This window comes from Gracilinanus agilis, chromosome 2 (assembly GCF_016433145.1).
Source record: "Gracilinanus agilis isolate LMUSP501 chromosome 2, AgileGrace, whole genome shotgun sequence".
Taxonomy (NCBI): domain Eukaryota; kingdom Metazoa; phylum Chordata; class Mammalia; order Didelphimorphia; family Didelphidae; genus Gracilinanus; species Gracilinanus agilis.
In genome coordinates, this window is record NC_058131.1 from 696,030,233 (window position 1) to 696,100,065 (window position 69,833).

Genomic DNA, 69,833 nt, shown 5'->3' on the forward strand with positions numbered 1-69,833 from the left:
TTCAAGGGGAAGCACCATCATTCCTGTCATTAGCTGTGACTTTCAGAGCAGCTGCTGCCACCCACCCTTTGTGAGTGGTGTTAGGCTTCTTTGTTCAGGATGTGGATTGGTGCTTCCACCAATCAGGCCATGGTGTGGTCTCCCTCCCACCCTTCTTCCTTCGTTCCTTCCCTCCCTTCTTTCTTCTTTCTTTCCTTTATTCTTTCCTCCTTCCTTCTTTTCTTCCTTCCTCCTTCGTTCCTTCCTTCCTTTGTTCCTCCCTTCCTTCCCTCCATTCTTCCTTTCTTTCCTTCCTTCCTTCATTTCCTCATTCCTTCCTTCCCTTCTTTCTTTCCTTTGTTCCTTCATTCCTTTGTTCCTTCTTTCCTTCCTGTTTCATCTCCTCTTAAAATCCCGACATGTAGGTGTACTTATAAAAAGTCTTCATTCCGAATATTAGAAACGAATCCAAGCAGTCCTTGTGGGCCTTCTCTCTGGCCCAGGATCATTCTTAGCCCCTGCTGGATCAGACTCTCACTGATGGAAGGCCATCTAGAAGGCGGAAAGCTCCACTTCCCCACCTATCCCCAGAGGGGAGCTAACTTGCTCAGGGCTCTTCACTCCTGACAAACATGGGTCTACTGATGAGCTTGGAGGGCATTCTTTGTGTCCCAAGGAATAACGAAACGAGGGAAGGAATGATAGAACCCTTAAGAAGCAGCTCTCATGATTTGGGGACACAAAACCAAAGCTAGTTCTTGCCTTTGAGCGACCTGTTTCAATAGGGGAAGAGAACACAAGTGGGAGAGTGGTGGCCGGTCATTTAGATGGCTACAGGGAAGGGGACTGGAGCTTTGGGGGAATCGATCGAGAACCCTTTTCTAGGAGAGCATTGATTTGATTGTGATTCTAGAACTGAGAAGCACAGCATCGAGACAGCTCAGAGGGCACACACTCACCAGCAGTGGAGAAGGTGAGCGAACGACCAGGGAGTAAAATGAAGTGTGGCTGGAATTGGTGACACGAGTGTTCTGGGAGTCACTCGCAGAGCAAGATGGTGGGCACCTCCAGGGCAGATATTCTGGGCATGAAAGGCTCAAGTCCTCCAGGGGTGAGTGTCAAGTTTGCACTTCACAGTTCTCTACAGGTCTGCCTCTCCACTCCGCTTCTTTGGCTATCCAGCACGAAGATGAAATTCTATCTCTGTGCTTGGGCAAGTTGAATCCCCTTGTTCGTGTCCTCACCTCACTTATTTTGATAACTGTGTGACCCTGGGTTAGTTACTTAGCCTCTCTGGGCCCTTGAGGCTTAATGATTAGTTCATGGGCAGGATGAGAAGGGCACTTTGGCTCCATCTGGGATAGGTAATCGCAGAGTTGCACATTTGCTTGATCCCTCAAAATAAATGATAAGTTTGAAGGCTGCCCCCCACCCCCACCCCAGATGGGCCGGTGCCTGGCCTGGAAAGCCTCAGGCTTCCTCACACTCTGATCTTACGATGCGTACAGAATAGGCATCCAAGCCATGGGTGACTAACTTGGGTTGTGACGGTAAGCAGATTGGAAAATCGGACGGAGTCCAAAGGGCTTTTTGGCAAGCCAGCAGAGTGGGCGAGCTGGCCGGAAGAGCTCAGAAGTGACGGGCTGGCCCGTGGCCTCTTGGCTGCGAGTGAGGGTGAGCCAATCTGGGAGAAGGAGCAAAAGATGAGCATTTCCAGACTCAGCCACGCACAGGGAGAAGCCCTGTGGAGCCGAGAACTCCAAGGCCACGGTCCCTCCGGGCAAGCCTTTATTAGTGCCGTGGCCGATTCACATTGCGTGTCCAAAGTGGTTGGAAAGTATTGACCGTGGTCCAGAGACGAGTGAAAAGAATGAGTCAGACTGATGGATGAAGAACACAGAGAGAGTATCACGAGCCTGGCTTAGAGTGGAGAAAAGCCCAAGGCATCCATTCGTTGGTTCTAGGTGAGCCACTTTTTCTGCTTTCACTGACTTGGAGGATTTTGGGTGGACACCAAGAACTCTCTTGGCTCCTGGGGCCATGTCGCCAAGGATAGAATATCCTAGAAAGTTCCCATTTTCTGGAATGTTGATTGGAAAAGGCGAACGATATACTTTTGGAGGGCTCGGCTGCAGGCAGGGGATGCCCTGGATGAGGGTTCTAAGGTCTCTTAGACTCTTGATTTACAGGAAGGAGAGATCTAGACCAGAGGGTTAAATGGAGGAAAAGTGGTTAATGGAGCCACCAGAAACACTCAGCAAGTCAGTTACTTCCCAACTCTGCAGAAGCTGATTCCAGCCTTTCATTCCATTCAGAAGGCTCTTTGGGAGCCCCTGCCACCCTTTGGGGAAGGCCAGGCTTCTTAGCCAGGTGATCAGGGCCCTCCACAAGGGGACGGGGCAGCACCTTTCCAGCATGGCTCCTGTGGGCCAACGAATGAGACTTCCAGTTGGCTTCCCCATCATGCCTGCAGTCAGGGAGGCTTGGGTCCTAATCCAAGTCCCAAACATGGACAAGTTACGTGGTTCCGGGTTAAACTGCCTAACCTTTCTGAGTCTCAGTTTCCCCAGATACAAAATAAGCTCAGAATGGCATCTCCCTCACAGGACCATTGTGAGGATTAGTTGGGATAAGCTTATCTTTCTCTGAGGAATGCATCCTGGACACCTAGAACATCATTCATCAAAGGTCAGGCACCTGAATTTGCCCTCAGTTCTCAGGTAGAACTGCTTCCTCCAGGAGGTTCTATGGTAGACACTGACCTCCCCTCTTAGGCTTTTTGGTCATAGCCAGGGCCATCCAATCCCAGGATCTCTGAGGTGGAAGGGGCCTTCGACACTAGCCAGTACAACCCAGATTGGAACAGCCACCTCCTTCTTTATGTGGCAGGACCTTTGGAACATGTCCAGACTCACCTAACATGGAGGCACTCCATATTCCTTGCCCTGGGGGTGGGGAGAGCCTCTTTGGATGGGTTTCATGCCAGAAAAGGCTGTGTTTAAAGCTGATATCTAAGATGCCCCCTCTTGACTCAAAACCTTGCCGGCACCTCTTCCTCCTCTATCCAGGGGATGAAGATCTCAGTTCACCTACAGCTCAGGAACCATGAATTGATCCAGCAAGAGGGGAAGCATGTCTTTCCCCTGCTCTTCCCCTCCTTTACCTTGACTCTGAGAAATGGGTTCATGGGTTGATTTCTATTCTTTTGTTTGTCTTCCTTAGTTTCAGGTGCCAGAGGGGGTGATCTAAGCCACGGTGATTTTGGAGCCAGGAAGGTAGGAAGGGCAACATAGCCAGCCAGCCTGGCAGGAGGCTCAGAGAAGTCTAGGAGTTAAGCCGGTTCCACCTGAGCCTTATACTTGGAGGAATACCTCTGGTGAGGGTGAGAGTCATGAACAGAGAGCCTAGACCAGTGATGGCAAACCTTTTAGAGATGGAGTGCTGGCCTCCACCCTGCCTGCCTCACCCCCACCCCCCTACCCTTACCCCAGGCAGGGGAGGAAGGAAGTGCTCCCATTGGCCTGCTGGGCAGAGGAGTGGGTGAAATGAGGACTGTCTTCAGGTGAGGTGGAGAGGGTGAGGGGAACGGCTCCGTCCCGAGTCCCTCTGGCTTTCTAGTCATGAATTCTGGTGGGTGGCTGCAGGTGTGCCTACAAAGAGGGCTCTGTGTGCCCTTTTTGGCACCTGTGCTATAGGTTCACCATGACTGGCCCAGTCACTCTCAAGCCCTTCAGAGTTCCAGAGGACCCCGGGAGAGGGATGAGACGTTGCCTACCTGGCCTTCAGGCAGTGGGGGCAGGACGGTCACTGCTACATGGACAGCAACAGGGCCAGTGGTCAGGCAGGCCCCGACCACTGTGAAGTCCTCTAGGCAGGGGGCTCCCATCCCACTGTTCTCTTTACACAGAGCTTGATTTTGCTCTGCTCCAGCTCCCCATCAGGGCTCTGTTCTTGTCCTCTGGAGTCCATATTACCTCCCTTCAAATACTTGAAAACAGAATTCAGGTCCCCTCTAAGCATCGTCTTCCTTCAGATGGCCCTCACGGGGCATGAGCGGAAGGTCCTTCGCCAGCTCGTCCCTGCCTGCCCTTCTGGAGGCCTGGCGGCCAGAGCTAACGGTGGCTGTGCTCCCGGGCTCTTTCCTGGGTCCTCTTTCTTAGTGCAGCCCAAGATCACATCAGAAGCCTTGTCCACCGAGGCAGCCGCCAAAGGCCCGACCCTGCTGTGGGTCTTTTCAGATGCGGCACACAGAGTCCATTGTTCCATGGAATTACAGACCCTCCAACAGTAAAGCTGGTCCTTCTTGGCCTCGATGTGGCCTCCCCTCCTCCCAGCTGCCAGAGAAATGAGGCCCCAGTGGAGCCCCCCTGCCTGAATGCTCTTACCAGGCCGGCCTCCCCATTAGGATCGTTCCAGAGACAGACCAGAGAAGCCCCGCTAGGAGGCTTAGCTCGGCCGAGCACTTCTCAGAATCGGGAGCTCGGGACGCCCCAGGCAGGAGGGCGGGTTGGCACTTTCCCCTTAAGGGCAGCAGTAAAGGCACATCAGAGCAGCCCAGAACCCTCGAGAGCTCGTCCCGGATGCTGCCCGGCACGGCTGGGCTCTCGGGCCTTGGCCGAGCTTTTCGGAGGGGGATGCTGCCCTCTCCTGGCCGACCTGGCGATGCTCAGCCACTCGACGGGCTGCATCCCTTTGGAGAGGGCCAGCGAGAGCCTCCCGGAACAGCGCCAACTCTGGCCTCGGCCCCCTTCTCTCTGCCGCGGTGGCCTGAAGCGGGCAGCCATCCCAGAGCAGGAGGGGCCTCCCCATTCCACTCCCCACTCTGGCCAACCTGGCTGGAAGAGGGGCCCCGCCTGCCGGAGCGAGCGTTTGGCGCTCCGGGGCTCTCCTGGCCCAAGTGTGGAGGCGAGGAGTGGCAGGAGAAGGCTCGGGGTTCGGGCTCCTCCTCCCCCCCTCGTGGCTCGGCCTCCCTCGGTAGCCAGGATTTCCTGGGCAATTCAGTCTGCAAAGCCCTACCTGGAGAGCCCCTCTGAGCCGAGGACACACCAGGGCAAGTGACCCACCCAGGGTCAAACAGCAGCTCTTGAGTGTCTAAAGCACAACTTGAACTCAGGGCTTCTTGACTCCAAGTTCTGTCCTCTCTCCGCGGGGCCACCTGGTTGGCTTTTAGGTGGAGTCCTGGAGTTGGCGACCCCTTTGGGACATACAAAAAGGCAAAATACAGTCACACATCGGGCAGAGAAGGTCTTGTATAAAGTGAAGCGAGGAGGAGAGTGGGCTGTGGGGCGTGTGTGTGTGCCGGGAAGGGGCTGGGAGGCTTGTTTGGGGAAAGTCGAGGCATCGGCCCATTCCTCTGTCCGCAGACCTCAGGGGCTCACTTCTTTTGTCTGACATTCCAGGCCCTCCCCAATGGGGCACGACCCCCTCTCTTCAGCCAGAAAGAGGGAACTAAGCCAGGGAGCAAACCACCGGTTCTCCATGAGCCTCAGTTTCCTCCTCTGTAAAATAGGTATGCTCCTGCCTGCACTGTCCAAGTAGAGGCTCTCATCCAAGCCCTTGGCTGGGCTGGGCTTGGACGGTGGCCTCTGGCCGCCTCCCTCTTGCAGAGATGCTCAGGCCTGTGTGGGAAGGGGAGGATGCCTGACGTGGGGGGGCTGCAAACCCCTCATCTTCACAGCAGCTCCCTGGGCTAAGGATTGCTGCTCTTAGAGCCCCCATTTTAGAGATGAGCAAACCTAGACCCAGGCCCAAGAACAGATGCGTATCTGAGGCAGGATTTGAACCCCGGTCTTACTGAATCAAAGTCCAGATGTCTAGAGCACTGAGCTTGTCGGAACTTTTTCTGGATACCTTGGTTAGACCCTATTGTCCCTACTAAGGAGGCAGCCCCGGATAGGTGGGGGCTGCCCAAGATGTAACCCTGAGCAGGTCACTGAAGGTGTCAGAGTTCTAGGCAGGCTCTAGATTATGGAAAAGAGGGCGGCCTGCCCGGAAGGAACATCCTCTGTTCCAGGAAAATTGCCGCTGTAGGCCGGAACCTGAGGGACGATGGGAAGGAGATGCCTTATTGTGATGCCGGCAGGGCCATCCGGTGCATCTTAATGAAGGAAGACGAGGCGCCAAAGGAAGCAGAAAAAAAGAGAGGGAGGGGGGAAAGGTCTGGTGACTCGGGAGCTCAGCCCGCTCACAGGGGAGCGTGGCCGGCTTGGACGCTTCTTCCACTGGGGGCGGCAGAATGAGACCTGCGGGGAGGGAGGAGGCATCTCCATCTTGAGAAGGCAGCCGGGCAGAGGTGGAAAAGCCACTGAGGGAGGAGGCGAGGAGCCCCTGCCCCTGCCTGCCCATGTCTGACAGCAGGCGGAGGGCCCTTTAGATTCTGCCTCTTGCGGCCTCAGCCTTATCAAGTGCTTCCAGGCTCCCAGGAACAAGAGGGAAAGGCTCGGCATTCCTCATGCCCAATGCAGAACCTGGCATTTGGCAGGTGCCCAAGAAATGCCTCCTTGACCCGTGTTTCCCCTGTCATACCACATAGGCACCACCAGCCTGCTCCACCTCGAGCCCAACGTAACGGAAAGACATTTCTTCTAGAGGAGGGAAGCAGAGAGTGCCGGGCTTCCCTCTGGACTCAGTTCGGACAGCTATGCTGAGTCACTACCGTTTGGAGGCGCTGGCTCTCATCCAGCCAGCCAAAGAGCCAACGAGCCATTCAGCCAGACGCAAGGCCGACTCGCCATCCTTCCTACCAACGTCTGCCGGGCGACCGAGAGAAATCGCACACTGAACCCGCCCCAAACAGAGCTCGGCATCGCTTCTCCTTCCCGTTTGTCTTCAAGGCGAGTCTGGACTTTGGGAGTTCCCATTCCCAGGCCCTACAATGGTCCCATTTTCCTGATTGGGGAGTTCCTGGTGGGATGGACATCATTCACCGTCCCAGCTGTTCCTCTTTCTCGGCGGCCTCGCCCTTCCCCTCTCCCTTTCCCCCCATTAGGACCCGGGACCTTCGGAGGGTGACCATAAAGACCTTCTCTCCATCCAGAGAAGCACCAGATGGACCCAAATGCAGATTCTTCACTTTATTTGCTCCTGGAATTTTCTTCTCTCTCAATAGGATGAACGTGGAAATGTGCGTCCCGCAATCACCTGATACAACCGTATATCGGGATGGCTGCTGCCTTAGGGAGGGGCAAGGGCTGGGGGGAGGGAGACAACCCGATTGCAACAAGTCAGAAAATGACCCGGAATCTGGAAAAGAGGGAAAAAGAGCACGTGAGCTCCTCGAGGGCAGGGCCTGTCCTGCCACCTTCACCTTGTAGCTGCCTTCTTGATCCTTTGGAAATGCCCTCTTGTTCTCTCTCTCTCTCTCTGCTGTCTCTGCAGTTTGTCTCTGTCGCTGTCTGTCTTTGTCTTTGTCTCTCTCTGTCTCTGTCTCTCTCTGCTGTCTGTCTCTGCCTTTGTCTGTCTTTGTCTCTGTCTGTCTCTGTTTCTCTCTCTCTCTGCCTCTCTCTGCTATCTCTGCTGTCTGTCTCTGTCTGTCTGTCTGTCTTTGTCTTTGTCTTTGTCTGTCTCTGCCTCTCTCTGCTGTCTCTGCTGTTTGTCTCTATCTGTGTCTGTCTGTCTCTGTCTCTTTCTGTTGTCTGTCTCTGTCTTTGTCTGTCTTTGTCTCTGTCTCTCTCTCTGTGTCTCTCTCCCTGTCTCTCTGTCTCTGCCTCTCTCTGCTGTCTCTGCTGTTTGTCTCTCTCTGTTGCTGTCTGTCTCTGTGTCTCTGTCTCTGTGTCTCTGTCTCTGTCTCTGCTTCTCTCTGCTGTCTCTGCTGTCTCTGCTGTCTGTCTGTCTTTGTCTCTGTCTCTCTGTCTCCCTGCTTCTCTCTGCTGTCTCTGCTGTCTGTCTGTCTCTGTCTCTCTCTCTGCCTCTCTCTGCTGTCTCTGCTGTCTGTGTCTCTGCACCCCTCTCTCTGCTCGCACGGCTCTTCATGGCTCTGGTCTCCTGACTGGTCTCCCTGCCTCCCGGCCCTCCCCACAGCCTCTCAGTTCAAGTATGGAGCTCTCCACTGAGCTTTTGAAGCCCTTCCCCCCTGGTCCCAGTTTATCTTTTCTGCCTCCTCCTCCTCCCGTCCTCTGTGCCCCAGCTGCCCCCCGGCCCACACCCTTCTCTGCCTGGGGCTGCCCTCTCTCTAGAACACGCTCCCTCCTTCCCTCGGCCTCACCGACTGCCTCTCCTCCTTCTAGCCTCGGCTCCAGGCCCTCCTACGTGAAGCCTTTGCGGCTCTCTTGGACGGCTGGTGCCTTCCCTCCCGCCCAAGGCCTGGGCACCGACACGGGGGAGAGTCTTCATGCAGGAGAGGGACGAGGCTCGCTCGGATTGGCCGCCAGAGCAGCCCCAGAGAGACGACTCCGGTTTGACGTCAGGATGGACGCCGTGCCGTGGACGGCTGACCCGGAGAGGCCTGGAGTCCGGCCAGTTGGCATGGACTGGGAGGGCAGAACCCTAACGTGCTCCTTCCGGAGAGGGGGCAGAGGAGAGGGGAAGGCGGTGCCCAGCCCTGGGGGGTGCCCAGCCCGGGGCAGAGCTCCTGTGGCCCCATCTGAGAGTCTGATTTCCCAGGAGAGCTGGCCTGGGAGGAGGAGGAGGAGGAAAATCCAAGAGAGGAAGGGCCACGGCCGACTAGAGTCCTTCCAGCTCTCCATAACTGCTGCCGTGGCCTGGGGAGGCTCCACGCATGCACAGCAGGAGCCTCTGCCCAGGAAGGTTGGTGCCGGCTCACCCTGAGGTCCTGGCTCGGTGCGGGGATACCCTTGGGGAGGAGGGGGGGGGGTCAGTGCTTTGTCTTCTGGGCCTCTCAATGCTCTGTCTGCCATGGCCACAGAACCATACCGGCACTGTGTGTGTGTATGTGTGTGCATGTGTGCATGTGTGTGCGTGTGTGTGCGTGTGTATGTGTGTGTGTGTGCGCGCGTGTGTGCGTGTGTGTATGTGTGTGTGTGTGTGTGTATGTGTGTGTGTGTGTGTGTGCGTGTGTGTGTGTGTGTGTAGACACAACAGAGGGAAGAAATGCCTGCAAGTGGCCGAGTGGGAGAAGAGTGAGGAAGCCTCCGTCCAGGTCCAGAGAACCGATCTGGCTGCGAGACGGCAACAAGGCGCAGCCACAGGGCCAGTGGGAGCAGGTGGGCCTAAAGCTCCGAGTGAGAGAGGGTCGCTGATAGGGGCCAAAAGGGGGCTCGGACAGTGAAGCCTGGCGGGGGAGGGAGGGAGGGAGGCTCTGAGGCGGGCGGCCTTGGCGGTGAGGGGCCCCGGCCTGGCCTCCTCTTCCCTCCCGGGATGGCAGATGTTCTGGGGAGGAGACGGGGCTTCCTCCTCTTGGCGCCCTCAGCGGACTTTCTGCACGCCAGCCTTTGGGGCTCATCCAGCAGGCAGATGAAATGGGCGGGTGTCCGCCTCTGTCCCCCTCGAAGCCAAGGTCTCCCCACGGCTTCCCTCCTCTCCCCTCTCCTGACCATGCATGGTGGGGCCTCTTGGGGCTGCCCCCAAGCCTATGGGAAGAGCCCGAGCAAACTGCATTGTGGGGGAGCGGCTTCTCTCTGGACTGGGAGCCCTTTGGGGAAGCGAACGAGAGAGCGGACGTGGGCACCCCGCTGGGCATCGCTGGCGCAGCTTTTCCAGCCGCTCTCCAAGAGGCCATCTGAGAAAACAGATGGCTGGAAGGTGCCAAGAGGACAGCCACGAGGGCAGGACATGGAGGGCAGGCTGGAGCCTGGAGGCCCACGGAGGGCCCAGGGGCAACGCCACAGTGTCGTTCATAGGCCACTTGGCAGCCATTCTTGGGAAGAGCTGGGAAAGGGCCTCCGGAAGCATCCCGGTGACTCCCGGGGCTCTGGGGGAGCAGCAGCACAGGCAGCGCCTCTTCCCATCAGAATTCTCTCGCTGGAGACGGGAAGTCCTGGGTTCCGATCTGGCCTCCGAGGAGGGGGCATCTTCCCTGCTCCTCTCCCTCTGGATCGGCTGCTGCTGCTGTGCAGGCACCACTGGGCAGGGCTCTGGGTCTCTGCGCTGGGGGTGCTGACGAAGACCAAGAGCAGAAGCTGGGAAACGGCAGAAAGCTTTTGGGTGATGAAGCGCTCTGGGACGTCAGAGGCAAACGGCGAACAGCCGGGCGAAGACCTTGGCCGTGGGGCCCCGGATAAGTCACGTTAGCCCGGCTTGCCTCAGTTTCCTCCACTGTAGGGTGGCATTTTAATGGCGTCTCCCTCAAAGGGTAGAAGGAGGGCATGGCTGTAACGCCCTTCCCCCACCCCCACCGACGGAAGCCGAAGGCCCGGGGCGCTCGCTGGCTCACTCGCTGGGCCTAGAGTCAGGAGGGAGAGCTGCGGGCGGAGGAAGGGGCGACAGCTGCCCCGAGGGCTGGGACGCCCACCTCCCCCGGCCTCCGGTCTTCTCCGGCTGCTGCGGGGGCTTCCGGGGCCCATGGTGGTCCCCGAGTCGGAAGGAGAGCTCCGTCCCTCGGATCGGAGGCTCAGGGGGACTCGGGGCAGGACCGCTGCGTGCCGGAGGCCGGAGGAAAGAGGGAAACCCCAGCGCCGCGATGGGCGCCGCCGCTGGCCGGGCTGGCCACCAGGTGGGGTCGTCGCACCTCCTTTGAGAAGCCTCCGCCCAGCCGCCTCGCAGCGAGAGGAGGCTCTGGAGGGGGAGAGTCCCAGCCGCCTCGGCTCCCTTTGGCCCCGGGAGAAAGGACGGCCCCGGGCGGGCACGGGCAGACACCCGGACAGACACACGGACAGACACACGGACAGACAGGCAGACAGACAGCTTCGGAAAACGCCAGACTAGAAGAGCCGGAAGGGGGGGGGGGGCGGGGCTCCGCTGCAGGACCTGCACGCGGCCTCTCGGGATGCCTTGGAAGGCTGTTCTGCTCGCCTCAGTGGCTTCCCGAGCCCTCCTGGGCCTGCTCCGCCATCCCACTCCAGCCCGTGAAGGAGTCCATCAGGATTTGCTGTCCAAGCTCGGTTTGGATCCCTCCAGGGAGGGGAGGCTCACCCCTTCTCCAGGCAGTGCCTTCCGCGAGGGCTGACACCCAGCCCAGGGACTTGCGGTGGCCTCTGAGGATGCCCACCAGGCCGAGGGACCAGACAGCCCAAAAGGAGATGGAAACAGAAGAGGGCGACCTGCCCAGCCGGCCGGGCCCAGACGACATGCCCAGGAGGGCCTTTCACAAGCCCCCGTGAGCCTCGGGAAGCCCTTGCAGCTCTGGGCGGCGAGCTGGGCCCGCGGTGGATGCTTTCCTCCCTTCCTCGGTCTCTTTCCTCCCCTCTAAAGTGAAGGGCTTGGAGGCGACAGAGAAACCAAAGCCAGCCCCACCCCCTTCATTTTGGGCTCCCCGAAGCCCAGGGAGGCCATTTGCCAGGGTTGCGCAGTTTTACAGAGAGGGAAACTGAGGTTGGGAGAAGTTCAAGGCGGCACAAGTCATAGCTGTCAGAGCCAGGTTTCCAACCAAGACTGTGCTCTGCTCTGCTTCTTGTACCATACAAAGCTCCTTCCTGGTCTAAGTCCTGGCGAGCCCCCTGAGAGGGACTCCCGATCTTCACCCAGGACCGTAGGCGGCCCTCATCCTTCTCTTTGCCGTGTGGGCAGAGAAGCTATCAAGAAGGTGAGTTCGGATCTGGTCTCAGACGCTTACAGGCTATAGGACCCCGAGCAAGTCACTGAAGCCTGTGTGCCTCAGTTCCTTGTCTGTAAAATGGGACGAGTGTTCAGGGAATTCAGGAAGCCGGAGGCTAGCAACTTTCCCGGCATCCAGGGACCAAGTCCTGATTGCTTCAGGAATGACTCCTTTTTCTCTTAAAGGTGCCCCTCCTCCACCTGCCGTCTCCGTCTTCGAGGGGGGAAGCTGTAGGCACTCTCACCCCCTTGTTCTCGAAATAAGGGCCCGGCGCCACCCGACTAACGATATTCTCAACCCCAAGTCCAGAACAACTGACCAAGCCCTCTTCCGGGCCGAGTCTGGGGCCGGGTGCGAGGAGATTTTAGACAAAGGGGGTCAGAAGGGCAGAGTCCCTGCAAAGGCTTGGCAGTGGTCAGCACAGTCCTTGGGGAGGAGCCTGAAGGGACAAGGAGAAGGAGGAAGGGGAAGGTGAGAAGACAGCAGCTGGAGGACACCGTCTCAATGCGACCATGACTGTCCTGGCCACCACTGCGTGAAGGCTGGGTCTTGTCATGTTTTCCCCTTCCCCCAGCATTCTCCGGTCCCCTTACCAAGGTCTGGGGCTGCCTGGTCTCTCTGCCATCGGCCCGAGCTCCCCCACTTTTAGGAGGTGTCCCACGAGTTGATCTAAAGGCATATTGACTTCAAAGGTATAGGGAGAACGCGGTACGTAAACATTTCCCCCCCTTCCCTTCAGCATTGGAGAGGGGCGGCCAGAATCTCCCTGGGGGGGGGGGGTGGCAGAGGAAACAGGATCAGCACTCAGAACCTGGCAAAAGTCCAAGGCCAAAGGTTCCCTGGCTTCTCAACTTGCTTTGCCAGTCTGGTAGGCGGAGGGCGGATCTTTTGTGTTAGCATTTCTCTAATCTTCATGATAATGAATATTCATTATACTGATATGTATTAAAATATCCTTTAATTGCATAACAATTGGGGAATGGCTCTTATTCTTCTAAATCTGAATCGGTTCTTTCTGGCCTTTGGCATAGCAACAGCTTCCAAGATTTTTGTCGGTTACCCAATTTCCTTAAAGGGTCTACATTGTACATGATTGAGGTAGTCCAGTTTGCCTTTGCCAGTTCTCCCGGGTCTTTTTCGGCTACCGACCTCTCCCGTGGGGTGTTCACTTTGTTCCGGTGTCACCCTTTATGGCTTGAGTTAGTCCAGGTGGTCATTCCGCCTCTTGCGCAGAGGGATAGCAAGATGGCCAATGACTCGGTGCGAAAGCTTTGGCAAGTCCATTGATGAGTGAAGGAAGGAATGAAGGATTTCATCCTACTTCCAGCAAAGAGACAGAACACTCCAGGGATTCTGGGAAGGAACCATCTGGGCGAGGGGAGGCCTTTTGGACACGGGAAGATCTTGGAAGTTTTGAAAGGTAGGCAGGATTTGGGGCCTCCGGGGTTCCTAGTATCCTGCAGGCATCCCCAAGTCAGCCTTTATCAGGGTCTCCACTGGCAACCAAAGGCAGACTGTACTCGGATTCAGAGCTCCCCAAGGAGCACAATGAAACAACATCTAGCCTAAGGGGAACTTCTTGGGGGCCTCATGAATGGAAGAAAAGAACTTTTGGCCACCAGAAGCTCTGCTTCACGACTCTGTCATATGTGCTCTCATGGTCTGTGCACACTTTCCACTAGACTCGGTATGTAGTGGTGGGAGAGGGTGTCAGAAACTTTGGGGGAGGTGCTGTGTACCCACTGCTCTCATGTGTCAACTTAGTGACTGCCCAGTTCCAAAAGCTACTTCAGGCTAATTTACTAGAATGGTTCTTAATCAATATGGGAGAGGGGCATGGTGGGGGCTTGAACTGAGAGATTAAAGAATAAATCCCAACTCATCCAGGCTATAAAGGGGTTCTAAAAGGGTCTCATTTAGGTGCCTGAGGATTATTCAGGAGATAAGTTAGGATAAGGCTCCTCAGAATCTTATAGGTTACGCAAGTATGCATTTGGAGCTTGTCTTGGCATACTGTGTGAGGTGCTAGTCTAAACCCATTTTCTGCCAAATTGTTTTCTAGGTTTTCTAGCATTTTTAGTGAAAGAGTGAGAACTTACCCCAGTAGCCAGGGTCATTGGATTTATTGAACATTATGCTATGCTTCTGGGTTAGTTGACTACAGCACCCAGTTTTCTTTTTAATTCTTTTTTAAAATTTATAATATTTTCCCATGGCTACATGATTCATGTTCTTTCAAACAATGCACAATTCCTCTGGGTTTTACATGCATCATTGATTAAGACCCATTTCCATATTATTGACAGTTGCACTAGGGTGATTATTTAGTGTCTACATCCCCAATCCTATCCCCATCGACCCATCTGTACAAGAAGTTGTTTTTCTTCTGTGTTTCTACTCCCACAGTTCTTCCTCTGAATGTGGAGAACATTCTTTTTCATAAGTCCCTCAGAATTGTCCTGGGTCATTGCATTGTTGCTAGTCCATTATGTTCAATTGTATCACAGTGTATCAGTCTCTGTGTACAATGTTCTCCTGGTCCTGCTCCTTTCACTCTGTATCACTTCCTGGAGGTCTTTCCAGTTCACGTGGAATTCCTCCAGTTCATTATTCCTTTGAGCACAATAGTATTCCATCACCAATAGATACCAGCATTTGTTCAGCCATTCCCCAATTGAAGGCCATCCCCTCATTTTCCAGTTTTTTGCCACCACAAAGAGCGCAGCTATGAATACTTTTGTACAAGTCTTTTTCCTTATGATCTCTTTGTGGGGTATAAACCCAGCAGTGGTATGATTGGATCAAAGGGCAGACAGTCTTTTAAAGCCCTTTGAGCATAGTTCCAAATTGCCATCCAGAATGGTTGGATTAATTCGCAACTCCACCAGCAATGCATTAATGTCCCAATATTGCCACATTCACTCCAACATGTATGCCGCTCCTTTGCTGTCATGTTAGCTAATCTCAGCACCCAGTTTTCAAAAGGCACGTCTCCATTTTCTTCTATCCACCTGTTCTGCCCATAGACAATTCCCATCCCAATCTATCAGAATTTGTTAAATGTATAGAGGCACTGTGTGATTTTTGTAGAGGGAAGGACAGAGAAGGATGTTTGGGATGTAGTAGATAATGTGCTGGACAGGGAGAGTCTGAAGCCTGTTTCTGATACTTCCTGAATGGTCATAGGCAGCCCTTCCCCTTGATCCCCTCTTTTCTCATCTCTAAAAAGGAGTTAATAACACCTGGAGAACATATTCAGAGAGCTGTGGTGAAACTCAAATGAACTAATAATACATGTCGAGCTCTTTGCACATTTGAAAGCATTATATAACTGCTAGTTGGTATAATACCACCTACCTATAAACACGCCAAACTTCTTGTCTGCTCTTTGTCAGTATGAAAGATGGGGCTGAAGCTAGAAAGGAGAGAGACAATGGCCAAGATTTCTGGGTATCCCAGGGCCAGCACCCTCCCTCTCTTTCCCTCTCCCTCTCCCTCTCTTTCTTTCTCTCTCTTTATGCTTTGAAGACAAGATCCACTGACATTCTTGACTTCTTTTGGGAAACCATTGCATGTTAATTGCATGCAATCGCTTTTTTTTCATAGGAAAATCACAAGTGGAAAAAGCCTTTGAAATTCTGATCTTGTTTCCCCATTTCTAAGGTGTGGCTGGGGAGAGAAAGAGAGAGAGAGACAGACGGACAGACAGAGAGACAGAGCAACAGAGAGGGAGAGAGACGGAGAGAGAAAAGGGGGAGGGAGAGACATGGAGAGAAGGAGAGACAGACAGAAAAAGAGAGAGATAGAAAGAGAGAGAGAGAGAGAGAGAGAGAGAGAGAGAGAGAGAGAGAGAGAGAGAGACAGAGAGACAGAGAGAGAGAGAGAGAGAGAGAGAGAAGGCATGGGAGACAGAACTGAAAGATGGAGCTCCATGTTTGAGGAAGAGAAGGAAGGCCCATGTCACTGGAATAGAAACGTTATTGGTGCAGTGCTGAGAAGGAATGGGAATGACAGATACGTAGGTAGGAGAGGAAGAGCCAGAGTGTGTGAATAGATCATTTCCATTCATCATTCTATGCATCAGAAGAAATTCCAGCTGTTAGCACTGGACATGGACTTGTACTCATCCTTTGAGGGATGTGAAGCAATTCAGTGCCTGTCCTGAGAGGAAAGGCATTGACGAAATTCTGCTTCCAATTAGATTCTGATTGTGGGTGCCGTATTCCGTTATGACGTGAAGGACCCGCCATGAGGAAAGTTTGCTATTAGTGGGGTTTTTAAACTAGGCTCGGAATGCACTTCACTTTGGTCTGAATAAGACAAATCCAGGTCGCCTGGGGGAAACAAGGGACACATGCGAGATCTCGGTTTGATGGGGACATAGTTTCAGTGGTTGCCAAGATGCTTCTGTATTTCACATTCATTTGTGTGATTTTGTGGAATTCCGGAGCCCCCTCAGGTCGGGCAGCAGCAGGGGAGGAGACTTGGCATTCCCTGAGCCAGGTGCTCGCTGTGGACTCCTCCAGAAAGCCTTCTAACATCTTGGAGCCCAGTGGAGGCACGAGGGAGAGTCCCCTGGGAAAGATTTTGTTTGATTCCTATTTCGTTTCATTTTCCAGCATATGATGGGAATTCGAGTCATTTCCAAGTGTGGAGAAGAGAGACATGGAGCAAATTAGACACGGACAGCAATGGAGAAAGGCAGAGTGACCCGGTTTCCTTTGGGGGCAGGGATGCTGGTCGATTTGGTGCCACGTCCACTCTTCCTCTGCCACGTGAGATGTCAGTGTGTCTGCGTTTCACAATCAGAGGCTGGCATCTCTCATGGTCCTGGGTGCACTTGTTTCATTCTGACATACTTTGCTTCTCCTTCAGCCCAGGAGGTGGAATCCTAGGGGCAGAATCTCCAAAATGGAAGCTCGGTTTCTCATTCTCTTCGATACCCCCTGTGGAGGGGATCTGAGTGCGGAGGCTTTCTTAGACTTCAAAGGGAGCCCCCTGCCTGGGTCAGCACTGTGGGGGCCAGGTTACACAGCAGGGCATGCAAGACACTGGGCCAGGACACCATAGAAGGAGACTGATTAGTGGTACTCTCCTCCACCTGCTCCAAGGAAGCTCCAAGGTAGGGGGCAGCAATGTGAGCGAACAGTAAGTAGGAGAAGAGTTCAGCTCCTCAGAAATCAGTCTTGAGGGCAGACGGGCCAGCCAAGTTCTGCCTCAGTTTCATGGACTTAGCATAAAACCAGTCACAGTCAGGACTGTGTGTAGTCAGGCTTTCAGACGGAGGCACTCCCAAATCCTCCTGTGTCCATGGGCCTCTGGGGCTTTGGACAGGAACAAAGCCAGGAGCCCAGAAATGCTCGATTCCTGATGATGCTGAGAGGATCGAAGAGGTTGAGGAGAGCTCTAGAGGCCACCTGCATGTACAGTGGGAATGGTCATTGCTGGGCTTCCCAAAGAAAGCCTGGCTTTCCTCCAGAATCACCATCCCAGAAGGTTAGAGGGGAAGCCTGCCAATCTCTAGAGTCCTCTTTTCCTGGCTCCTCTCTGAAGGGGTCTAGGCTCCCCTTGGTGGGCAGGTCTGGGCTGGAGAGAGCTTGACTAAGGGATCCAAGCTGGCCTTGTAGTGAGTGACCCTGAGGGCTGAGGGACTTCACAGGAGGTCTTCAGATTTGAGACCCACCACTGGGGTTTGTAACAATTAAAAGGCCAGTAATGAATGTTTGATAGAAGGTAGATAGAGAAAGTCTATGTGGTGAGTCTCTCTCCCAGCACTCTCCTGGGGCTCAATACACACTGGGAAACTTTAAGGGGGTGTCACCCCAAAACTGGGTGACCTGGATGGTTGTGTCACCCCTCAGGGGTCAGGGGCAAGGCTTCTCTATAAGAGGAGGTATGTGGTACCCTAATCCCATCCTGAATAAGGACGGGGTTCACTCAAACCTCCCCCTGATCAGTTAATTTCACAGTGGGTGGTCTGGCTTCAAGATGGAGGCAGCCAGACCAAGCTGGGGTTCCCTTCTCCCTCGTTGTCTCTCAGGCACTCTGGAATGCTATCTGACTGATGAATGGCTTTTATTTTTTGCAAATCAGGGATTGGGTAAAGGGGTGAAGGGAAGAGGGATTTGGGGTGCCCTCTTTGCTATTCCTATGGGGTCTGTCACTTAGGAGGGAACCTTAATGGTTCCCACTCCTAAGCTTCTCCCCCTGCCTTCTATTTCTATTTCTGTTTTTCTGTTTCTATCCTTTTCTATAATTGAAAGTTTTGACTGAAAAGAGTCTCTCAGCAAGGTTGGGAATGGGTGAAGGAGACTAGGAGATCGCTCCCAAGATGAAGTCCAAAAACTTAGCTCACTCAATGGTTGAAGTCTTGATGGGTGAGTTGTGATGGAATGGCTTTGATCAGGGAATCAGGGTTTCAATTTCCACAAGAAAGATCCTCAGGAAGCCCTCAGGACTAGATCCGATCTGGGATGTCTGCCTCCTCCCTCTTCCCAGTCTTCTACCTGACGACCTCTCTTCCTCAGAGAAGTTCCCAGAATCCTCTCTGGTCTCACCTTTCAGCAACTGTCAGCAACTGCCTTCTCTGGCTCCTTTGGTCCCATCCCCCTTGCACAAATCCCATCCTTACAGGTTGAGCAGCAAAAGACTGGGTGGCGCCTGGAGTCCAAGACTGAAGCAACCATTCTCTTGGGGCAGCTCACTTGGGTGGCCAAGTGTTGGATGAGAGAGAAGTTTCTTGAGTCTTTAAAAATATAAACTGTGAGCATGAAGAGCCATCCTGGCTCCCTCAAGAACATCTCACGCCAAACTTACTTCATTTCCTTTTTGGAGAGTCCCCAGGTGGTTAGATCAGTGGGATGAGATGGCATACTCTACCCAGAGTCAAGCAAAGCATTTCATAATCTTTCATAATATTATTTGCGTGTGCGTGCGTGCGCACGTGTGTGTGTATGTGTGTGTGTGTGTGTGTGTGTGTGTGTAGAGGATGGAGAAATAGGGGTGAAACTCTAACAGAATTAGGTGAATTAGGAACGGATTGAATACGCCATATTGGAGGGAAGTCGCCAGTGGAGTTCCACAGGGATCTCTGTGTGGCTTGTTCCTATTCAGTGTTTCCATCAGGGACTCGGATGCCTAAAAAGAGCTCATACTTACCACATCCACTTACCATAGTGGACGAGAGAGTCAGAAGCCCCCCAGATCGAGTCAGGCAAACACAACGAGCTGATATTTGATGGTGGTGAATTCAATTCAAGTTCCTTCCTCAAATATTTACTAAGCCACCACTGTGCTCAGTGGTCTGTTCTGGATGTTGGGGACACAAAGAGAAAAATGAGAACTCCTGCTTCCTATCTGGGGATACCCCATGCATGCAGCTGAATAAGTGTAAGGAAATTTAAGAAGGTTTACCTCCTGTGAGGGAGGAGGGTGGATGGGGCCAGCTGGATCAGGAGAGGCTTTGTAAAGAGGGGGTAAGGGGCAAGTAGGAGGCTCAGTGGATTGAGAGCCAGGTCTGAATCTGGGGGGTCCTGGGTTCAAATCTGGCCTCAGATACTTCCTAGCTGTGTGGCTCTGGGCAAGTCACTTAACTCCTATTGCCTAGCCCTTAACTGCTCTTCTGCCTTGGAACCAATACCCAGCATGGATTCTAAGATGGAGGGTAAGGGGTTAAAAAGAAGAAGTGGTGACTCAAACAGAGCCTTGAAAGAAGCTCCAGGGATAAGGAAGGAGCTGATTTCAGAGAGGTAAAGGAGCCTGGATGAAGGTGGGTCATAAATGACGAGATCTGGAAGTATAACTAGGTGACTCGCTTGGCTGTAAAATTGAATGTGGGAAGCTGAGGGAAATGCCATTCCTTTGGAGAGGCGAGTTGGAGAGAGAATGGGAAGTGCTCTAAGTGTCAGGCTGAGCAGTCGGGTTGTTATCTTAGAGGCAATAGAGAGCCATTGACTATATTTGAGCAGAGGCAGACAGAAAAGTCAAACATTCTCTGCCCTCACTCAGCTTGTAGAGTGTGGAGATGGTGAGTTTCCAGGAAGCTGGAGAACATCCAGAAGAGGCTGAAATGGTTAGTGAGAAGCCTTGAATCTGGGACATAGAAGGAGGAGTTGATGGAGTCGAGGCTGGTTAGTCAACGTTGAGAAGAAAAGACTTCCTGGGGATGTGGGAACTGTGTTCGAGGACTTGAAGAATTGTCACGTGGAAGACTTGTTTGGATTGGCCCCAAAGGTTGGAGCAGGAGCAGCAGATGGAAGTCTCAGGGAGGTAGATTTAGGCTTGGCAGGGACCCCACCCCAAACTAAACAATCAGAGTCACCCCAGGGTAAGAAGAACGAGTCGCCTTGGCGGGGAGATTGATGGGGGCGGCCATCCTTCACTTGGACATCTTCAGTTAAGGCTGAGTGATGGCTCATTGGGAATGCTGCAGAGGAGATTCCTCTTAAGAGGTGCCCTGGGCCGGCTGGCCTCCAGGCCTCCTCCCAGCAGGAAGGTGAGGAGAAGTAGGGCTCGGGCTTCCAGAAGAGCCTTGTCATTCGGTGCTCATCACAATGAAGCACCGTCCCGCCGGAGAAAGTGCCTCTCCGTGATGGCCAGGGCACCCTTCTTGGGCTTGGCAGTGGAGCCTCTGCTCAGCTGTGCTTAAGGAGGCAGACCCCACCTAGCCGGTGCCTGAGGGGGTTCCTTAGCTCTTGACCAGTTTCCCCCCACGTTGGGCAGGGCCTCTCTTTGCCCCAGCAGAGCTATGTTGTCCCACACAAGTTTGAAAGTGTCCCGAAAACGTGGTCCTTTTACGAGAGCCGGACGTCTGCGGGCCAGTCGGGGAACGGCAGGGCTGGCTAAGTGCAAACTCGCTGGGCCTCCCGAGGCTTCTGATAACTTCATGAATGTCTGCAGTCAGGCAGATGGAGAAGCGAAGGAAGAACCAGGCCCGTGAGAGACAGTCCTTCTTGGGAGGAGGAGGAGGAGGGGGAGNCTGAGGGGGTTCCTTAGCTCTTGACCAGTTTCCCCCCACGTTGGGCAGGGCCTCTCTTTGCCCCAGCAGAGCTATGTTGTCCCACACAAGTTTGAAAGTGTCCCGAAAACGTGGTCCTTTTACGAGAGCCGGACGTCTGCGGGCCAGTCGGGGAACGGCAGGGCTGGCTAAGTGCAAACTCGCTGGGCCTCCCGAGGCTTCTGATAACTTCATGAATGTCTGCAGTCAGGCAGATGGAGAAGCGAAGGAAGAACCAGGCCCGTGAGAGACAGTCCTTCTTGGGAGGAGGAGGAGGAGGAGGGGGAGCAGGAGCAGGAGGAGGAGGAGGAGGGGGAGCAGGAGGAGGAGGAGGGGGAGCAGGAGGAGGAGGAGGAGGGGGAGCAGGAGGAGGAGGAGAAGGAGGAGGAGGAGGAGGAGGAGGAGTCTTCTCTTCCCGCGCCCTTCCCCAGGGACGAGGCGTCTAGCCAGCAGCCAAGAGACACACCTGGAGAAAGAGCCGATTCACACCCAACGGCTCTAGCAGCATCCGGGTATAGCTCTGCAGCCCAGCCTGTTAGCTATGGCCTTAAGACAGGAATGGACCCGAGGAGCACAGCCCATCGATGGAGAGGGGCACCCAAAGGGAACCTCATGAGGACGCTGAAGAGACAACAGGCATCCGGGCCCTGGATCCGGCTGGTGCTGGCACCAGGGGAGAGCCCACCTCAGAAAGGAGTTTGGTTTATTGTCTAGACTCAAGAAAGTGTTAATAATGCAGATCAAATGTAGGGGTGGGGGGTGGAGAGAGAGACAGACAGACAGACAGAGAGGCAGAGAGGCAGAGAGACAGAGACAGAGAGACAGAGACAGAGAGAGCGAGCTAGTAGACAGTTTACCTTTTTCTGAAGAGCCTGTTTCTTCAATATTCATTTACTGGGGGCAGCTGGGTAGTTCAGTGGATGGAGAGTCAGGCCTAGAGACAGGAGGTCCTGGGTTCAAATCTGGCCTCAGACACTTCCTAGCTGTGTGACCCTGGGCAAGTCACTTGACCCCCATTGCCTACCCTGACCACTCTTCCACCTATGAGTCAATGCACAGAAGTTAAGGGTTTAAAATAAAAAATATTCATTTACCAGCAGATTCTTCCTTTGCGTGAGCTCAGTGGGAGAGGAGTCAGTGGCTCAGGGTTGCTGGGAAGGAGATCTTCATTCTCTCATTCATGCCTCACGATATCCCTGGCCTGAAGAACGAACGGATCAGGACTTGCTTTTTGCCATGTGTCTGGCCGACAGTGTATCCAACAACGATCGTACTGGAAGTTCCCAGAGATGCCGGGAAGATTTGTGGCGTTGTTTCCCCCAGGTTTAGCTGGGCATATTTGTGGCAACTTTTTTTTTTTTTTTTTTACTGGAAATGCCTTTGCTAAAAGCTAATTTGTTCTACTGACTAATCACGAACGGGAAGCCCAGGAGTGGGGGCTCGGGAGCTCCAGGTTAGGAGGTGAGCCCTGCGACCCTGAGACTACCTGGGGGCAGTGGGCAGCAGAGTGGTCTCAGAAGGGAGCCCATCCACCTGGCCCTGGGAGACCTCATCCCCTGGCTTTGACGGTCATTCTAATCGGGTTGATACATCTATGGAGCAGTTTTCGGGGCTCCCCAGGTCTCCGGCTGCACCTGTTAGGATGTCGAACAGGCTTCCCCCCCCCGGCAGGCTTGCAGAGATGCTTTCAGACCTCATTCTGACATCTACCAGCTTTCTGACCTTCATCAGGGAGCGCACATTTATTTAGCGCTCGCTATGTGCCAGGCATCGTGTTCTACTCAGGCTTAGTTTGCTCTTCTATAAAATGGGCATATTAATTCTGACCTCTTCTCCTTGGGGGTCCTCATGAGGGAAGAAGTGTATAAGTCGCAAGGTTGAAATAAGGCAACATGGTTGAAGTCAGCCTCATTTCCTACTCGCCATGTGGCTGACGGTCCTCGGTGCTCTCTTGTTGGTCCCACCATCTCTGAGGAGTCCCGACTGAGCACACTGGGATTGTGTTCGCCCCTTCCCTTGCCCTGGCTTTCATCAAGTCCCGCCAACTGGTCCTTTCCGAGGCCGCCCATCCACGTCACTTCCTTCCTGTTCCTGCTGTGACCTTCACCACGGAGCACCCGGACTCTTGGCATAACTACCCGCATCCGTCCTTCACAGGGCCACCAGGGGCACTGCCCAGAAACGCCGTGTTTCTGATAGCCCAACTCCATTGGAAAGCTCTTCAGTAACTCCTCATTGCTCTGGTGTTCAAAGCTGCCCCTCACCCGGCCCCAGCTGACCCTCCCCACGTCATCTCCTTCCTCCAGTCAAGCTGGCCACCCCACGCCCAGAACACTCTTGGTGCTTTGCTGTCGCCACACTTTTGCTGCCACCTTCCCTTTTCTGTCTGCTTATCTGATGATCCCTCGTGGGCTAGCTTGAGGCTTATCCCTCCACGAAGACTCCTCTAGTAACTTGGTGTTACCACAGCGGACTGGAGTTAGGAAGATGAGCTTAAATCCAACTAGCTGTGTGACTCTGGGCGAGTCACTTGACCTCTATCTGCCTCATTTTCCTCAACTGTAAAATGGAAGCCATAACGGAACCATCTTCATCGGGTTGTCTTGAGGTTCAAGTGAGAGAGCATTCGTCAGTTCTTGGCAAACCTTAAGGCACTCTGTGCACGTTGGCACTCCAGGCCACTGTGTGTCTTAGCTGTGCCACTCGGTGGCATGAGTTTTCCTGAGAAATATTCTGATTATGAAGTATTGGTACATTTACAATCTTGGCCCTTCTCTCCCTCCCAAGAGGCATCTTGGCGCTCGTTGTGTCTAGGAAGCCAGGCTGGGAGGCAGGAAGAGCTGTCGAGTCCTGCTTCTGACATGTGCCACCAGCGGGTGACCCTGACAGCTGCTCCGCTCGTCGGCTCTCCGGGCGGCTCTCCACAAAGGTGACGGTCACAGAGGAGGCACTGCTCTCTCAGGGAAATCCCTTGGACAGTCCCTGCCCTTCCTCTCGGACGGGCTCTCCTCCTTCTCCCTCTCTCCCCTACCTAATTAACATTATTGGGCTGAGGCGGGCTGGACTTGAAGTGGGCAGGATGAGGCTCTTTCAGTCTGGCTGGGAGTGGGAAGCCGTGACTCATCACGGACTCCAAGGAGCAGGAAATGGCCCCCCGGGATTTGGGATTCGGGGGGCTCTGCCCGCTGGGCTGGGGAATTCGTTCAAGTGATCCTCAGCGCCACGCTTGCACCTTTCCTTCAAGCCACCTTTGCTCATTGGCATCGGAACGTTTTGCGCCCACCGTCTCTCTCTATAGCTCTGGGTTCCTTGGTTAAAGCCGCCTGCCAAAGACGCTGAGATCTTAATGAGACAGAATAAAACACGGATTTGTTCCTGCAGTCAGTACATTGTCCCCAGGACGCAATCCCCGTCTCCGAAAGCCAAGCTTGCAGCCAGCGTCGAAAGCGTCATTGAGAGAGAGATGCCCGGCACGTAGGCAGAAGCAGGCTGCGGCTCACTCCTGGTGATGCCTGGCACGGGTAGAGAGGCAGGAAAGACATGCCCAGCGAAATCTATGAGGGGGGAGGGGGAACTGGCCGACGAGCGCATGATGAAAAGAGAACCAGGAAGGCCTCCCTTTCCCGGGAAAGTTACCAAAGACAGACGACGGCCCACAGGAAGAGAAGGTTTGATCAGCAGTGCGGGGGGGCAGGTCCATGGGTATTTGGACCAGGTTCAGTTGAGCTTTCAGCAATATTTTCTGGATGCAGTTGGTTTGGTCATGAGGTCAGGCTGATGACTGAGTGGAAGGGCCTGTGTGATCTGCTGGATAATACAGGGACGGTCCATGAGGCTCAGGCTCAACTGGCAAAGCCCGGTGGGGTCCGTGATGATGGGTCCGAATGCTAACTCCCGAGAGGTGACCTGGAAGCAGATGGAGAATGTCCTTAAGGAGAAGAGACTCTGTCCAAGCTGTCGGTGGGAGGGAGCCCCTCGACGCGCCAGCCTCTCCCCGTGACCTCTGCTCCCAAGAGCATCTTTAGGGACATCAAAGGAGCCCTTGGTTTAGCCCCATCGTTTCTCTCCCGCCTCCTCAATTATCCGCGGGTATAAATAGACGCGCCGCGGAGAGGTCTTCTGAAAGTTCCGTTGCTGGCTTGAAGCTTCGTCCCTACTTCGTTTGGAGCTCATTTGCCGTGCAATATTTTAATGCTCATCATTCGACTCAATACATCAGAACGGAGGAGAAAATGACTCCTTGGGAAAACCAGGAATCTATAAATCAAATAGAAACAACCAATGAGTGAGCCCCGCCGGACTGGCTTCAGCCTCCTGAAGGCACGTTTCCTGCTTTAACACTTGGCTTTTAGAGTTATCAGTGAAGGGATGGAACGGGATGTTCTGCCATCTGGGGAGCCAAGTCCAGTTTCCTGCTCCACACGGCGCCCTCTGGATCACTTAAAGGCACAGTTTCGGATCCCACCGTCGGTGGGTTTCTTTTTTTCAAGCACTGCGATCAGGGCATCTCGCTAAGTTTGCTTCCTTTGTAATCCTGCCTATCTTATGCCCTTACGGCATCACTGTGGAAGGAGTCCAAGCGTCCGCAGACTGCCACAGGGCTCCGTGACACGCAAAAGTGAACAGAAGAACCCCTGCTTTAAACGGATGGAAAGTGCTTTCCTTGTGACAACCCATGTGAGGGGGGTTTGGGAGCCGATTTGCCCACATCCACCGCGGTTTCCAGGCCTCCCCCTTGTTGGGGGTGCTCTCGAGGAAAGTCTTGCTTAGGCTTGGAGTTGGGCATTCGGATGAGAGGGCTCTCGGGTCCCTTCCCATCCCGACAGGCTACAGTCTGGGGCTCTGAGCTCCTCAGTGCTCTGCGTACTTGGAAATCCTTCCTGCAGACAGGACGAGGAGGAGGATCTGTGGCCCCGGGAGACCGAAGATGAAGAAGTCGTTCATGATTAATGTCTTCAGTAGGCCTCGTGTGGTACATTTGAGAAAGGTCTCAGGAGAGGCCGAGGGCTTTCTGCAGGATGGACGTGTGGACTTGGAGTCAGAAGACTACCTTGACCCTACCTACGTCTGTCACTTGCCATCTGAGTGGACCGCGCAAAGCACCAAAGTTCTCGAGGTGCCAGTTTTGTCCTCTGGACAAAGGGGGAGATGGACTAGAGGGTCCCCAGGGTACCTTTTAGCCTAAATCTCTGCTCCTGGGTGGATGGTGACTGCTGAGTAGCCCCTGAGGCTCCATTTCTTTCTAGTGAGTCCTGCTTGGGGTGAGGCAGAAAGACTTGACTTTGCCAAGGTCTCAGCTCTCACTTAGGATCTGCTCCTTTTCCCTTGATGTCTGCATGGAGACAAAGTGGGCTGGATTTTGTCAGGAAAGACCCACCATTTTACATGGCCTGTTCCCCTCCTCTGTGACAATGGGGCTCTTTGGGTAGGTGAGTGACTGACCGAGGGGGTGGGGGTGGGAGAGAGTGGCCAGGACAGCCGGATGCAGACTAGCTTAGTAGTGCCAAGGAAGCAAGTGGGGAGTGAGATGGAGATCCATCCTGCTGCTTGTTGCCTGCAAACAGGCCCGTGTTTCCTCCATCTTCAGAAATACTTGTTTGACTTGTACGTAGCCACTAGCCATAATCTTACATTCTCCTCCCTTTTGTGGCTAAACTCCTTGGGAAGGCCATCTACATTTAGGGTTCTCACTTCCTCTCCTCGTCCTCTTTTCTTGACTCTTGGTCTGGCTTCCAGCCTCATCATTCAACATGAAGATGCTTTTCCTAAAGTCACTGAAGATCCCTTAACTGCCAATTTGTCTTTGCTCAGTCCACGTCCTTCTTGGCTTCTCTGTAGCCTTTGACCACTATTGACCACCTTCTCCTCCCTGACACTGTCTTCTCTGGATTTGGGGACCCCCCTCTCTCCTGATTCTTCTCCTACCAGGCTGACTGCTTTTTCTCAGCCTCCTTTGCTGCCTCTTCCTCCAGGTCATGATGGCTAACCATGGTGCTGTGTGGAGTTCTCTCCTGGTCCCTCTTTTCTTCTCACTCTATATTTGGCCATAGGTTGAATGACCATCTTTATGCCGCTTCTTAAATCTACTGATCTAGCCACAACCTTTTTGCTGATCTCCAATTGCCCACTTAACATCTCAAATTGGATGTCCTACAGACACCTTAAACTCATGTCTCAAACTGAACCCATTATCTTTCCCCTCGCCCCCCCCCCACTCAACTTCACTATTCTGGTCAAAGATGACACCATCTTCCCAGCCCCCCAGGTTCAAAATCTCAGTGTCACAGTCAGTGCCTCATTCTCTCCCTCACCCCCCACCCCCCTTCCCCATATCCAGTCTGTTGCTGAGGTCTGCCAGTTTTTACCTGTGTGACATCTCTTGAACGTGCTTCTGACACTGCTGCTATCCTGGCACAGGATCTCACTACCTCACCCCTGGATTACTGCAATAACTGCTGGTAGGTCTTCCTGCCTCAAATCTCTCCCCACTTCAGTCTCTCCTACATTCAGGCTCCAGAATGATTTTCCTAAAGCCCAGGACTGATCATGGCCCCCCTTCCCCCCCCTCAATATCATTAACCTAAGGTAGCTCTCTAGCACCCCCTGGATCAAATAGAAAACTCTCTGTTCAGCTTTTAAAGTCCCCCACAAAGGGCCCTCCCCCATGTTTCCGGTTTTCTTACATCCTTCACTGCCTGCTCCCATACTCTGTGATCCAGGGATACTGGCCCCCTGGCTGTTCCTTAAGCAAGGCGCTCCCTCCCTCTCTCTCTCTCTCTCTCTCTCTCTCTCTCTCTCTATCTGTCTGTCTGTCTGTCTGTCTGTCTCTGTCTGTCTGTCTGTCTCTCTCTCGACTCTAGGCATTTTCTCTGGCTGTCCCTCAGGCCTCTCCTTCTTCCTCTCCATCTGGCTGCCCTTAAGTGGCGGCTAGAATCTCGCCTTCTCCAGTTCCCCATAAGTCTTATGTCTCCCTCTGGTGATCATTTCCCAACATGGCTTCTACACGGTTGTTGGCCTTTTCTTCCTGATCAGGCTGTGGACTCTTAGAGTGCAGGAGATCTTTGCCTTTCTTTGTATTTCCAACTCTTAGCATAGTTCCTGGCACATAGTAGGTGCTTAAACGTTTGCTTGCTGCTTGACGTGGCCAGAGTCACATAGCTGGGAGGTGTCTGAGGCAGTGGTTCACCTCACATCTGTTTGCCTTTAGCCTTAGACCTCTAAGCACTGTTCAACCTGGCTGCCAAAGACATTGGGTGATGGCGGTGGGATCCGCAAAGACCTTTCCAGATGAGAAATTCCTCGGGGATGGATACGCATTCCTAGTCTTGGGTTTAAAAGCCAATAAGCTGTGCAATCAATATCAGCTAGAGAAAGAGTGAATACACAGCAGTTTACTGGGAAAAGGTCTGCTCTGGGCTCCACGGAAGAGCAGGAAAGAGGAGAGAAGAATCTAATGTTCTTTCCACAGGAGAGGAAGGGATGAGACCTTTTCCCTAACTCATTCCCTTTGTGACTGGTACAGCCAGCTGTCCTCCACCAAAGTCACCTTGTAATTATTTGGAATGAACAGTGTCCCCTAATGGAGGGATGGAAGCTTCCGAGGATAAGACTTTTGTTCTTTTCAGCACCGAGGACAGTGACTGGCCCATAGTAGGAGCTTCACAAATACTGATTGATTGACTGATTGATAGCTCTCCTCACTAGAGCTTTATTGAAACCCTGTGAAAATATGTAGTGGAAGGAATATTATCAACCCCATTTTTGGCGGATGAGGAAACTGAGTCCTATAGCCGTGAAATGGTAGAGCCAGATTTTCCCCCTTTAGCCCCTTGCTCCAGGCCCAATTCCCTTTCCCCAGTGCTACAGATATTGATGACCTCGTCCCTCTCATAGACCATAGACTCTTGGTGAATAACCAGGTTGGTGCTTCTCCCATTGGGAAGGGATGGCTATTGCTGGCTGCCTGTCTCCATGGAGAATCCAAAGGAAGGGAGTCCTTTGTCTACGTGAATTGCAGCAAAGGAACAATCTTGGTTTAATCGTTTGTAAAAGCGAGATTTTTGCTCCCCAGAGGAGGCGGCCCTGGTGAGAGGGGAAGGAAACTTATGTTTTGAAGGCAGATGAGGTCGGGCCTCAGGCTGATGGTCTCCTGAAGATGGGGGATAGCTCAGTGGCCAGGCCCGATCATTGTTTCACAAGGCAAAGGACAGAAGAACTAACGGGCACTCCAGGAGCTCAGCGTACTAAGAAGAGAGAGAGAGGCAGGGATGGAGGCTAAGGTTGGCAGAATGAAGCGTGACTACGGGGGCTTGTGACCAGCTGTGGCAGCCTGCAGGCACTTCCTGGTCAGAAAGCCCAGGAGTTCATCTGAGCAGCAGGGAGTCTGCTGTCCTCGGGGCCATTTTTCCAACACCGAGCTGCACAACCTCTTCATTGTTCTGGACCCCACGTGCCCTCTCACTCTACATTTTGAATCTGCTGCCAAAGACTCTCCTTTATCCTTTGTAACATCTCCCAAGCTTGGTGACTCCTTACCCCAAGTCTCTGCTCCCAACAATCTACCCTTGACTCACTCGTTGGTCAAGTGTACACCTGGCAATGTTGCCCTCCCCTCAATAAACTCCAATGGCTCCCATTTCCTCTAGGATAAAATATTAATTGCATTGATTTGCATGTGAGGCTCATCCAAAAGAGGCTTGACTCTGTGTCTTCAGCTTTCTCATCCTCTGGTCTTCTCTGCTCTTGTTGGCAGAGCTACCGGGGCCTCCTCGCATCGCTGCCATGGATGGGAAAGTCCCCCTCCCTTCTCTGGATCTGGATACCCTGCCTGGACCCACTGCTTTCTCTCCTAACTCCCCTGGCTTCCTTTATGGAGAAGCTAATATGGTACGTTTTGGAGGAAGCCTTCCCATTCCCCTCTTCTCCCCAGAGAAGCCCCTGCCTTATGTGGGCACTCAAAGTAGGTGGGTGGGCATCAAAGCTCAGACGCGCCCAAAGACAAGGGCAGGATTAGCGACTCAAAGTTCGACATCTGGGTGGCACTAGTCCTTGTCCCCAGATCATTCTGCTCCAGCTTCCGTCCTTCGACCTCAACAGGTGTCGATTCCCTGCATGGACCCCTCTGCCCATGGGGGAGAACCCCAACTGAGCCTGTGCTTCCAACCTTATAATTAGCACCTGCCTGGCGTCCATCTTGGCTCGTGTGGTCTACGGTTTAAAATACACAGGCACATTACACAGCGTTGCACAAATTCCCATCAAGACTCCAATCTCCTTCTCAAAGGACTAAATGCTCCTATTATAGATTTAAATGCATTTACTTAGTGGAATCCCAAATCAGGAAGCATCCGTTCAACCTCCAGAATGGTGCAGCATGGGAAAGGGCTGGAATTCCAAGGCCATATTCCTCAAGGGAACAAACTGGCCCAAGGATGCTCCGGAAGCAGCGGCATGGAGAGGGAGGAAGGACGACGGCCTCTGGTCCTGGGGAGTGAGTGGTTGCCTTCGCTCTGCTCCTGCTTTCTAGCCATCGGCTGCTTCCATGAGGCATGGAGGGCCTTTCTGATGCCCCGACATTAGCACGAGGTGCCTCCGTGGGTCTGGGGTCCTCACCCTCATGCTGGCTCTCCTCATCCTCATGGTGACTTCCTGTACTTTCCATCTGGCATTGGGTCCCTCGGGGGCTGTTTGCTCACTGTCTTCAGCAGTCTGGGCCAGGGAAGACGGTCCCTTTTTGGCCAGGCAGAGTGACCCCAACTCTGGTGATTCTGGGCTCTGGCCGACCTCTTTGGTCTGACCACTGGAGGACACTTGCTCATCTTTCTTTGAAATATCCTGCTCAGCTCAGCATCAAAAGGTGCCGTGGCAACCCCATTTTCCCTATTCCCACAGCCACTTTGTCCCTTTGGCATCTCCCGGGGGTGGGGGGAGAGGGTGGGAAAGGGAGGGGAACGTAAAGGAAAAGGCCAATCCAGCCAGAGAGACCCTGTGGAAGTGTTCCTGGACTTCAGGCATTTCTGAGCATTGAGAAGGCCCCAGAGCACAAGCCCTCCTGAGGAGGAAATCCCTGGAAGACCAACGACTCTCGGGCCAACCATGGCATCCTCGGCCTCCCTCTCCAATAGTGGGATTGTGCCTTGGGACTAAGAGGCCAAGAAATTGAAATGGAAGGGCGGCCTTAGCCCACTGTGGCCCCGTAGGGGTGTGTGTGTGTGTGTGTGTGTGTCTGGTGTGTGTGTGTGTGTGTGTGTGTGTGTGTGTGTGTGTGTCTGGTGTGTGTGTGTGTGTCTGGTGTGTCTGGTGTGTATATGTGTGTGTGTGTCGTGTGTGTGTGTGTGTGTCTGGTGTGTATATGTGTGTGTGTGTGTCGTGTGTGTGTGTGTGTGTCTGGTGTGTATATGTGTGTGTGTGTCGTGTGTGTGTGTGTGTGTGTGTGTGTGTGTGTGTGTCTGGTGTGTCTGGTGTGTGTGTGCAGAGCCAGAGGGGAGGTCCCTGGAATCAAACACCTGGATCATCTCGCCTCCTTTCTGTTTAAGCTTGGGGACATGGATGTTGAGGTCACAGCAGGACAGCGGAAATGTCTTGCTTCCCCAGAGTCCAAATCAAATGTGTGAAACCCTGAAGTGTTGCACAAACCCCAGCCAGTCCTGCTGCCCTCCTCACTGAAGGCTGTGGAGAAGACGGGCCTCCCGAGCCCAGAGAATGGGCAGGGCTGGATGGCACGTATCTGCTCTGGTGGATGGCACGTCCGTTCCAGTGAGATCATGGCTTTGAGATGGCACTGTGGGCCTCGGGCAGAAGAAGGGGCACCAGTCCTTCTGTCCAGGAGAAGGCAAGCCTGCGACCTCGGGGCTCCTCAGTCCCAGAAGGCCACGTGGCGCAGTCAAGGAACACTTTCAGCTTGAGGGCAGCTGCTCCCACTTTACCTTCATGCTGGAGCTGAATATCGGCTTCACCCAGCCCCTGGCTGTGGCATCTTACTTCTCTGCGTGGACAACATTCATCCATGTTTGGGCTGTTATTCATCAGTTCTGGTGAGGGAAGGAGGGGATTCTAAGGGTGAAACCATCCAGGAGAGAGAAGGCAGCTTCAATGCACATTTGGGGTTTGCTCGTCATCCAGTCCATATCGTGCTGGAGATCTCCGAGCGAGGAGGGGCCGGAGGGGTGTCTGCAGACCACCAGCCTGGTGAGGAGCCCCTGATCGAAGTGAAGCAGGGAAAAAGGTGGAGGGACCCCAGCTCTGCTCTGCTGCTCTGGCTACTCTGTCACCACCACTCTGCTGGGTGGTTGGAAAGCAGGGCAAGGAAGCCGGGAGGAAGCCACCCCCACCAGCCTTTCGGACCCAGAGATCCACTGTGATCTGGTCCCTTGATCTGGCCGGAACCTCAGACCTCAGGAAGCTTCTGGCCCAGCCTGCTGCCAATGGGTTTGCCAAAGATATACGCATGAGAGGGAAACACCGTGAAGACACTGAGTGACAGACGAGCCATTCACTTGTCTCTCCTGGCGAAAGAGGCTCTCTGGCCCTCCCGAGCTGCTGTCTCGCCTGATTTGACGAGCATTTATTTTTTAAGTTTTTATTTAAAACAGTGCTAAGTGCTGGGCGTACAAATTCAAGTGAAAGGAAAGGCAGTTCTGCCCTCTGCGAGCTTCCAGTCTAATTGGGAAAGCCAGCAGATGAAAGTCAGGGGGGTGGGGAGAGCTGGGGTTAGAAGACGAGCCCCAAGAAGAAGTGAGTGGAAGGAAGGAGTATCGTGCGCTTGGCTGCTTCCCCAAAATGGAACTTCTGGGAGGAACTCACCAGTCAGAGGAAGAGCAGAAGAGGGCCAGAAGATGGGGTGAGATCGCCCACAGCGGGAAGAATGCTGAGAGAGAGAATGCTGGAGGACGCAAAGGCTGCTGGGGCACGTGGGAAAGTCTGCCGAGTCAAGCTTGGAGTTGGGAGAGCAGGGCACAGGAGAACGGTGCCCTCCTTTCTTCTGACACAAAGCTTCTTCAGTCCCCCATAGGTGGGCAGCATTAGCATTACCAGCAGCAGCGGATCCCTCTCTGCCTCTACAGACCCCTCCCGCCCTGCCTTGGGGGCAAAGGCGTGAGGCCTCTCCCAGTAACAGGAGCCCGTGGTGTGGCCGGGCACCCTAAAAACCGCAGCTCAAGTCGGAAGAGCCGTTTTGGGGAGATGCCCATCCGTGTAAAGGGTGCCCTTGGGACCAGAACGCCATTATTGGAGTTTATTTCAAGCTGGAGAGGACGTTTCCCTTGTGAGTGTTGTGAAGACGACACTTGAGCCTGGCTCAAGAGATAAATGGCGTCTCTGCTCAGATTGGGTCTGAGTGCGACCCAGGAAGCCAAAGGTCCGCTGCATCCCGGGGTCCACTGAGATCCGCTAACAAACGTTTAGCAAGGCCCTACTGTGTGCGGCAGGGGGCTTAGGGAACCCTCACAGAGCACCTCTCGGGGCTAAGCGGTCCCAGATCAGGCGGCCTGTTGATTTGGGGCCCATTTTAGCCCGTTGGGAATCTCCTGGTCCAGCTGACGTCCCAGACCTTCGGCCAGGACCACCGCAGGGGCCCTTATGAGACACAAAAGGGATCTGGAACAAGAAAGGACTTTCGGCGGTTCAGCCTGGTCTCGTGGGAAGAGCTGGGCGTTCGGAGCTGAAGGAGAAGGCTGGTATATAGTAGAGAGGGGGCTCTCCCTAGAGAACCTGGGCTCAAATCCTTCCACTCACGGTCTGGGAGCCAATCAGACTTCTCTGGGGCTCAGTTTCCTGCTCTGTAAAATAGGGGGCTCGTTGGGGTTCTTCTCGGTATAAGTCGATAAGGTCAGGAGCTTGCATATCACTGCTCAGCTTACTAGCTGGAGGACCCTGGACAAATCAAGGCATCTCTCTCGCGTTGTTTCCTGCTTTGTAAAACGGAGGAGACTCTAACTGCCCGGCCAACCTCCCGCATCATTGTGGGCATCATAGCCCTTGTAAAGGGCGAGTCAGACGCTCGTCCACTCCCCGCCAGAGCACACCAGCTGAGGGATCTCGGGACAGGTGGGCCCGCGGCCTCCCAGAAGCTTCGTCTAATGCGAGGGTTGGAGGCCACCCGAGAACCAGAATGTTAACGTGGCGGGTTAGAGCCGTGGTATTGTTGTCCTGGAGCTCTTGTTCTCTTGGGGAGGGGCGCACGGGGAGAAGTTCAGATAGAAACACGGGCAGCAAACCTTGAGGATGCCCCCGGGAGCCTACGGGACGTCAGGGATAACATGGATGGAGCTCTGCTCTCCTTGGCTTTGATTTCCTTGTTTAGCCTCGAGATTTCCCAGATCCATTCGTCCAGGCTTCCCCCGGCTGACCTTGAATCTCGGACATCTCAAACCGGGGCCGCACAGATCTTTCGTAGGCAGTGTGGCCAAGGGGGAGGCTCTCATCTCTCCGTGCCCTCCTTGCCCAAACCCCCTCCCCTTTCCCAATCTCCCGGTCACCCTTTAAGCTATCCCCATCCTCCAGGTCCTACCCCGTCCATGTCTGTAGCATCTCTCTTACAGGCTCCTGCCTCTCCTCTGGCACTGCCCTCACCAGCTCATGCCTGAACTATTGCAGAAGCCTTCTGGCTGGTGTGGCTGCTCCACGGCTCTCCCCTCCAGACTATCCTTCATTCAGCTGCCAAACTGGTCTCCTTAAAGGACAAAGATGCGTTTTAATGCACCATCTCCCCCCTGAAGCCCCCAAACTAGTCAATAAAACCTCCCCTGGTGCTCTCTTTAGCTCCAGGACCATGTAGAAAGCCCGACAGCTGGTTGTCCAAAGCCTTTATTGCCTGGTGCCTTCCCACCTCTCCAGTCTTCTTGTCCTTCACTCTTCAGCTCGGGGTACTGGCTTCCTTCCTGTTTCGCTCCTCAGTCCCCCCATTTTCACTCGCCGTCTCCCGTTCCTGGACTTCTCTTGCTCCTCCTCTCCAGCTCCTGGAGAGCCTCCCTGGCTTCCTTCGGGCCTCCCCGACCTCCTACCTTCTGCAGGAAGCCATTCCGCACTCCAGCCCTCCCTTAGCCACCGTCCCGTCCTTGCCTTGCTTGGACAGAGCTGTTTGTCTCCCCCTTTAGGCCCGGAGCTCCTCGAGAGCCGGGGCTGCTTCTGCCCTTCTTCGTACGCCCAGACACTGCATTGCCAGGACTCGAAAGCTCTTATTTCTTGCAGTTCGTAGCTGTCTGTGGAGGACGGCATTAGCTTCGTGTGGATTCGCATTCGGTCTGCCTGAGATCAGGCTCGTGGCTTGACTCCGGCGTAGGGGAACGTTCCGGGGTCTTTCGGGCGGCGATTCGTCTCCTCTTTAGAGAGGCCACCAGGGAGCTTCTGGTGGAGGACTCTGGCCGCCTCCTCCTGTCTTTCTAGGATCCGAGATGTTTGCAACAAACAGGGAGGAATCGAGAGGGAGTTCGGCTGAAGCAGAGTTTGAAACCTTTAACTGGAGCCGAGCCTTCTTCTACTTGGTAATATTTGATAGCGGCTGGGATGTGGGGGGCGCAGTGGATAGGACGCTCCGGGCCTGGGGTCAGGAAGATGCGAGTTCAAATCTGCCCTCAGACACTTACTAGATACACGTTCCTAGGGATGAGTCACGTAACCCTGCTTGCCTCAGTTTCCTCCTATGTAAGAGGAGCTGGAGAAGGAAATGGAAAATCACTTCACGATCTCTGCCAAGGAAACCCCACCTGGAGTGACGGAGGCAGACATTTCTGAAACGACTGAAGGGCGTTTGCTAAGACTGGCCAGTTTGCACCTTTGGTCAGCTTCTGCTCTTGTTCAGTGGAGCGACAGCTGCGGATTCCAGGAGTCCTTTCGGAGGTCTGTAATTCGCTCAGCCTGCCGCCCTCCAAGAAGGTTCTGATTTTTTAATCTTTTTTTTTTGGCACGGAAGGGTCCGCCTTTAAAGCGGCCTTATGGCGATGGGCCACGTGTTTCATTAATACTGTATGGATTTTTCCTGGGATCCTTTTATAGTTCCCGAGGAATAAATGAAGACTGATATTACGGAGGGGCTTAATTGATTTAAAGATCTTCTTCCTATTCAGCGCCAATGAAAGTAACCAAAGTGAGTCTCTCCCCACATTCGGCCACAACCTTCGTTCTGATACTCGGATGCTCCACGTGTTTTCTCTGACAAACATCACTTCCGTCCTCCACCTTCGGCTCCTTCCGTTGGTCCAAGAGAGCATATTCAAGCTCGGAACCCCACATCTGTCTCCTTTTCAGTCCTGCTGCCATTTGGACCCCCTGGAGAATGTCTTCGGAGGACGATGCAGCTGCCTAATGGCTTCGGGGAGCCAGATGGCTTGAGGTTAGCTGTGTGCGATGTTTGGCTTTGATGTCCCTTTTGTTTTTTTATTTTTTTGTTCATAAAAAATGGATGAGTTTATTTTCTCCCTTCGACCATGATAAAATGGTACCCAAAATTGGTTGTCGCTGGAGGATCTGGTACACGGGCTTGTCTAGGCCACTGACAGGCAAGGCAAAGGCTGCTTCTTGGAATGGGCCTACCATGGGACCTCTGGTCATCCAGCCCAGATCTCCCTCCTGCCTGGCTTTATCTTCACTGTACTACTGAGAGGCAGCTTCATTGAGTCTCACTCCAGACTTCAGCCTTTCCATGGCCTCCGTGATTCTGCCGTGCTTTTCCCACAGAATATGCCGGACTTTGACTGCATTTCCGCCACCTTGGGGACCCTGGGCCTTCTTAGCAGCACCCTCTCTCCCAGAAGCTGCTGCTCCCCCTTTCCCTCCTTTGCCAGAGCCGCTCTTCCCCTTGGGCGCCATTTTCTCTCTTTGTTTTGATGTCCCTCTTAATCTGGAAGCCACAGTGAGTTGTCGTTCAGAGAGATGGTATTGGATGTACAACTGGACAGGAGTTTAATGGGATTAACCTACCCCCCGCCAATGGCACGTTTTATATCAATTGTTCTTGATATCATTGTTTGGGTGCCATATTTTAATAGGAAAAACCCCCTTTTCCCGTGTGGCCATCAAAGTCTCTCTCTCGCATTCTCATTCTCGTCATTGCAATGTATACATTTTGCAGCGCACGAGTAAGCCGTGGGGATGGCCTTGGCTCGAGGCTTTGTGGTCATCAACCAAGAGTCAAACCGGCAGCTTATCCCGTAATTATTGAACGAAGAAGAAGTTGCCACTTGCGGTTATGCTGCTGTCAGCCTTTACTCTGCGCGTCCTCCGGAGTTCTTTATTTCGATGTTGCCGCCTCCCCCCATGCGTCACGGGCCCTCCATTGGCTTCCGGGTCATACTCACGTTTAAACGGTTTTCGGTGACTTGTGGCCATGACCCGTCCGCATTGAAGGAGAGGCCGTCGTTTTGGAAAAAAGAAGAGAGGCTCGTCATGTGGTTCCAGGGAGGGGTGACGGGTGTAAATCCTGAAGGCTCTGCTGGTGTCCTTGATGGCATCAAGAAGAAGTGAAGAAGGGACCTAGCGTAGAGGGCGATCGTCCCCGTAGTCGATTTATGGGAGGACGTGGGAAAGAGCTGCTCAGGATGGGAAGGCAGGGAAAGGTCGACATACGAACTGATGGAGGGAACACCTTTTTCAAGTCGCAGATCCGCTGGTAAAATGGAATGTGACCACCATTATTATTATTATCATATACTATAAAATATATTATGTTGTTAGTTAGTAGAGAACTGCTAGAACACGGCTCTCAGACACTTCTAGCTCCTGCATAGATCCGGACACGTGATTCTCGAAGAGTCAGGTCTCCCACCAACATTGATGCCATTAAGGAAACTTTGTTTAAATTGTCGGCTCCCCTAAACAAGAGGATACTAGTGCTAGAGGGAGGATTTGAACCCAGTTCTTCCCGACTTCAAGCTCAGTCCTCTATCCAGAACACCAGCCTACCTCTGATGATGATAGCAATGATGATGACAAAAAGTCACTGTCCTGAAGTGGTTTATGGGACAAAGCGAATTCAGGGCTATCAGGATGTCTCAGACACGGAAAGAATTCTCCCAGGGGAGAGCGTGCTGCTATTGAGAGAGTGGCAGAGACAGGCTGACGAAGGCATCTCAGAGCATTGACACGTTTGGCTTTTTAATAGAGCCCAACATCTCCACCATCTAGCCATCATTGATCACAGAGCTCTCCCTTTAGTGCTTTCTTCCCTCTGCCTTCAAGTCATCATGGAGATTGCATCGATTTCATCATGCCTTTGCCTCCCTCCATATTTCATGTCTCCTTTTCATCTTCCCAGTGTTTGACAATGAAAAATGACTGGCTTTCTTTTTTTTGAGACACAAACATTTAACATCTATCTCCCACCATCCACCTCATTACTTAGTACTATTTTAAAACTCTCTTTCTAAAGTCAGACGATAGCACTGTTTGATGGAAAGAGAAAGAAAAATGGCTCCATTTCCTCTGTGGATGGGCAAACTATGAAGTCCTCATCTGTAAAATGGGAATAATAACAGTATTTTTACCACATCATAGAGATGGACTGAGATAAAAGACACAGTGGGATGGGATGCTGACATACATGTACAAAAATGTTTATAGCAGCTCTTTTGAGGTTGCAAAGAAACTGGAAACTGAGGGGATGTCCATCACTTGGGGAATGGTTGAGCCAGTTGTATAGTAGGAATGTCATAGAATACTGTTGCAACATCAGAAATGACAGACAAGAGGAGCACCAAAAAATCTGAAAAAACTTATGTGAAATGATGCAAAGTGAAGTCAGCAGAACCAGGAGAACTCTGTACACAACAACAGCAATCATGCATAATGACCAGCTGTAAATAACAGCTAATATCAGCAACAAAAGGGACTTGTGAGGAAAAAAGAATCTCTCCTGCCATAGAAGGAGCTGATGGAGTCTGAATGCAGATTGAAGCATCTCATTCTTCACTTTATTTGCTCCATGAATTTATCTCTAGTGTGATATGTATCTTCTTTCCCAACATGATGAACATGGAAATATGTATTGTAATATCATATTACCTGCTTTCTTGGGGAGGGGTGGTAAAGACAGAGAACATGGACCACAAAATGTCAGAAAATGATTATTAAAATTGTATTGAGGGGGCAGCTAGGTGGTTCTGTGAATTGAGAGCCAATCCTAGAAAGGTAGGTCCTGGGTTCAAATCTGGCCTCAGATACTTCCTAGCTATTGTGAAAGGAAATTCTTGATTCTCTTTGTCTATTCTGAGTTTTCACTTGTGAAAAGGGAAGCCTTTGTTTTCTTTGCCTAGTTGGAATTAAAACTTTGGTTAACAATAACTTATGTACCCCTGCTTAGTACCTCACTAGATGGTGGGGACAGAATTAACTGTCCTTTATCTAATTTTGAATTAATCAACAAAATTGAATACACCCATACTTAACCCTAAAGTAAGGGAAACTCTTACTGGAGGAGTTCGTACTTCTAAAAGGAAGACACTCTTACTTAACCTTAAGTAGTTGGAGGTCTGCAACCTGCTGCTAACTGGGTAATAACTCAGTAACATGTGAATCCAAACTGGGTGACAACTCAGAAACATGTGAATCCTAGGAGGAGAGTTACCACCTTTAGAGGTAGGAAGTCCATCCCACAGACACTGCCCGTGGGCAGGGCTGGACAATTTGGAAACTGTGATTAACCCCTGTGAAGAGGGGCAGGAACAGGAAACCGCCATAAAAGCCACAAAATCTCTGAGCAGTCAGTCTGGTGAAGTTGAGTCTGGTGGAGAGTGTCTCCTGGAGATGGTCTTTGAGGGAACTTCACTGGAGACTGCAGCTTGGATCGTGGCATCAACTTGGATTCTGACTCCTGGACTACATCGTTGGGTGAGTGAAAAGGGCTGACTCCTTTCCTAGTTTCCTAAGAGACTAGCTTCCATCTTGGAGGAGGCCTCATAGTTACTCACTTCTGGCCCTCCTGGCTGAGGACTAGGATAGGTATTTTCTCTAACCTCTCTCACATTTACTTTATTGTTGCCACTCTATTTTGTAAATAAACTTCTGGCTTGAGATATAATAACTTCAGAGACCACATTATTTCATATAATTTAAGTCCAACCCATTGCCCAGCCCTAAGCACTCTTCTGCTTTGGTACCAATACCCAGTATGGATTCCAAGATGGAAGGTAAGGTAAGGTAAATTGTATTGATATGTAATCTGGAAAAAATAGAGAGGGAAAAAAGATGAGATGCCAAAGGCATGTAATGACTGAGAAGGGTGGATAAACACAGTTTCAAGTAGGAATAGTGGGAAGAATTCTGGAACTAAAGTCAGAAAACCCGGGTGGCAGCTCCTCTCCTCTCCTCTCCTCTTCTCTCTCCTCTCAGCCTCATCCCTTTTACTTTCTGGTCTGCTTTGTCAGTCTCCCGAGGCATGGATAACAGGCAGAACAGCCTTTCATTGCCTTTTCGTACAACCCATTTAGAGTTATGAGAGTGTAGATCTGCACCTGGGAGATCCAGAGTTTAGCTTTTCTTAGAGAACTCATTTAACAGATGAGGAAACTGAGGCCTGGTGAGATGAAAGTCCTTGCTCAAAGTCACAGGGTCAGGAGGAGCAGAGCTGGGATTCTCACCCAGGTCCTTGGATGCCAAACCCAGAGCTCCTTCCCCTTCTCCTCTGCCCACTGACTTTCATGAAAGCGCATACTTGTTCAGTTCTTCAGTGATCACAGCACTTTGTTTGCTCCTAATCTAGTGGGTGCTGTCACTCGAATGCCAATGTTGTCAGCTCGCTGCTATTTTAAAATTTGCTGCAAAGGAGTTCTATAACATGGAATCATGCTGAGCACAGTATGGAGTTGGCCTGAGTGGCTCGTCTGATCAATAGTGACAACACATATCATTACGATTAACAGAGGAGTGGCTGAATGCTTTTGTGGGCTCGCGCTTGCCACATGGGATTCCTCTTTCAAGTTACACCTGATGCCACACAGTGCAGTAACCCAGTGTTCCTGTATGTCACAGGATCGCCAAAAAGCCATTAGAAAGTACAATGGACCTCCCTGTACGTAGTGACTCACTCTAAAAACACTGCTCTGGGCAGGATTTGAGAGGCACAACCGACCCCTTCCTCAGGCAGCGACTCTGAGCATCTTTGAACAGAGGCCGCTGGGCTGCCAGGTGGGGTGAACCCTTCTGAATACACAGAGAGATGTATCGAATGAGGACTCAGAAGTGTGTGGACCCTGGGGGCGATGTCTAGCTCAGCGCAAACACACAAATCCCTCCAAAACGACTTCTATAAATGAAGGCTAGAAGTCTTAACCTCCAACTTCAGGATTCTGACACATAACCACCTTCTTGCCGAGAGGATGGAATCAGCTACAGACCCCCGTCTCTCTCAGAGCTTACTAAACACACTGTGACATCCCATGTGGCTCTTTCCTAAGCAGAGAAGACACAGAAGAGACGGAGGAGAGCCTGGTCTGAGAGGAGAAGGTGGCCCACAAGACCGGTGTATGCTTATGTTCTTCTTACTCCTTTGGGTCCTCTGAAGGTGGAGGCATTATGGCATCTTCAGTGTCCCATAGTCTGGAGTAGAGCTGGAGGTCCTCGAGGAGTGGTTGGGTTGTCACTTAATCTCTCCTTGCCTCAGTTTCCTCATCTACAAAATGAAGACAATAAGATTTGAACTACTTGCCTGAGAAGCAGAATACCTATTGGGCTGGCTGTTGGAGGAATTCCTTATCAGGTCTGGGTGGGACCAGGTGGCCAAGAAAGCCACTTTGAGCTCTGAGGATCTATGAATCTGCTGGGTGAGGGAAATACTTGTAACCTTGAGTGTACTCCAGATACCTGGTTTCCAGAACCCTTGTGGAAAGGTGATTGTTTAAGCTCCCAAATGCTCCAGAAATGTGATCATTTCTTCTCATCTAATGATCTCAGAGCATCAGCCGTAATCAGAAATCATTTTTGGTGTTGCCTTCTCCCTCACCTTCTGGTTCTAAAGAGAAGATGATAGCAGGAGTCATTCGTTCAACAATTATTTATTAAGGACTGACTGTGTGTCCCAGGCACTGTGCTAGGTACAGAGGATCCAAAGACAAAAGCCGAATCTCCCTGACTTCAAGAAGCTTACATTCTATTGGAGGAAGCAATATATCTGTGCATCATTATAAACGACATAGAAAGGGTGTACAAAGCAATGACCCAGGGAACTGGGGGAAGGGGTTCATGCAGAAGATAAAACTTGAACTTTGAAAGAAGCTAACAATTTGAAGAGGTGGAGGGGAAGAAGGAGAGCATTCTGGGCATGAGGGATAGTGTGGGTCAAGTCATGGAAATGGGAGACGGAGGATCATGTGTGGAGAAGAGCAGGAGTCCAATTGGCTGACTATGGAGATTGTAAAAGGGAATGATGATAAATGGGCTAGTGGGGCTGGCGAGTGAGGGTCTTGTGGGCCAACTCCAGGTTCTACTATTCCTGCTCAGCCCTTGGCCCATTTGGGATCTGTGTGGGGATGGCTCTCCATCTTTCAGAATGAGACATGCTCTGTTCTCTGTTCCTAACTCTATTTGATGTATCTAGTCCCATGTTGGTTAATGCATGGCACAAGTGCCTCCGTGTACCTAAGGTGGGTGCTGCTCCATTCCCCCTCTCCACAGCGCTTGAGGACATTTTCCACATGCCCTGCAGCCCAATTTGAGCACATCCTCTCTCCCCTCTCTGGGGTAATATGGATTGGGGGTGCGGATGGTGGCTCACAAGAGGCTTGAGGGTGCAGTTTGGGCACACGATTCCTAAAAGATTCACCAACACAGGTCCAGTCAATAAACCAACTTTTCCTGAGCCTAATTAAATTTATCATTGAAGTTCCTACTGTGTGCTGTGCCTCTGTGGGCAAGGGATTATCCTTAGGGCTGAGGATACAAATAAAACATGGGGCAATTTATAGAAAGTACTCTTGTTCAAGTACAGGTTAGAATTGGTGGCCCCAGATGTCCCTTCCAACTCAGAGATTCTGACCACTCACTGGGAACATTATTGAGATAATTCTTTACTACCTGGAGCTGGAAGCCTTGACTTTGGGGACCCATTTCAACATCTGAGATTCTGTGGGACATGGTTGCAAGGTGGCTCATCAATAAGATTGCTGTAGATAGAATCCACTCCCCTTTCCCCAGCTTGTCCCCACCTCACTGTGTGGCTGGATGTCATGTGAATCCTCCAAACAGAAGTCACAGGTGAAGAGCCCCAGGAACATGGCCTGGAACTAAAAGTTATGGGTCTTGGTCAAGAGAGAGGATAGAGGTGTGTTGCGAGACATGCCTGCTCCCTCTATTCCCATGGACGTGGCAGTGGAGCACCATGGCTGACAGAGACAGCCTTGAGGAAAACCATTTGGTCAAGGTTAGGTTAGAGTAGGCTTAAATCCCTCTATATCTGCTTTCTTTATTTCAAGGGATTATTGATAAACTCTATGGAAAATAAGAACCTGGAGTTATTAATTTAACTCTAACAGACCAGAACCCAGGTCTTGTGACCACCTGTCCAAGATACATTCCTCTGAACTGCACCAAGTCCTGGAGAATTTTCTTGCTTGTCCATTTCATGAGACCCTATGCTTCACTGCCTGTGGTCACATACAGATACTACCCCAAAGTGACCTCAGCAAGACAGTCTATGATAAACCCAAAGAGCCCAGCTTTTGAGACAAAAATCCACTATTTGACAAAAACTGCTGGGAAAATTGGAAAACAGTATGGGAGAGATTAGGTTTAGATCCACATCTCACAGCCTACACCAAGATGAATTCAGAATGGGCGAATGACATGAGTATAAAGAAGGAAACTGTAAGTACATTAGGTGAAATAGTATACTCATCAGATCTCTGGGAAAGGAAAGATTTTAAAACCAAGCAAGAGTTAGAGAAAATTACAAAATGTAAATTAAATAATTTTGATTACATTAAATTAAAAAGGTTTTGTACAAATAAAACCAATGCAACCAAAATCAGAAGGGAATCAACAAATTGGGAAAAAATGTATAACAAAAAACTCTGACAAAGGTCTAATTACTCAAATATATAAGGAGCTAAATCAATTGTACAAAAAAATCAAGCCATTCCCCAATTGATAAACGGGCAAGGGACGGGAATAGGCAATTTTCAGGTAAAGAAATCAAAACTATCAATAAGCACATGAGAAAGTGCTCTAAATCTCTTATAATTAGAGAAATGCAAATCAAAACAACTCTGAGATACCACCACACACCTAGCAGATTAGGTACATGACTGTAAAGGAAAGCAATAAATGTTGGAGGGGATGTGGCAAAATTGGGACATTAATACACTGCTGGTGGAATTGTAAATTGGTCCAACTATTCTGGATGGCAATTTGGAACTATGCCCAAAGGGTGCTAAAAGACTCTCTGCCCTTACCATTGCTGGGTTTGTACCCCAAGGAGATCATAGGGAAAAAGACTTGTACAAAAATATTTATAGCTGCTCTTTGTGGTGGCAAAAAACTGGAAAACAAGGGGATGCCCTTCAGTGGGGGAATGGCTGAACAAGTTGTGGTATCTGTTGGTGATGGAATACTATTGTACTGAAAGGAATGATGAACTGGAGGAATTCCACGTGAACTGGAAAGACCTCCAGGAACTGATGCAGAGCAAAAGGAGCAGAGCCAGAAGAACACTGTACACAGAGATGGATACACTGTGGTACAATTGAATGTAATGGACTTCTGTACTAGCAGCAATGCAGTGACCCAGGAGAATTCTGAGGGACTTATGGAAAAGAACACTCTCCACACCCAGAGAAAGAACTGTGGGAGTGGAAACCCACAAGAAAAAGAATTGCTTGAACACATGGGTTGATGCGGATATGATTTGGGATGTAGACTCTAAACGACCACCTCAGTGTAACTATCAATAATATGGAAATAGGTCTCGATCAATGATACATGTAAAACCCGGTGGGAAATATTATTAAATGTTAAAAAGAAATCCAGTGGAATTGTGCATAGGCTACGGGAGGGGGTGGGAGGTGGGGAGAGAAAGAACATGCGTCATGTAACCATGGAAATTTTTTCTAAAAAATAAAACAAAAACAAAAACAAATGCTACCCCAAACTGTCTCACCTCTTGCCAGGAAATGGAGAGCTTCTTGACCTTATGACATGGGAGATCGGTTTAGAAACAAGGGGATTGATTTGATTTTCCAGCTTCCCATTGTGGCTCTGAACACCTTAGTTTGCTTAGAGACAACTATGAGCAGCCTTCGTAGTCCATCCCCATCCCATAACAGAGGCCACATCATCTGGTACATTCAGCAAAATGTTGTTTGGTGATTTGGGGATCAGCGTGAGTTGCTGAAACTCTTTAGCAGAATAATAGAAAATTATACCCATTAGTTCATAAGATAACTTTCTCGATGCGAAAGAAGCAGCCTCCCCTAGGAGCTTGTGCCTGAACCAGACAGGCTAAGGTTGAAGGGGTAAAGATGATAAGAGGGCTCATTGCTCATCAGGTTCTAGCACTGAAAAAAATCACCACCCAGGGACTGTGGAAGGAGAAAAAAGTCCTGAGCCATCTGAGATGGTGTCTCTCTCTACAAAAGCATCAATACCTTTATACAGAAAGCCTTTTCAACATTCCACTGAGGATGGAAGACTAAGGAGTCTTATCAATATCTTTGCTGACTTTACTTTTGAGTCACATCGCAAGCCCATAGGTCTTCTTCTGATAGATTTAGGGGGCAAACCAGTTAAGATAAGATGCCTTCTTGCTCCTTAGCAGCCTGATTTATAGATTTGGGTTGGTGCCAGGGAGGGAAGGGATGAGGGTCAGTGGGTCAGATGGACTCATCCTCACACTACACCAAAGATGCCACTGCTCTCTTTTGGGAGGAGGGGCTGCTTCTTCATGGATTTCCAAGTGGCAGGTACAGTGGCAAGAGGAGAGCAGTGTTTCCTCAGGTCAGTGTTATCAGTGGAACCCTTTGGACACAATATTAGCCATTTAAGAGGGATCAAAAAGCTGGGAAATGGAGCAGAGTCCCAGAGCCCAGGCCAGAGTCAAGGAAGGACATTTAAGGAGCAGGAGTGGCTATTTGGAGACTTTGCCTCCTCATTTTATCACCTGTAAAATGGGAACTGTTATGGCTAATGCCTTGCATGTCTTAGTCACTTAGTAAGCAGGTTGGGGCAGAGAGAAAGGAACAGAGAACCAGAGGCCAGGAATTTGGATTTGATAGCCATCTGCCATCTGCCATCAACGCTCTGTATGATCTCGGCCAAGTTCTTCATCATTATGGGCAACTATATAGCGAGAAAGAGTTGTTAAGGTCTCTCTCCTTCAGAATCTTCTGCCAAAGATGTTTATATATTGCTTCCCAAGTATGTCGGGCCTTTGAAGCTTTTGACATTCCAGGCGCTGAGAGTGCCCCACCCAGGGTTTGGATCGATTGTCCTTCCTGACATTTTGGTCAGTTTACTTTGAATGTAAACCTAGAAAAGGGCATCGACAAAATCTTTTACTGCCCGAACTTTTCTTCTTACAAATGTAGTTCAGATCCCTTTAATGTTTTGGTATCCCCAAAGGCATATAGATGGTATCTCTTCTCTCTGCTCACTAGCTGGGAGGTGACATGGGCCATGGCATATCGAGTGGATCACCCCAGATCTTCAGGGGGAAGCCATACTTGGCTTTGGGAGGCAGATGAGGCCTTTGGCAAACCCTCTGCTGCATTTCCAGCGTGCCTGGATCACAGCTGAGTTTTCCCCAAGGAGAAGGACTATTTCTAAGTAGGAGACGTTCCTCTGGCATGGTGGTGCCCAACGCCTTCAGGGGGCCTTGGAATGCCTTTTGCAAATTCACCTTTTTAAAAGATTTTTGGAATCATGTTTTCCCACTTCCTTCCTTCTCTGTTCTGTACATTTCTGTAACACCCTCAGGTGTGGGCCAAGCTATGACAGGCTACCAACGCTTTGACTCAGAATACTTGGGAGCAGAGGAAGAGATCTACATGATTAGGCCCTGGATTAACAAAACGCCTCTTTGGGGTGTCATTAGGAAGGAAAACGAAGCCGCGCTACCCTTTTGTAATGGGGGAAGACAATTCAAAGCAAGTTCTGATGCCTTGTCAAACATGGCAGCACGGCCTGGAGCCAGGACCATGGACAGCGCCGAAGCATTTTTCTGATCCGTGTTTTCCATTTTGCAGGGTTTGTGGTGGAACTTTTGAGGGAAGAGAGTTGCAGCTGTGACCAAAAGGCAGCTTTCTTGCACTTCTCTTTTGTGAGCGGACTTTCAAGGTCACCTTTGCTGCGGTGAGCACGTGGCTTTCCGAACTCACTTCCGTTTCCACTGAATGCGGGTGGGGCCAGAGTAACTTGGTTATTGGGAGCTGTACACGGGGAAGTCGACTTGGGGCCACCCCAACATCTCCTTATGCAGAGCCTACAAGAAGCGAATGACTATTTGCCTCCTAGAAAATGGCTTTATTACTTTTTCCGCTTTCACAAGGCGTTTCTATTCCTGCTTAAAATCAAAGAACTCTTCATCCTTAACAGCCTAAAACGGAGGCTCAAACTCCCTAATAATCTGCCCATCTCTCTAGAAAAGTGCCACTTTGCTTTATGTACTTCCCATCTAAACCCAAAGCAAAACCAGTCTATTTTAGGAGGAAGAAGCCCTGGGGAAGCCGCTTGCATTGGGAAACGAGCCAAAGAGGCAGGCCCCGAGCACCTCCGTTTCCCCGAGATTAAGTGACTATTTTTAGCAAGTGCGCTACACCGTACAGAAATCTACATTCTCTTCCATAACTCTGTGCAACTGGGACTACGGAAATGGCATCGCCCGACTCACACGCACCTTCAAACTGATATCGTCGGGCCGTAACAGCCGGCCTTCCCAAAGGGGACCTTCCGAAAGCCAAGCTAGTTCCCCGGCTCCTGCTCCCCTCCTTTTGGAGCAGGCCCAACAGTCTACCAGGAAGAGTAAATCGGGGCACAGGAAGGCATCCACCGGTGGGCCCGCAGTCGTTGACAGCCATTGGGTTGGAGATCAGTACAGAAGAACAGGTTTGTGTGTTGGCAAAGAATCTAGTGAGGGCCTGGGAAGAATCCTTCATTCGTTCATGGGGGAAACGCCACTTGCCCGTGCACAGGGATGGACCAAGTTGGCCAGGGCGGTACGGAGCCACAAGGAAATGAGGCCCCAGGAGGTGAGGGGGGAGGCCTGCAAAGGATTCTGGAAGGGCTCCTCCTGGTGAATGGTTATTGGGGAGTCACACACTGCAGGGTTTCCTCCCTCTGCCAGGAACTTGACCCCAGACCTCAGGACGGAGACCTGGAAGGGAAGAGCCATGAGGGTAGCGGCAGAAGGAGCCATCAGCTCGCCAGTGGTCATCCCATCCATGTCTGTCTGTGGAGGAGGTGGAAGTCCATGCTGGAACTCCTTCAAAAAGTGCCTGCGGGCCTAGAGCAGTCTGGGAGTTGAGCCCACATTTGCTATCGATGCTGAGCATAACAGACAAGGCTGGGGAGTTGACAGACCGGACACAGTCATATCCCACTTGGGGGAGCACCTTCATGTATGTGAGTGGCTGTGAGGACGGTGAGGACCGAACCCAGGAGCCCCTGGCTGGCTACCTTTGCTGTGATGGCAGCCATCGACAGAGGGAAGGCCGAGTGGGCTGGCAGATGGACGGAGGGACAGACCGACAGAGTCCACCTTTGCATGCCTAAAGTTTTGCCCTCTTAATCCCTCTCAGGCTTGCCCTGCCTCAGGAGACCCAGGCCCCAGAAGGACTCTGCCAGCTGTCCCTTCCTCCCAGGAAAACTCCCATTCCTTGGGTGCCTGATGGCAGCTGGATATTGGGAGGGAAGATTCTGCTCGAACTACTTCGCACTCCCATGTGGACGACTAATAACCACCAGGAAGCCTTCGCGGAGCACGTCGGCGAGTCTTTCAGGGGAGACTGAGACTAGGGCCGGAGCTGGCAGCCTTCCACGTCAGGTGTCAAACGGAAGATTTGGGGGCAGGAAGGGGAGATGGCTGTGGAATTAGGTGACCTGCGAGGGCCCTTGAAACGCGGCGATTCTGTGCTCCTCAGCACCCCTTAAATCACAGCGTCTCCTCAGCCCAAGCACTGCCAGGGAAGGAGAGCGGAGCAGCCCGCAGGGCCAGCCCCCTCCTGGCCTGCTGTATTTAGAGCCTAGAGGTTCCTCCCTTCCCCGAAGAGGGCACCTCCCTCTTTCCAAAAAGTTCATGTCGGTGCCTGGAAGAGTGTCCTCCGTCCTCCTGCCGTGGTCAGCGAGGCCTGCAGCCCCTGGGGAGGACCCATGTGGGAGCTGCCTGTGGGGCCCTCCCGCTTCTGGCTTGCTGGGGTGGGTGGCTGCCCCTTGGCTGGTTCTGACTCCGTTGTGACCTCCCTCCTCCAGCCCCAGCTAGACTAGTTTAGCCAGAACGCCTGGGGGACAGCCTGAGAAGCAGCTCTGAAGCAGCCCGGAAAACAGGGGCACCCTCTGACCGTCCTTTGAGCAGATTGCTCTCTGCTGGGAGGTCAGATGTTTAAGCAACGAGATTTGGGATGATGGACGAGGAGGCTGTGGAGAAGGAGGAGAGAGAGAGACAGGCAGGCAGACAGACAGACAGAGACAGAGACAGAGACAGAGAGATCTTATTCTGCTACCTTGTGCTTGATAGATGTCTCATTCTCGGTGCACGGTGGGTACTGGAAGCCCTTCAGGGAATGCCAGAGGAGTGGTCTCTGCCCGCTTCCTCTCCTAGGAAGTGAAGCCTTGGAGCGTGCCTGACCCTGGGGCCCCGGGAAGGAAGCTGGCAGAGCTGTGACTTCTCTTGGCTGCCCACAAAATCTATTGCTGCCCATTGGAATTGTTACCCTTCCTGAGTGCAGAGATTGGAGTCTAAAGGGCGGGTTTTCTTTTCCTCCCTGCCAGCTATCTGTGAACTTGCTTGCCTGGTGCTGGGTGCCCATGGATTCCCCGATTCACAAAGAAACATCTGCTATTTCCTGTTATATATATATATATATTCGGTGTTCAGGCTTAATCCCCCCCCCCCAACTTTCTTAAAGACCCGGGAAGTAAGGAAGTGAGCGTTTATTAAGCTCCTACGCTACGCCAGGCTAAATGCTTTAGAAATATGATCTCATTTGATCCTCAAAACAACCCAGGGAGGTGGAGGCTCTTATTATCCCCACTTCACACTTGAGGAAACTGAACCCAACAAAAGTTAAATGACTTGCTCCAGGCCACACACCCAGTAAGTGTCTGAGGTCACATTTGAACTCGGGTCTTCCTGACTGAACTCCAGGCCCAGTCCTCTACCAGGATCAGTTGCTTGGGCTTATATGGAATTTACGTCTTAAAAGGTCTTTCATTGGGCATTATTGGTTCACTTTCTTTTATATTCTACTAATTTTACTTTGGTTTTTCTTGGTGTGCTCTGGCCTCATACTGAATTCCTGTCAGTACGATCATCTGTGGCCTCTAGCCTTGGGAGGAGGAGTGATATAGGAACTGCCCGAGTCCTCTGTGGTGGGTGGCTAAACTGAGCTTTTACTGAGGTTCTCTCTGTCTCTGTCTCTCTGTCTCTTTCTCTGTCTCTCTCTGTCTCTTTCTCTGTCTCTCTCTCTGTCTCTCTCTCTGTCTGTCTGTCTCTGTCTCTGTCTCTCTCGCGGTAACTTCCGTATTTCTATATTTTTCTTACATTCCAGGCCACTCATCTTTTGGCCTCTCCATTCTTGCTGGTGCTGCAGACCTCCAAGGCTGGGCTTCGGGGCTTCCACGGCCTCTGGGGCTTGGAGAATAAAGGGGGTTCGGCCCCGAGTCCTCGCCTTCCGGTAACCTCACAGGTACTAAACTTAGCTCAGCTAAGTTTCCACCCTCGTCCCCCAGTCCTGCTGCAGGAACCTGCCCAGAGCCCTGATGGCTCCCTCTGCTCTCCTTCACTGGGCGGCCGCTACTTCTTGCCAGTCAAGCTGGGGCGGTGGGTTTGGGAGGAGTCATGGCACCTCTGGGGCAGCCTATCCTGCAGCCAAACCCGACCCTCTCAGGCAGAATATTTTCAGCTTGTCTGTTCCTGTCACTGTGACCTTGGGCTCACTTGGGCCTGGGGAGGTTGGCGCCCTCCTCCCTCCTCCCTCCTCCCCCGGGAGTGCTCTCAGTATTTTTAATCCTTACAGTGCTTGTTTCACTATTCACATCCTAGTAATCTGTACAACAAAAACGGAAACAGAATGGAAAAAAGAAAGCCACAAAGTAAGAAAGAGAAGGCCTGAAGAAGAGATCTAGACCGTCCGGGCCCTTGAAGCTGCCTCCAAACTTCTCCTTCGCAGAAGCTTTAGATCCTGAATGTAATGACGGCCCTCCTCCCAGAACATTTCTATTTACAAAGTAGGGGATCGAACAAGGCTTGTAGGGGAGACCAAGACTCTCCCGCAAGTACAGCTTGCTTTGAAATAATGTATATAATAAATTCAGCCTACGAGTTTCAAAGCTGTCCTGTGGGTCTGTATTTCCCTCCAGATTTCCTTTTGTTCCTCTCAGTGCATTGTAGACATGTTTGAATGACTCTTTTCTTTCTTCACTTCTTTTGTTTAGCAACATTCCCCCTCACCCCATTCTCTAGTCCAACTTCTTCCCCTCCCCCCAAATGATAATTCTTATAGCAAATAAGCATAGAGGAAATCCACACATTTGCCACGTTAAAGATGTTTGATTCTGCAATCCATCCCTCTGAGATAAGGTGGATGAGTGCTCTTCCTGCTCTGTGGTGGTCATTGATGAGAATCCTACCTTAACTGGAATAAGTGTCTTCTCTTCTAGAGATGGAGGCCTGATTGCTTTGCCCCTGGGGCAAATTCCTTTGTTGGAGAGTTGAAGGGATTTGCCCAAAGCAACCAATCCTTAATATTGCTGGTAACCTAAACTGGAAGTTGGCACATGATTTCCAAGGCATTAGGCAAGCTCCTCGCATTGAAATATTAGGTCAAATGTCACAAGATACCATGTATTAGGAAAAAATGCAAAGTCTTACACTTTGGATCAAGAAATCAATGTCATATGTGTGATATGAGGCATACGGCTCAATAGTTCATCTGGGAAAAAAAGAGGTGGAGTTCAGTCTCAGATGTGGGCCTAGAAAGAACCTCAAAGGCCATGTAGCCCATCCCCATCTTTCAGATGAAGAAACTGAAGCTCCCTGGGTTTTAGTGATTTACTGACACAAGAAGTCATTATCAGAGGGGAGATTTGAACCCAGGTCCTCTGACTCCAGAGGGAATGCTTCTTTCTACTACATTGCGATGCCTCCCTTAATGGACTACAGATTCAATATGAGTTAATGATGTGGTACAATATCCCAAAAGGCTCATGTGAGCTCAGGTTACTGTATGTAGGGCTCCTCCCACCCTCACAGGACTAGAGAAATGATGGTCCTAATACACTTTTGTGATGTCTAGACCACATCTTTGAGCATTGCTCTCCATTTTGGTCACCACAGTTTAGGAGACACACAGATAATCTAAGGATTGTCCGGAGGAGTGAGACCAGAATGGTGCAGGCTTGGGTTCTTTCTATGAAAGGATCAACTGAAGGAACTGGGAGTGTTTGGCCTGGAGAAGAGAAGATTTAGGGAAGGACATGAGAGTGGTCTTCTGGTGCCATGAGGAAGCCAGGTTGGGCTTGTTTTGCTTGACCCCGGGGGGCAGAACTAGGAGCAATTGGTGGTGGGAGTTATTTAGAGATCTATGTCAGTGTGGTGTATGGGAAAGATTTCTCATCGTTCGAGCTGTCAAAGCATGGGGTGGGCTGGCTCCCTGCCCGCCCCTCCCCCCCCCCAGCCCCAGTGAAGGCAGGCCAAAAGCTAGAGGACTACTTGTTAGGGATTCTTTGAAAGGATTCTTGAGTATAAGTGGCACTAGAGGGTCTCTGACTTCGGATTCACTGGTTTAAAAATGGGATATTTTACTAAGGGCGGGTGGGGAGGGGTTGCGGGAGAGGGAAAGAACATGAAATATGCAACTATGGGAAAACCTTCAAAATAAAACTTAAAAAAGTGGGATATTTAAAAGTATCAGTCATTTACACATGAGTCTGAATAAGGGATCTGAGAGCAGATTTACTTGGGACAGTGGATATACTGAGTGCACTCAGCATTTAGGGGCAATGGAGAGGACTTCTATTGGCAATGGGAGAGGGTAAAGCTAGAGAAAGTAATGGTTCAGGAGAACATGAGCGCCTTTGTCTACCTAACATTTTTTTTCTCAGTGGTGCTCCAAATGAGAGGACTTTCCTTGCCCTGTAAAGGCTTAGTACCATCCAGAAGATGGCTTCCTGCCTGGGGCATTTGGACCTCATTTTTTACAGAAGAGAGTACAGGCTATTCCAGGGAGTCTCCATTACTGCCAACTCCCCCCACTTCTCACTGGCTTTGGGGAAGCCAGGATTGAACCCATGTGGGAGCTGCAGCATGTCTTTCTCTCTGTGACACACAAGTAGACGGACTGCAGAATGTCGCGCTAAGGTCTCAGACGCACCAGCTGTAGAGTCTAGCTCTTTCTTCTGAGCTAGGTAGGGGAAGACTACCATGGACCAAGATTTGGGACAGAATCATTTCTTTTGTTACGGTCAGACATGGTCGAGCCCCGCATCGTATGGAAGCCCTAGAAATGCTCGTCCATCGGCTTTCTGTCTCTGCGCTCTGGCCCTGGGCATCCCCCCCCAAAACTGGCTCCCTACAGATGTTCCCCTGCTTGTGGGAGCCCCAAAGAGGCATTCTCGGCTCTGGAAGCAACAGAGGGCAGTGTTCAGACAGGAATCCGCGGCCACAGCCGCCCTCCCCTGGCTTTGAATGGATTATCAAAAGTGTGTTTGGCAGATATTTAATCAAAGAGCCAACAGTGATTTCAATTTGTTAACGACTTGGTGATCCAGGCTGGATCCCCAGGGGAGACATCCTCCCCCGGGAAAGGAAGGAGCTGACCCAGAGGTGGCCAGTCGCTAATAACCTCTCCACTGAGAGCTGGACATTACTAAAGAAAGGCATCTTCCCAGGGGGCAGAGAGGCCATTCTACTCCTTTAATGAACAGTTCCTTAGACAAATGCCCTTTCCTTTAATATTCACAGCAAATATGATGGGACATGCTTTCCTCTTCATTTGTAGCCAAGGAAATGGGATATGGTGTGCCCTGATAGGGCCCTTTCCCAGCTAGGAGCTCCACCCTGTGTGGAACAAGGCAGCAGGGGACATTCGCAATCCTATCTCCTTAGGGTCAGAGAGCGAGAGCTAAAAGGGAGCCCAGAGACCATCGATTCCAACCTTACCATTTAACAGAGGGGAATACTGAAGCCTGAACGGATGAATGAATTGCCCAGGGTTGTACAGGGAATCAGGATCAATGGTGGGATTCAAATCCACACCTTCTGACACCCAAACTTATGCACATCACATTGTAGCAGACTGCCCTACCAGGGTAGAGTAGAAGGGCCAACTCTACTGGGCTCTCCTGCGGGACTTTGGGGAAGCCACTTCCCTCCTTTTGACCTCAGTTTACTCATTAGTAAAAGGGCGGGTCGCACTAGACAATCTTTTTAGCCTCAATCTATGTTTCCGTGATCTAATGAAAGGCTGAGGTTGTATACATGTGTGGTAAAGCTCTTCATTGGAGCAATGAATGATATTGACCCATATCAATACTGTTCCATTGCAGAGACAATTAGAATGAGTGAATGAACAAATGAATGGATGGATGGATGGATGAATGGATGGATGGATGAATGGATGGATGGATGGTTGGATGAATGAATGGATGATGGATGGATGAATGAAAGTCACTGTACTCATTTGAGAAGGCCACTGAAATATTTTTAAATTTCCTTTCTTTTCTCTCCTACCCCTCTGAAATGTTTTCCTGTTCTAATGCTGTTCTTACTGCTGCACCTGTTCACACAGTAGGCATGATTATTTAGCGTCAAAGTAGCTTTAGATGTTCCTATTTTCTCCCAACTAGAATAGGCGCTAAAGTGAGCCGGAGTCCCTAAGTGACCATCGAAGTCTCTAAGATTTAAACTAATTAAACTAATCAGCTAGACCTTAGAGATGATGGGATCAGCAGATGTGCGTGAATAGGGTGACTGCAGACAGGCATCATCATAGCCTAGAGGGAAGGAAAGGGCAAGGAAGGAAGCATCAATTAAGCCCCTTTTATGTGCCAGGGAGTTTTACAAATATTCTCTTCTCTCCCTTTTCCCCAGGGTCCCAGGACCCTAGAATCAGAGCCCACGGGGACCTTCTAGGTCATGCTACAGCGGAGGGGACGGAGCCTTGGAAAAGCTCATTGGATTATGGGAGTTTTTCTTAGAGTCCCATTAGACTGAGCCATTTAAGATCCCACAAGACCTCCTTCTACGGTTTCGATCTTTGGCAGGAGATTGTATTGGGACTGAATTAATGAAACAAAAGCCTACATGCGCAGAGTATCAAATTTAGCCTATTGCCCTGACTTGGTGAGCTCCTTTGGTGCTGGTTTATTTGGTCATGGCAACCCACAATGTGAAACTTCAGAGAGATGAACGCGACGTCCGCCACTGGGGTTTAGTTTGACTCAGCAAACACGGTCGGAACATCTACTCCACGCTAGATACGCTGCTGGAAGGCACAGACAAAACATGACCTCGAGGTTTCCCCTCTCCTAAAGACCTGGAGATGAAAATTCAAGGTAATTAGAAGGGGGAGGCCAAGAGCATCAGGGAGGGCTTCATGGAGGAGCTGCCCCCTGAGCTGAGGTTTGACTGAAGATGAAGATTCAGAATTATGGGGAGATGTGAACGAGGCTGTCCTTTGGGTCCAGGCAGAGGATGGAATACTCAATGTGGGAAATGATGAGTAATGCAATTTGGCTGCAACAGAGAGGAAAAGGATATCAAATTAGCAAAGTCAGGGGCTACAGATTGGAGAGAGCCGAGTGGTCTGCCCAGAGGTAATAGAGCCACTGATTCCACGGCGACTTGATGGAGGCTGGATCAGAGAGGGGGGAAGACTGGAAGCACCTGACCCCGGATGAGGTCACAGCTGTCTAGGGTAGAGATGATGAGGGTCTGAATTAGGGACTAGCTCTGTGAGTGGGGGGGAAGGGGATGAAGGCAAGGTCTGTTCTGAGGGTAAAATGGACAAGACTTGGCAACTGATTGACTGTGGAGGCTGAGGGAGAGCAAGAGTCGAGGATGATTTCCAATTCATAAAACCTGGTAAATGGGGGGATGGTGGTACAGAAAAAAAGATCCTGGAAGAGGGGTGAGATCCAGGAAAGTGGGTGGGCTCTGCTTTGGATGTGCTGAGTTCGAGATGAGGGAGAAGTATTCAGATGGACACGTCTGGTGGGCAGCTGGAGACTCGATGATTCATTTCCCCAGGACAAGATGGAGAAGGTGTAAGTAGAGGACATTTCTCATGAAAACAATCTGGGCATTCTGGTGACTGAAAGATCAATTCGGCCAATGGTGCCATGTGGAAATCTCCAAGTCTAGGGCAAGTCGACAAGCCTTTTGGAAGTTCCTCCTATATTTCAGGCACTGTTGGCATGCATTGAGAGGAAAAGAGTCCAGGCCTAGGAGGATGACTACTAGGGAATGGTCAGCCCTCTGTCCTCTGCCCTGGAGGATTGCCTCCAGGTTTGTGCCCTACAGGCCAGAGGGGAGGTTCTTAATAAGTTGGAGGGCCTCCAAAGAGGGTGACCAGGCCAGATGGATTATGGGGAAGTGGGCATGTCCTAGGGGCATCATGGTGGACTTCAAGTGTTTGAAGGCTATCCTGTGGAGGAGGAGGCAGAGGAGTCTCCATCCCTGGGAGAAGTAGCTGACATGAACAAGGCAGCTTGCTTCATGGAGTCTTTAGCGGGAGAGCTTCCCCCAGGTGGAGAGGACTTGAAGCACAGGCTAGTGCTCCTCTGTCCCACCTTACCTTGCTGGTTCAGGCTGGCTGGTGTTGGATTCTGAAGTCCCTTCAACGGCTCGGTGACTGGGAGTGCTCCTGGGTACTTGTGGGAGAGGGGTGGGGCCAAGGATTTCCTCAATTCTGGCTTGCTGGCCAAAGTGATGGATCCTAACGTCTGCTTCTTCCTTTGGTGAGGTTGTCTATGGCATGGAAACTGTCCTACTAGGACATGGGGCAGAAGGGAAGACAGTAGACTCGCTCTTCTGTGGCTCAGCCTTTCTGCCCCATCTTGAGATCCCACCACTTCGGACTCAGGAGGAAGAGAAATGATGGCGGAGTGTGGCCCATAGGACCCAAGTGTCCTCCCGTGGTTTCCCTGGTTGCCTCCTCTGAGCTGACAGAGGCCAGGTGCCACTCCAGGGCAGAGGGAGGGAGCTTCACGTATTTAGCCTCCCGGTGTGTCTCCTATGGACTTTTCTTCTTTCAGAATGGACAGAGCTGATTTCTCTGCCAAGAGACTGTGGAAACAAAGAAACCCACCCCAACCAAACGAACAGGGGCTTGTCAGACTAATATCTTAACAATAGGGAGCCTCTTATTCTACAGAGGAGGAAACTGAGGCCTTATCCAGCTCCACAAATGCCTGGGACTCCCAAGGGCTGCATCTCGGACTGTCTCTGCATCATGCCCTTCCCCCGTCCTCCTCCCTCCCACCAAGTACCTGGACCCTCATCAACTTCTAAGGCAAATGCCAGGATGGAAAACTTGGTTGCCTCAGAAGGCAGGGAGAGGTGAAGTCTGGGATTCGGAAGGCCTCCGACCTCACAGGGACCAGAGCAGATCACTGAGTCTGAGCCCTGACTTGATAGCTGAGGAGTCTGGGGCTGACCCAAGGCGGGGGGGCAGTGACAGCTGCAGTGGCTCTAGAGATCGTCCTACAAGTCTGCCTGCCCCTGGTGCTCCCCTGCTCGCTAAGCCTCAAGGCTGGTTCTCCATCGCCTCCAGGATCAAAGAGAAGCTTTTTTGTTTGCCAAGTGCAGCCCTTCCCCACCTGGCCCCAAGTGCCCCCAGCCACCTTCTGTTCCTCTGCCCCAGCAGCTTCCCAAGCCTGGCATTCGTCTTCGTCCCTCAGAAGCCTCAGTGGGCACACCACCGGCAATGGGCAGGCCTCCCTTGATATCCTCGGTGCCCTCGCCCTCGCCCTCGCCCGCCATCCCTCCAGACTGTTCGTTACTTACTGTGGGGCTGCATGCTTGGACCGAGAGGCGGCGCCCTATGGGTGGAGGGAGCAGAAATTGTCCCGCCTCATCCCACTGGAAAGCCCATTTGGATCAGGATGAGTGCCCAGGAATAGCAGGGGAGGACCCCAGAGGGCTCGGGGCTCCCTGAAGAGGCCCTTCAATGTGCTCTGGCTACTGTGAACAGCATCTGAGGGGGAAATTCCCATTCCCTGATGGCCCCTCAGGCTCAGCACCTCCCTTCAGCCTAAGCTTTCTAAACTCCACAGCCCAGATGGAAGTAGGGGCAGGTAAAGAGGGCACTGCCGCAGGGCATCGGTGTGGGGGGGGATGTGTCTTCTTCCACCTCACTGGCCCCAGCCCCAGCCCCACTGGTGAAGCTACTTACCACGGGGTGTTGTCTCTATACGTTTCCTCTGCCGGGCCATTTATCCAGGCCTTAGAGAGGCGTGTGGGACGGGGAGAAGCCCTGCCATCCGCTAGTGTTGCGTCTGAGCAGATCTGGCCACCCGCCTTCTGCCCGTCCCGGGCTGGGGCCAGCGTGTCCGAGCCCCGGAAGCCGCGGCCCATCTCTCCCTCTCCAGCTGTCCTTCTGGAGCGCGGCCTCTGGCGATGCCCAGCGAGAGCCCAATCAAAGCGGAGCCCAAGGGCTTGGGATCCCAAGGAAGGAGGTTGATTTTGCCTCCTCATTTCTCATTCAGAATCGATGACTTTCCTTTCGGGGCCCTGAAAGCTGCCTGAGCAGAATAAATATTTCCGCCTCCGTCCTTCATCCTCGGGCGTCACCTTCTCGGGGAGGTCAGCCCCACTCCGGGAGAAGCTGTGGGTAATTTACAGACCCCTTGGAAGCCCTTGAAGGAAGCCATATCTGCCACGAGGATTGATGGCGCGCTTCTCTGGCTGTCATGGACCAGGTCTCTCCAAAGGAAATTGAACAACACATTTCATTTTGAATGGAGAGAGAGAGAGAGAAATCGGGTCCTGCCGCCTCGGGGGTGGGTGGGTGGGCCCACAGGCCAAGGGCTGGACATGGGAGCCCTTCTTCAGGCTTCCGTGAGCCCCTTGTTTTGGGTGGAATAAGCTCTCTAAAGACAGGCACTGCCTCTCCTTATTCTGTGTTCTAATGGGCTCTTAATAGAGCCTTTGGCGGGAGCAGCTGGGTGACTCAATGGATTGAGAGCCAGGCCTAGAGATGGGAAGTCCTGGGTTCCAATCTGACCTCAGACACTTTCCAGCTGTGTGACCCTGGGCAAGTCACTTGACCCCCATTGCCTACCCTTACCACTCTTCTGCCTTGGAACCAATACACAGTATTGATCCTAATGCAGAAGGTAATGGTTATTATGGGGAAAAATAAGCCTTGGGGCTTGATTAAGGAATTGGGCAGGCAGGGACTGCTGGGTCCTTTGCATGGCCCCAAGCCCAGCGCCCAGAGTGGAGCAGGGTCTGGCCCTGGGATCTCCTCTCTGAGATGGGGGCTTCAAACAGGACTCTGGAGTTCACAGAATCACCGACTACAGAGCTGGTTCCATCCTGGCTCCATCGTTTTACAGATGAGGAAACTGAGTTTGAGAGGGAGGAGGTGGCATGACCCAAGATGAGCAGTGGAAAGCCTCTCAGAGACTACAGGTGGAGCATCACTCCAGAGCAGAAAGATTCCTCAAAGGCCCCATTCTTTTGTAGCTGAGTCAATGAGACCTAAGCTGTCACCTGCCCAGAGTGATGCAGCTAGGATGTGTCTGAGGCAGGAGCCAAGCAAGGTGCATGTTCTCTCCATTCTGCCATGAAATGACTTGGCCAAGGTCTTTGGGCTCGGTACACATCTGGCCCCCAAAGCCAGGTCCTCTGACCCCAAACCCTGTGTTCTTTCCGCTGCATTATGGGACCATGAAATGGCTGTCTCTCTGTCTGTCTGTCAGTCTGTCTCTCACGCATACCTTCCCCATTTCAGACATGACACAAGTGGATGCCCAAGAGCCTGTGGTGAGCGCCCCAGGAGACAAGGCAGCACTGACTTCTGGATCTTGGCCAAGGATATGGGACCAAGGAAATGGAGCGGGCCAGACTCAGAGGTCCAGCTGGAATAAGGCGGGGGCTGCTCTGCCCTGGGGCCGTGGCCCCCGTTTAAGGGATTTGTGGATTGCAAAGGAATTGGGAATGGCCTGGGCAAGAAAGAGCACGGAGAGTGGGGAACTGGGGGAGATGGATTTGGAGTCATTCAGCCGTGCCGCCTGCCTGAGTCTGGGGCCCCTCGAAGCCTAGCATGCCAATGCTGGCCACGGAGTATGCTTGGGAAGCCACCAGAGTGGTTGGCCATTTCCTTTTTCAGTGGATTAAGGCAAACAGGTGAAGTGACTTGCTCAGGCACATGGCTAGTAAGTGTCTGAGGCAAGATTTGAACTCTGGTCTTCCTGCTTCGGGGCCCAGCAGTCACTCTATCCCCTGTTCCACCCAGATGCCCCAGAATCCAAGGACCTCTGTTCCAATTCTAGCTTGGCAACGTCCTAGTTATGCGCCAGTTTCCTCATCTAGGAAATGAGGGAATGGGTCTGTGTCCTAGGATTGCAGATTTGGGAACGAGAGGAAATCTTGGAAAATGACCTAGTCCTACCCTTTTATTTTACGGATGAGGAAACTGAGGCACAGCTCAGTGAGGCCCCCTAACTGGTCTTAGTGGCGGGAGGTGAAGTCGCGTCTCCCTGGACTTCCTGGGGAGCGAGCGCTGCCTCTTGGAATTCCCCTCCTATTTGGGCGGCTCACGATGGAGTTTTAGTGCAGGCGCCTGGGAAGCGTCTCTCTGACGTCATTCGTCCTCAGGAATTCCAGAAGTTGCTCTGAGGCCGCTTTCCGGGACGCCTGGAGAACTTCCTGCACCTGCGCCTCTCGCTCGGCGCTGCTGCCAACGAAAGCCTCGGGATGGGGGGTGGGTTCCCGGGGAACAGCTTTGGGCCAGGCAGTCGTGTCCCCCACCCCCCAGGGCTAAGGGAAAACAGGGACGGGCTGGGGGGGGGCTCAGCAATGGAGCCGGGGGAGGCCCAGCCTGACGTTAACGAGGGAAGAGCCAAGAGAAAGGGTTTGTCTGATGGCAAGAAAGGCCACTTGGGGCCTCTTCTCTGGGGCTCACTCCGCGAAGGTCTAGCCCCGCCGCTGAGGCTTTGGTTTCCTTTCTTCCTCTGCCAGCTCAGAAGGGCAGAGGACGCCCCAAATGAGACAGCAGACCATGGTAGGAGCCACCTATCGCTCCGAGCAACGGACGGGCCCCAGCTGACACTGGCATGCATCGGTCACCGGGCACCTTCTAGGCCCAGATCACAGCGCCAGGAGGGAATGCACTGCAATCAAGCAGTCCACCAGTGAGCTTTGGACCAAGCCCTAGACCTGAAAAATGGCATTTTGCCCAGGAAATCTGGGACGGGGGCGTGGCTTCAAGGGCAGAGCTCCGGGGAAAGCCAGGGAGCCCCCTCAGAATCAGAGCGACGCTCCAGCTCGCCCTCTGAGGAGGAAGGTGCGGAAGGAGCAGTCTTGGGCTTGTGTGTGTGTGTGTGTGTGGGGGGGGTCCCCCTCCTGCGCGCCCCGTGACCACAGGAGGACTGTAGGGATCTGGAAGACTTCCTGTCTTCCCATCCGTGTCTTAGCTGCGTCTCTCTGGATCAGTTTTTTTTTTTTTTTTTCCGGGAGAGCAAAGGACAGGCTGGATACGGATTCGAGGATGGCCAAAGAGGCCAGCAGGAGAGATTGGCCAGCTTGAAGGGCCTCATCCAGAAGACTCCAGAACAGGGTTCCCAGGCTCTGGGAGCCTTTCCTTTGCCCTGTATGCTTTCTAAGGGTGAGCTCCGTTTCCCTTGGAATCTGTCTACTTGTGGAAGAAGCTCAGACTTTGGGGGGGTCTTTTGTGCCAACTGTGCCAACTCTGCTGCCAAAGTCAAAGGCCCCCTTCCGTGACCCACCTACGTCTGCCTGGCTAACGGAACGTCATCTGAAAACCAGTCAGGCAGCAGCCCGGTGGGGGGCTTGCAAGATGTGGCACCTGATCCACACAGCAGCCCACCCTGGGGCTTTCCCAGGATGCCGAGGGGGGACCTTAGAGAGAGCCCGGCCTGAGGCTGCGCTCCACGGCAGACCGAGAAGGAGGCCAGAGGGGGAGGGGGGGGAGCTGCTGGAGGAGCTCACCCAAGCCTGATCCCGACAGGCTGGAAGCGCCTTCGAACCTTCTGGATACCTTTGCACACGGGAACGAAGCTCCAGCCGCTCCCCCTAGTTAGGGCTCTTGAGGTGCCACGTCTGCTGGGGGAGCAAATTTCCATAATGAGCATGAAGTGCCTCCCTTCTAGGAAACAGAGAGACAGACAGACAGAGACACAGAGACAGAGATAGAAGACAGAGACAGAGACAGAGAGACAGACAGACAGTCTTAAAGACAGAACACTGACTTCTGCTCCTTCGGTGGAAGCTTTGGAAGCTAACTGGAAGAAGGCGAAGTTCGTCCCCCCCGCCCCCCCCCCCCCAGCAGTCAGAAGCAATTAAACGCTTAAGCACTTCGAATATTCCGGCCTCCGTTTAGGAAACTGCGAGCAGCCTGGAGGCTAGGAGGGAGGCCCAGCCCCAGCCTCGCAGATTTCGGCTGCCGGTCCCCCCCCTTCCCAGCGGCGCGGGGGCTGAAGAAGGTTTCGCCAGCGATGTGCAGCTTTGCATGACCGGGAAAGAAAGGCAGAAGGAAGCTGCGTCTGCGTGAAGGCCGCCGAGCCCGAGGCGCTCCGGGCTTCTGGGAACAAACAGGCCGCTTCCGGTGGCTACAACAGAAGCCCTCCAGCGGCGAGTAGCCGCCACGCCTTTGCTCTTTTCGGGCCCAGCAGAGCCTCGAGGCTTCCCGTGGCCTCCCGTGGAAGCTTCCCCGCTAGGGGTGGCGGCCACGCGGCTCTGGCCGGGAGAAGAGGCTCAGGCGGAGGCCCGGGATGGGCTTCCCCCGCAGGTGGTGCCGCCTCGTGCCCTGATCTGGGGGTGGAGCCCCTCCCCCGGCCAAGGGCTCGTCAAACAGGAGCGGCTTCCCCTGGGCGCAGGACGCCCGTCTATGGGGCTCCCCACGGCCGGCTGCGGTGCCCGCCTGCTGCCGCCCCAGAGAAGCGGGCGCTTCCGCTCCAGCCTCCGGCCGCGCTCGGGGCTGTCCCCTGGCATCCGGCCCGGCTGTGGCTTGGCTCCAGGCCCGAGTTATCCGCATGGCCGGGCTGCAGGGCTGTGCCTGGAGGGACGAGGATGGCGATCAGTGAGTGAAGCGCCGGTCTAAGCCGGGCCGCCTCCATCCTGGCCCATCCATCAGCGCTCCTCCCTCCGGCAGAACCGCCCGAGCCAGCCGGCCCACCTGGAGGGGCATCTCGGCCTCTTCTCCGCTCAGTGTTTACCTCTAGGGTGGCCCGAGGAAACAGCCTGGAAAAGCCAACCCAGGGGGTGTGTGTGTGTGTGTGTGTGTGTGTGTGTGTGTGTGATGGGCAAACTACGGCCCTCCGGCCAGAGGCGGCCCCCTGAAATGTTCTGTCCGGCCACTTGACATTATTCCTAATCTGAAGAATACAACGAGTAGGATACAATGCAATGAAACTTGGAAAGAGCTGCCTTAGAAACAGACTGACAGAGGAGCACTGCCTTTCCTTTGGCCCCTCTTTAAAGAGTTTGCCCAGCACTGGAGGCCTTTTAAAGGGAGGGGCCCAGGTTAAGGGAGGCTAAAGTTTTCAGTGCGGCTGTTACCAGCTGGCCATTTTGGAATGCCCAGAGGCAGCCTTCAGCCCAAAGTTAGGTTCAAGAGGCTTCTAGGGAAAGCCATGACTGAATCTTAAAGTCATATGTGTGTATGGGGGGGGGGGGGTAACGAGGTGACTCAGAGGATTGAGAGCCAAGCCTAGAGGCCGGAGGTCTTTTGTTCAAATTTGACCTCAAACAATTCCTAGTTGTGTGACCCTGGGCAAGTCATTTGACCTCTGTTGCCTCGCCCCTATGCTCTTCTGCCTTGGAACCAAGACCCAGGAAGGATTCTAAGACCGAAAGTCAAGGATTTTGTTGTTTTAAAAGTCTTATTGCCGTTGGAGAGAGGAGCCTGGAGCTGATTTTGGGTCTGAGGTCGGCCATTTTGTGCTGTGGTGGAGAACGGGAGAGCACAGAGCCCGGCACGTCCAGTTAGTGCTCGGGCGTCCTCTGTCTCTCTGGGCCAGACTCGGCCTCTGAGGTCCTTTTCAGCTCTGATCCTCTGAGGAATTAAGCTATCAGCATTGATAAAGCGGGAAGCCAGATAAAGAGAAAATGGCCCCCAGCCTCCAGGAGCTTCTCCCTATTGGGAGGGACCACAGGCCGAGAACCTGTAAGAATGGGAGGTGGAAGGCCTGTGGGGCAGCAGAGCACAGCCAGGGGAGGGATGACGGAAGATTGCGTGGGGGAAGGGACGGGGCATTTGACCCAGGCCTGAGGTGAAGGAAGGATACCCAGAGGCCAAGGGGGAGGCGGGCATGCCTTCTAGGCAGCGGGCAGCCAAGGCCTCGCATGGAGCTGAGACAGGAGGTAGGACAATGTGCCACTGATGTTTAAAAGGTGGTGGGAGAGTGTGTGAAGAGTGAATGTGTCCGCCCTTACCAAGGGAAGATTCGAGAAATGGGAGAAGGTCAGAGGTAGATCATTAGGAATCCTGCACATCATTCTGGTCCAGCTGTCGTCTCGCCTCCTCCACGAAGCCTTCCAGACCCACAGGAGTCTCTGATCTCATCTCCTAGCTCTCCGTTGGATGCCAGGCATCGTCTTTAGCTTTGCCGACTGCTTGGTGACTCCTGCTGCTGCGGGCTTGTTTCATGGCTTCCATCTCCCTTCCTTTACTAGACCCTGAGCTCTGTAGGGGACATTTAGGCACGTCTCCCTTCCTGATGCAGCAGTTCTGGGACTGCAGGCTCCTGTAGGTATTTCTGACTGCTCATAACGTGACGGACAGGGTTCGAGGATGGACTCAGTGGTGACATGGTGTTCTGGCTGCCCTCTGAGGGTAGTTCAGTCCCGTTTGGAGAAGCCATTACCAGGGGCCCCGGGAAAGTCTGGACCATTGTGGGGACTTGGATTGCAGTCTGGGGCAGTCAAGGGTACGCTATCACAGGTTCTTGGAGGTTCTTGCAGAAGATCCCCTACTGTACCTACGAGAGAGTAGGGGTTCCATGCTTTCCTCCCTCCCTCCCTTACTTCTTCCCTCCCTCCTTCCCTTCCTTCCATCCTTCCTCCCTTCCTTCCTCCCTCCCTCCATTCCTTCCTTCCTTTTCTTTCTCCCTTGCATCAATTCCAAGGCAGAAGAGCAATAAGGACTAGGCAATAGGGGTTAAGTGACTTGCCCAGGGTCACACAAGTAGGAAATGTCTGAGGTCAGATTTGAACCCAGGACCTCCCATCTCCTGGCCTAGCTCTCTATTCACGGAGCCACCCAGTTGCCCGTGTTCCATGCCTTCTTGATTGCCTGGGCCGCTGGGATGAGTTTCTTGCTCTGTTTCCATGCTTGTGAGACACGGCACCCCCTGTGCTCTGGAGAGCGCAGTGCATCTCTTTCTCTAGCACTTAGCCCCGTGCCTGGCTCACAGTTGGTCTCTCTTGTTGACTGGCCTCCCAAGGGTGAAGAAGTCTTGTAAACACCTGGTTGACTTGGGGAGAAGCCGCCTCCCCCATCCCCCCACCAAGGGTCCTGCCTCGGCGCATGGCTCTCCGCCAAGGAGCCCCGTCCACAGCTGAGCTCCATTCCCACTGCATGATATTCTCCTGCTGAATTTGGAGTAGGGGAGGAGAGCCCTGGCCTGGAGCCTGGAGCCTGGAGCCTGGAGCCTGGAGCCTGGAGCCTGGGGCCTGGAGCCTGGAGCCTGGAGCCTGGAGCCTGGAGCCTGGGGCCTGGAGCCTGGAGCCTGGAGCCTGGAGCCTGGAGCCTGGAGCCTGGAGCCTGGGGCCTGGCTTCTCATCCTGCCTTGGGGGTGACCTCCGGGGGAAGGGCAAGCGGGAGGCCTGCTGTGACTCTTGCCTCAGACTCGGCTGTGTGTCAGTGGACAAGTCCCGAGCTCTCAGAGCCCTCCCTGCCTCCCCGACACGAAGGGCCCAGTGATCTTGGTGCTGGCTGTGCCCGGCTTGGGGCAGGGCTTCTGGCGAGAACCTTCCAAGCGCTGCCCCCGTGGGAGCTCCGTCTTTTTTCCCTGCTGGAGGCCCCGGCAGAGAGGGGCGGATTCTGCTCTGCCCCTGCCTGGCTTAAGGGTGCCGGAAGCCTTCTCTGCTCTCACAGCCACGCCAGCCGGCCCCTAGCGAGGCTCAGGGCGCGTCTCCTAACTCTCCGCAAGGCTCGCTGGGATTTTCCGCGGCCCCCCCTTCTAGCCGCCTCTCTCTTCCCCGTTTCTAGTCAAAGTTCGGAAAATTGGCCCCTCTCAGCTCTGGGGGGTGTCAGAGGCTCCTGTGGGGGGACGCTCAGGCTTGCTAATGAAGGCAGCAAACTTTCCGAACTTCCGAGAGACAAGAAATCAATCCTGGAAGCAGAGTGGCCCGGGAGAAGCCCTGGAGCTTCAATTGCCAAGTGACAGCTCCCATCCCTCCTCGGCTGGCTGTCTGGGCTGTTCAAATGGACCGTCCCCAGGGCAGCCGGCGAGCTCATTAGAGCCTGCTGCATGACGGCAGAGGAGCCCACCCCAGTCTGGGTGCCTTCTGGGCCCCAGGGGGACGGGCTCGCCATGGAGGGAGGCCTCCATGTCTGCCGGAGACCTGGCTGATGCCGATGCCTCGGGACTGTGGCCCCAGCTGGGATCCAGACACGGATTCTGGAAGTGGCCCGACGGGGGCAGAGAGCACAGGCGGCTGGTCTCTCGCCCCATAGCTGGGGATAATCCCGCTCTCTGCGCTCTCCACACCACACGGAATCAGCAGGCCACTCAGAGCCCCAGAACTCTTTCAGGCAAATGACTTTTGTGCCTCATTTCCTTCCTATTGCATTTGTGAAGTAGAATATTTGAACCCAAGTGCGAGGTGGAGGATCTAATTGAGAGGGACCTTAGAGATCACCCAGCGTGACCCAGAGAAGAAGAAACATACAAGGAAGAGAAGGGACTTGCCCAAGGTCACACAGCTACGATTTGAACTGTGGCCCCGTGGCTCCCAGTTCCACACTGTTCCTATTACTCTCAGCTGGAGAGCCGAAGGCGAGAGGAATGAATATTTTCTAAAGTGTGATGGTGGGAAGATGGCGAACATTTATTGGTGGCGCCGACAAAGACTCCCAAGAACAAACTTACACGTGGCATGTTAAGGTCCGGGCATTCGTCTCTGGCGTTGCTTTCATAATGTTCTCCCAAAGGAATGTTTATGCCGAGCTAGTATAATAAAAATGACAACTCTGCCCGCATGAGTGTATTCACTCAGTGCCAGCCTGATCAAACCACCGCCTAAGTATTTATTGAACGTGAAAAAATAACAGCAAAATTCATCGGGAATAACAAAAGGTCAAGGGGACCTTTTTGTTGTTTTTCATCCTTCGTTCATTTATATTGTTATTTTTATTATTTAGGGAACTACTATGTATTCTTTATTTCTGTTCTATAGCTTCTTATAGGATATGTATTAATATGTAATCATATATTATTCTTTGGGGAAGTATTATATTTTATTAAGGGAACTAATGAAAGAAAAATGTGAAGGAAGGTGGCCAGTACCAGGTCTCAAAGTGGTTTATAAAGCAGTCTGGTACTGGCCAAGAAATAGAAGGCTAGATCAGCGGAATGGGTTAGATGCATGGAATAGAGGCATAAAGGCTCTTAGCAACCCAGTGTTTGATAAACCCAAAGATCCCGGCTTTTGGAATAAGAATTCACTATTTAACAAAAACTATTGAGAAAATTGGAAAACAGTATGGCAGAAGCTAGGTATAGACCAACATCTCACACCCGGGAGGGGCTGCTCCTCTCTCCCTCTCCATGAGCCCCTGGGGACATTTCTTACGTCACCTGCCCCTCTGCTCAGCAGCCCAAGGGGAGCACCTCCTCCTTCCCCTGTCTAAGGTAAGGGGGAGGGCACTTACATACAGTGTGAGGGTTGCAGTTTGGGCACTCGGTCTCTAAAACGTTCACCATCACTGCCCTATACCAAGATAAAGTCAAAATGGATATATGATTTCGATATAGTGATAGCATAACTAAATTAGGGAACACAGACTAGTTTGCCTGGCAGATCTTTGGAGAAGGGCAGAATTTATGACCAAACGAGACAGAGAGCATTAGAAAATACAAAATGGATAATTTTGATTGTGTTAAATGTAAAAGCTTTCGTACAAACAAAATGAATGTACCCAAGATTAAAAGGGAAGCAACAAAATGGGAAAAATCCTTTAGAACAAATTTCTCTGGTAAAGGTCCAACTTCTTAAATTTATAGAGAACAAAGCAAAGTTTATAAGAATATAAGCCATTCCCCAAGGGACAAGTGGTTAAAAGATATGAACAAGCAATTTTCAGATGAAGAAATCAAAGTCATCAATAATCACATGGGAAAAAATGTTCTAAATGGCTCTTGATTAGAGAAACACAAATTAAAACAGTGCTGAGGTACCATGTCATGCCTATCGGGTTGGCCAATGTGGTAGTCAAGGAAAGTGATAAATGTTGGTCTGTGCCATGATGATTTCATAGGAGGATATGGTAGCACCCAGGAGGGAAAGTTTCTCCTCTTCATTTTGGGTGTTTGGGGCTAGAAACAATTTATCTTCACTGCAGCAAAGCCAGTTTCCTCCTTGGACTCTGCCAAGGGGCATCTCTTTAATCCTACTTGAATTTCCAAGGGTTCAGCTAAGTCCAATTTCTAGAGGCTAGAAGGGGCAGAGATTCATTGTGGTTCATATATGTTTTGGGTTTAAACCCCAACTCCAGAACCTTTGGACCACATGGTTCTGAGTGAGTGACCCACTTGGGAAACGTGTAGGAGAAAGTCCAAAGGCCAAAATACTCCAAATGATCTCCTCCAGTCACTTGCCAGGAAGCAATTCTGTTCCCACTTGGGTTTTTATTCTGTAGATAGATGTGTGTGTGTACGAGTTGTTTCCTCCGACTTCATGTATCCCAGAATCCCAGAATAATGCAGAGAGAAGTGCAGCCATCCATTTGGGCACAATAAAACAACCTCACAAGCAGAACGTAGTGGTGGTGGTGGGGGCCCTGTTTGAGGTTGATTGTTCTGAAAGTGACCTCGGGCATGAGTGTATGCCAGCTCAGTGGGGCCAGGCATGGGATGTGGAAGCCATGGCGAGCTCCCGAGATCTTGGCAGAGTTCCGAGGGGCTGGCTCCTGGGAATGAAGAGATGAGTGTCTCTGTGCTCCGCCCTCATGGGCCTCATTGGAACACTGTGCTCAGCTGGAGGGGCCATGGACTAAGAAGGTCATGGGTAGTCTGAGGAGACTGGGATGATCAAGGTTCTCGAGGCTATGATTGAGGATGGTTGGATGGGCGTGTTTGGCCTGGAGAAGGAACACTTAGGGGCAGGAGCGGGATGCCCCTGTATTTGAATGGCTTTCCTGTGGAGGAAAACGATGCATGTAGTGTGGAGTGGGGAAGTATTAGGGGTGGGGATAGCAGTGGGAAAGAGACCAATTTAGTCTTGATGGCAGGAAATAACTTTCTCCTTATATGAATTGTTCCAGAGTGAGAAACATGGTTCCTCTTCCTGGGACATCTTTAAGAAGAGGCCAGACATTAATGCGGAAAAAGGTTTCCCATGATGGCACATGTAAAGTCGATGTCAAATTGCTTACCATCTGGGGGCAGAGAAGGACAGAATAAACAAGAAGAGGTTAGACAGCCCCTGGGCAGATGGGTGATGTGGGATTCCTTTCTTATAGAGACTGTGTGGGATGGCCACCAGGGTCCTTTTCACTCTTCAGATTCTGAGATTTGTGGTGTACTCTACTTGCAGTGGGAAGATCTCAGTTCAGTCCTGGCTTCTTGTGCGACCTTGGAAAACTCACTTAACTTCAGCTTCCTCACTTGCAAAATGAGGGAGCTGTTGAGGCCCCTTCTAGAAAGCTCTAACATCCTCATCTCATG

The 69,833-nt window shown here is 52.2% G+C and overlaps 1 pseudogene; it reads right to left on the reverse strand.

Moving 5' to 3' along the window:
- Nucleotides 1-36,027: 36,027 nt before the first annotated feature.
- On the reverse strand, nucleotides 36,028-36,428 carry LOC123236517 (annotated as a pseudogene).
- Between the last annotated feature and the right edge of the window lie 33,405 nt (nucleotides 36,429-69,833).